At 35.9% G+C, this 72,089-nt stretch overlaps 4 protein-coding genes and 2 long non-coding RNA genes across 9 annotated transcripts in view; 4 read left to right on the top strand and 2 right to left on the bottom strand.

Moving 5' to 3' along the window:
• LOC113309883 (adenosine kinase 2-like) overlaps window positions 1–1,520 on the top strand; it is a 3,692-nt gene extending 2,172 nt beyond the window's left edge. Inside the window, exons 8-12 of the mRNA XM_026558403.1 lie at window positions 1–58; window positions 152–222; window positions 304–370; window positions 457–637; window positions 1,188–1,520. The exon at window positions 1–58 is cut by the window's left edge and continues 40 nt beyond it. Coding sequence (XP_026414188.1) covers window positions 1–58; window positions 152–222; window positions 304–370; window positions 457–637; window positions 1,188–1,330 — 520 coding nt within the window. The 3' untranslated portion in view covers window positions 1,331–1,520. The remainder of the gene's footprint in view (window positions 59–151; window positions 223–303; window positions 371–456; window positions 638–1,187) is intronic.
• Window positions 1,521–20,361: 18,841 nt separating this feature from the next.
• On the top strand, window positions 20,362–22,059 carry LOC113313778. Its single transcript, XM_026562564.1, has one exon. The coding sequence runs from the start codon at window positions 20,435–20,437 to the stop codon at window positions 21,851–21,853; it is 1,419 nt and encodes a 472-aa protein (XP_026418349.1). The 5' UTR covers window positions 20,362–20,434; the 3' UTR covers window positions 21,854–22,059.
• Window positions 22,060–26,306: 4,247 nt separating this feature from the next.
• Window positions 26,307–28,789, top strand: LOC113309290. Of its 4 annotated transcripts, XR_003340499.1 has the most exons (7): window positions 26,307–26,512; window positions 26,603–26,679; window positions 26,940–27,157; window positions 27,283–27,367; window positions 27,624–27,672; window positions 27,853–27,988; window positions 28,318–28,789. It is a non-coding gene; the product is annotated as an uncharacterized LOC113309290 (long non-coding RNA). The 4 variants fall into 4 exon arrangements; XR_003340496.1 differs by having other exon boundaries at window positions 26,603–27,157; XR_003340498.1 differs by having other exon boundaries at window positions 26,603–27,157; window positions 28,304–28,789.
• Window positions 28,790–37,560: 8,771 nt separating this feature from the next.
• On the bottom strand, window positions 37,561–38,547 carry LOC113312138 (putative FBD-associated F-box protein At5g56690). Its single transcript, XM_026560895.1, has one exon. It carries the CDS (start codon window positions 38,545–38,547, stop codon window positions 37,561–37,563), a length of 987 nt encoding a protein of 328 aa, XP_026416680.1.
• A 24,085-nt stretch (window positions 38,548–62,632) lies between these two features.
• Window positions 62,633–64,545, bottom strand: LOC113308849. Its single transcript, XR_003340131.1, has 4 exons — window positions 64,461–64,545; window positions 63,450–64,345; window positions 63,200–63,356; window positions 62,633–62,991 (listed from the first exon to the last, which is right to left on the bottom strand). It is a non-coding gene; the product is annotated as an uncharacterized LOC113308849 (long non-coding RNA).
• Window positions 64,546–65,982: 1,437 nt separating this feature from the next.
• On the top strand, window positions 65,983–66,261 carry LOC113314000 (dolichyl-diphosphooligosaccharide--protein glycosyltransferase subunit 4A). The gene has a single exon (XM_026562768.1). It carries the CDS (start codon window positions 65,983–65,985, stop codon window positions 66,094–66,096), a length of 114 nt encoding a protein of 37 aa, XP_026418553.1. The 3' UTR covers window positions 66,097–66,261.
• The last annotated feature ends 5,828 nt before the right edge of the window (window positions 66,262–72,089 follow it).

Below are 72,089 nucleotides of genomic sequence, written 5' to 3'. Positions count from 1 at the left end.
CACTGTTTCCCCCGACTCGATTCAGCTTGTAGCTGAGCATGCCGCTAAAAACAACAAGGTAACCTTACATGCACATTACTATAAGTCTCTCTCTCTCTCCCAATCTCTCTCTCTCTCTCTCTCTCAACATTTGTCTTTCACCCTTGTGTAGGTCTTCTGTCACAATCTTTCTGCTCCTTTCATCTGTGAGTTCTTCAAGGGTGTCCAGGAGAATGTTCTTCCGTAAGTATTTTTGTATTTAGTACCGCTATGTTATTACGAGGTGCAAAATGTAGTAAACTTATTGTAAATGTGTGTTTTCAGATACGTGGATTATCTTTTCGGAAACGAGTCGGAAGCAAGAACTTTCTCAAAGGTTCACGGCTGGGAGGTAATAATAATAATAATTTTCAGATTTGGACATCTTCTGTGTTTAAACAAGCTGCTGGTTTGAGACACTTTTTTGTTGCTTGCCAGACCGAGGATGTTGAGAAGATTGCTTTGAAGATTTCTGAATTGCCCAAGGTATCAGGTCGCAAGAGAATTGCTGTCATCAGTCAAGGTGCAGACCCTGTTGTTGTTGCAACCGACGGGAAGGTGACAACTTACCCTGTTATCCCTCTACCAAAGGAGAAACTTGTTGACACTAATGGAGCAGGTAATGTGCTCTTCGCACTCTATTCCTAATGCATGTGATGAAAATTATCACTATTTACCTAAATGCAAACATTGGGATTCGGATATTGGGATTCAACGTACCTTCCTGCATACTGGGATTCTGATCACAATAAGTTCTCTATTTTGCGTTCTTTCTCTTAGGCTTCCCATGTGAATAATCTCTATAGAACCAGAAAAATAAAATGAGCCATTTTGAGATGATAGTAGAAACTTATTGCTATTTACCATGTGATAGATAGTCATGTGATGAAAATTATAGCTATTTACCTAAATGCAAACATTAGGACTCGGATATTGGGATTCAACTTACCTTCCTGCGTACTGGGATTCTGATCACAATAAGTTCTCTATTTTGCCTTCTTTCTCTTAGGCTTCCCATGTGAATAATCTCTATAGCACCAGAAAAATAAAATGAGCCATTTTGAGATGATAGTAGAATCAGTGCAACATTATGTACCAACCCATATTTTGCTGTACTGTCTTTGTTTTGTTTGTCCTGGAGTGCTAATGTTGTTATGTTTTTGTTGCAGGGGATGCCTTTGTTGGTGGATTTTTGTCTCAGTTGGTCCTAGAGAAGCCAATCGAGGAGTGTGTTAGAGCTGGGTGTTACGCAGCAAATGTTATCATCCAAAGGTCTGGCTGCACATACCCTGAGAAGCCTTCCTTTGAGTGATTATTTCTGTTCACTCCACCTCCTATAGGTGTTTTGATTTAAGAATTATTATTGTAAGCTCTAGGCCAGATTTTTTCCTCTCGTAGTAGAATTTCTGAATTCTTAATCATTTCAAGTGAGACCGAATCAATTTGTATTTGCTCTTAATCATCTATCTATGCGTTCTATTCTGGATTTTATTATAACAACATCCATACCTTTTTTTTTTTTTTTGTTTTTTGCTAACAAACTGAAATTTTATTATTCCCTCCGTTACTTTTTAATAGGCTGGTTTCTATAAATAAATGTTTCAAAAATATATGCTGGTTTCCTAATTGGGAAAGTCAAATGTTACTTCGGTTTTGTGAGACCATTTTTTTCTTAACTTCTTTTTATGACAAGTGTCATGTGGACCATTTCACTTACTTCTTTGCTGACAAGTTTCATGGGGACTATTTCACTTCACTTCTTTTGTTGACAAGTGTTTCTAAAAACCAAACCAGCCTATTAAAAAGTAATGGGAGTAAGAAATAAGGTTTGTAAAATCTGAAAACAACTGAAATTTTATAACATCCATACTTTGCATACTCTTCTAAACGAACGCGCAATTGGGGATAGTTTTATTAACTAGGGGATATAAATCAGTGAGGAATCGACCTCTCCACGGCGTGTATATAGAGATGTCAGGATAAAATCCATTTCTAAGAATTTGAGAAAGATATGATTTGAGAAATACAAACTACATTGAAGTACCAGGCAAGCGAGCAACAAGCTGCGCCGCTAAACCTTTTTGAATTGCAAATCCTATCCTCTTAAAAACAAACTCTCTCGAAACCGGGAGTCATGACATTACTGTGCATGACTTTTTAAAATACCCGAATAGTATCTGCTAAAGGGTGTTTTTTAAATTACCCTTTGATTAATTAAAAGCATTATATGAAAAGACTATAATACTCTTCCCACAAAATAAAAGTCCTAAAACGTAAAATCAAAAAACAAAAATTATATCCCCGACACTCTTCTTAGGTTAGGGTTTCAGGAAAAAAAAATCTTCATCGTTAACACCATCGTTCTTCATCATCGATTCAAAAATTTCATTGTCGATTACTCGAATCTATAACATGCCTCCACGAAAGAAACCCAATTCCACTCTGCAATCAAAATCAAAATCAGTTGCTCAACAAAAACAAGGACAAAGACTTGCTCGGATTGCTCTTGAGGAAGAAGAAGAGGATTCGGACCAACAAACCCTCGTAGAAATGGCTTTTGTGAGAAGGTAAGTGATCCTGAAAGCTAAGAAAGGAAAAACTAAAGATGCTGGTGTTAAGAAAAGAAAGAAGAACGCTCTTGCCACTCCCGAGTCTCTTCCTCCTTGAGGGAAAGAAATCGGTTGCAATAAGCGTTTGGGGGAAGGCTCTGCAAGATTTTCCCATACTTAAATTCGTATTCGTGGAGACCCATCGTCCACCCAAAAAATAATATTACTTATTAGTTACCATTGTTTCATAAAAATATAAAAGAAACACAATTTTCGATAAAGGATCGACTGGGTTAGCAAACTTACTCTATCTAATACATCTTCTTTGGGAAGAGCGTCATAGCGAACTTTCAGTTCGTTTTTCAACGCTTCGCATTCCATGAATAAATAATCGCATCTTTCCTCAATGTCTCGAAACGTCCTTCTATAACAATTTCCGTTTAGTGCTTTAAAATTTTTAAATATATGTTTCCACCAAACATCGGATGTTTGATCCATGTTAAGGTACGGATCTCCGGTTTTGTCGTGGTTACTATGGACCACATGCTCTCTTTCATAGTCGTGCTTGGTGACCGTAATCCACGCTCTAAAAATGGCTACATCTTCCTGGTTATTGAATTCGGTTGTCACTTTTAGTGTTCCGAAAGGGATGGGTGGACGAGTTTGAAAGTTTGAAAGGGATGGGTGGATGAGTTCACAAGTTTGAAATTGATTGAATAATGGTGTTTGAAAGTGACGGGTGAGAATGATAATGAAATTGAAAGGGACGGGTGTCCTTTTGTAGCCTTAAATGCCCCAACGTCTAGTTTTTTTATTAAAAAAAATTGTTTTGTGGGTATACCGGCATTGAAGTTGAATAAGTATTTATGAAGGTACTTGTGCCGGTATTGATGTTGAATAAGTTTAACTTATTAACACTGTCGGCAGTACTTAAATGACATCTAACGGTCATTTGGCCGGCAGTGTGACATCCATGTTGGCTTACGAAAGTGGAAAAATGGTCGTTGGGTCCTCATCTACTTATATTAAGACAGATTCCCATGCTACTAGTTACCTCAACAAAAAAAAATTAGCTACCATCCACCCCTATTCTCCAATGGTGAATCCATCACCAACTAACAAGCTCATTGTTGTCATGGAAAAAGAAAAACTTAAAATGAACAAACTATCCACATCAATAGCAATTCCGTTATCATCCACCACCAACTCAATTGCTCTTATACAAGAAAAACTTAGAAGAAAGGAAGAAAAACTTAGAAGGAAGGAACAAACCGGTGACAATGGACAATTTTCCTTGAGTTCCAAAATAATGAAATGATTCTCGTTCACGAACGCCAAAACAATTCCTCTTCATAAGAGATCCTTCGCACATTTTCCATTTTGGTGTATATGTTTCTTGTACGGTGGGGGCAAAATAATGAACAACACAATTAAATGTATCCGCCACTAGATACCCACAAAACGGCATTCTCATCCAATATTGAGTAGGAAGGAACTTCATCTCTTTCTCGGGCCCTAACACCCGAACATACAAACTATCAAACCCTTCTTCATCATCAACCAATTGTTCATAAAAACTTATTGAGAAGTTGAGCGACCATCCTCGTTCTAGCATATTGGCATGGTGACATCCATTTTTTAACCGTTGATTCAAAGATTCCTAATTATTCTGTCACGCATGATAACCGCAATTTCCATCTCCATCGACATCGTCCGTATATATAATATATTTACGAATAATCTACGGTAGTTTCCCTATATAAGACTCTATTTTTGTATGGTAATGTCTATAAGACTTACCTGTTTTGGAATCCTTATACATCTTCATATTACCAATCTGTAGCTTTATTATCTCCAATCCATCTTCTGCGAACTCTAAACTTTTAATTGGTTGAATATGTGATGGGAGTCCGTACTTTCTTGGCCCACCCCTTCGCTTTGGGACCGGAACTACATCAATTTCACCATATTGTTTTTCACTAGATATGGGTTGCTTCCCTTTGTTATCACTTATCTTTGGTATGGCTTCGGCATTTTCACCTTATTGTGCTTGACTTGGTGTAGGTTCCTTATTCGGCCTTCCCTTTTTGTTTGCAACTGCCGCTCCATCAACTATGGGTGTGGGTTCGGAATGCTCGCCTTGTTGTTCTTTGTCACTTGATGTTGGTACCTTCGTCGGCCCACCCCTTTTCTTAGGAACCTCCGGTCCATCAACTCTAGGTGTGGCATCCACATCGTCGGCTTGTTTTTCTTGTTCACTCGATATGAGTATCTTCTTCGGCCTACCACTTTTATTTGGAACCTCCACTCCATCAACTCTAGGTGTGGCATCCGCATCGTCGGCTTGTTGTTCTTTTTCACTCGATGTGGGTACCTTCTTTGGCCTACCCCTTTACTTTGCAACCGACACTCCATCGACTTTTGGTGTGTATACGAAATCCGTCGTTTGTTGTTGACTTGATAGCGGTTCCTTCCTCGGGCTACCCCTTTTGTTTTGAACTGGATTTTCCGCGTACCTTGCTTCCAAAAGCTCACATGTGGTTGGATCTCGTTTCTTAGTTGCCTCGAGTTCACATTCACGTTGACTCATTTGTTTCAATTCATTTCTTTGTCTTCTCCTTGACGTTTTGGTTTGTGGTCTACCAGGAGCATTTCCCTTTAGTGTTTCATCCATTTTTGATGTTCATGGGCGAGTAATTATCCTTAGTTATCTCAGCAAGACTTGTCGGCTAGCCGAGTTTCCACGTGATTAAGCGTCGAAGAATTACTTTGCTTCGTTCGTATCCCATTGTGATTTTTCGGGAGCTTCCGTAGGGGGAGGATGAAATATAGTTTCTTCCAAAACGGATCGATAACCTCAATAGGTATCACTTCTTCATACTTCACAAGCATATGACGACGGAATCCCCGATGAAGACATGTAGGGACAAATACACCACATCACCCGGTTTGCCGTAGTTTATCTCCCATATCATTTGTCTCATCATATGTTTTATTTCCCACTGAGACACATTGAATTTTATTCCTCAGAGAAACTTACCATATTGAATATATTGAGTCATCCTTTCCATTGACCTTTTCTCAAAAGCCTTCTTGATCCTATCAATATCACTCTTGAAGTATTGCTCCATTTCCACGGTGACTGTAACCATGTCTCCTTGGTTAGACTCGAGGAGATCTTTAAATCTCCCATGAGCGGACTCCGGTATACTAGTTGCTTCATTCCCGTAATGTATATACCGGTTTTTCCATGCACACACTAATTTTTCCTTGTACTTCTCCAACCATTGCTTCCGACAATACGGGACGATACTTGGATACCCTTCGTTCCAATTGTCAATAAATTTGTTCAAATTCTTTTCGTACGTATCCTCGGTAAGAGACCAATAAACTTTCTCCCAGTCTCTTAGAAATTCCAACCACTTTTTATGATTTTCATAGTGTTCTTTGTCCACTCGCTCTTTAATTTTTCCTCTCTTTTCTTCATCTTCTTCGGGTGATAGTTTCTTCATGCGAACTTTTTCCTCAAGTTGAACAATCATTCTCTTCTTAATATCCGCCTTTGTGGGTTGAAACAAAGTATGACAATATTTTATCACATTTTGATGTATATTATATGTACATAGGAAATTTTGTGCATCCGGGAAGACGTCGGATATTGCATTCATTATTGAATCATCATTATCGGTTATTATGACCCTCGGAATATGATTTTCCTGGAAGAGTAATCTTAATTGTCGTAATGACCAATTATAATTATAATCCATCTCGTTTTCCATTAAACTCCAAGCTAATGTGAATGATAATGAAAAAGCGGGGGTCTAACAACCACACCAAATATTTCGCTTAGCAATCTGTATGGACTAACTCCAACATACTTTCAAGAGAATAAACTAGACAGTCATACTCAATCTTAAGAAAAGTACATCTAAGAGTTATATCTCTATTTCTCAATTCAATCTGCAATCAAACAAATAGGAATTTCCGAGCCTGATTGAATATAAGGAATAACTTGGACGGTATCAAAAACCAATATCCAAGTGTCAATCAATATAATCAACAACCAAAGGTTGGATTCACAATTGATTTAATATATGCACAACCTGTGATATTTCAATTATATCAACAAATGTAATGCGGAAAAGAAATAACACAGACACTAGAAATTTTGTTAACGAGGAAACCGCAAATGCAGAAAAACCCCGGGACCTAGTCCAGATTTGAACACCACACTGTATTAAGCCGCTACAGACACTAGCCTACTACAAAGCTAACTTCGGTCTGGAATGTAGTTGAGCCCTAATCAATGTCACACTGATCAAGGTACAGTCGCGTTCCTTACACATCTTGAACCACGCCGGATTCTGCGCACTTGATTCCCTTAGATGATCTCACCCACAACTAAGAGTTTCTACGACCAAAAGTCGAAGACTGGATAAATAAATCTGTATCACACAGAAAAGTCTACTGAATAGATAAATCTGTCTCCCATAGATATACCTACGAGTTTTTGTTTCCTCTTTTGATAAATCAAGGTGAACAGGAACCAATTGATAAACCATACTTATATTCCCAAAAAACAACCTAGTATTACGATCACCTCACAATAATCTTAATTGATTAACAAAACAAGATATTGTGGAATCACAAACGATGAGACGAATGTGTTTGTGACTACTTTTCAATCTTTCCTATCGGAGATATAAATCTCAAGCCAATCTTACGATTGTACTCAATCGCGATAGAAAACAGCAAGATCAGATCACGCAACTACATGGAAAATAGTTGGATCTGGCTTCACAATCCCAATGAAGTCTTTAAGTCGTTAACCTACAGGGTTTCGTGAAAAACCTAAGGTTAAAGGAGAATCGACTCTAGCTTATACAACTAGTATCACACAGGAGGTGTGGGGATTCAATATTCACCGTTACATGAAAACCTGATTCAATTCAAGCTAATATCTTTCAACCGTTAGATCGAACTTAGCTCGTTATACACAAGTGAAATGTACTTTCATTTAGGTTTGAGTAACCGTACCTAAACGTGTACACTTAGTCGGTTCAATAATAGTTAGCCAATGGTTAGCCATATGAGCACTTTCATATCAACCTTATTCATCTTTACCATAACTAGTTCAAATAAATCAAATGAAACTAGTTAAAGAGTTGTTCAATTTCTTAGATCTCATAGAAGTATATATACAAGACACAATCGAAGCAAAATCGATTTTGACTCGAATCAATTCATGAACATTATAGCCACGGTTTGCAAAGATTGCATTCCTTATTATATAAATGTTTTAGTTCATGAACGAACCGACAAAGTAACCTGCTTAAGTATGCAAACGGGTACGCATACTTAAGTAGTCGGATTGAGTTTGTTTTTAACTTCCAAACTCCAGCAGAAATTCACGGACGTAAAACTTCCGCCAGTATGGTACGGGTATGCATACTTACCCGGATTTCCAACAACCGCCGGTATGCGTACGGGTACGTATACTTTAGGTTCCCGGTTTTGGAATTTTACACAAATTTGAGAACACACTATGTTTATATCCAAACATGGTTACTTGTTTTAAACTCTCATTTCAATCATTGAAACTTTCTGAGAGGATGTTAAAATAGTTGTTATTCACAAACTATTAGCATCAAAGCGATTTTCAAGTTATTGAAATAATCAACATGAATTTCGTCATGAGTAAAGATGAACTTGGCTAAAGCGAAAGCTTACCAACACATATTTCGAGAAATAGATAAGCGAGATAAACTCGGGTCGAAATAGCAAATGTGTATAATTGAAGTCTATATAGCAATACGACTTTTGTCTCAAATAGGAGATAAAATAGATAAACTTGTGAGTGATAGATAAGTTCAAGTCTCCACATACCTTTTGTTGATGAATTTTCACAAGTTCCCTTGAGTAGTTCTTCGTCTTCATTCGATGAACGCCATGGAGTCTAAATCTCAACTACACTTATTATCCTAATCCGAGACTTAACTATAAGTAGACTAGAAATCAAGACTTATAGTTTTGGCAACTAAACTTGACAAACAAGCTTGAGATAGTAACGCTTGCGAGTTCGACCGGGCAATGCTCTAACACACTATCCTACTCCAAGTTAACTTTGGAATGGAATGTAGTTGAGCCCTAACCAATCTCACACTGATCAAGGTAAAGTCGCATTCCTTACGCCTCTCAATCCCAGCAGGACTCTGCGCACGTGATACCCTTAGCTGATCTCACCCACAACTAAGAGTTGCTATAACCCAAAGTCAAAAACTTGCTAAACCAATCTGTCTCACACAGAAAAGTCTATTGAATAAATAAATTTGTCTCCCACAGATATACCTATGAGTTTTGTTCTGTCTTTTGATAAATCAAGGTGAACATAAACCAATTGATACACCGGACTTATATTCTCGAAGAACATCCTAGTAATATCAATCACCTCACAATAATCTTAATAGTATGGAAGCGAATCAAGATATTGTGGAATCACAAACGATGAGATGAAGATGTTTGTGACTATTTTTTATCTTGCTTATCGGAGATTAAATCTCGAGCAAATATTAGAGAAGATAGTACTCAACACGATAGAAACAACAAGATGAGAACACGCAACTACAAATAAAATAGTTGGGTATGGCTTCACAATCTCAATGAAGTCTTCAAGTCGTTAATCTAAAGGGTTTTGGAAAAACCTAAGATTAAAGGAGAATCGACTCTAGTCGCAACTAGTATCACACTGGAGGTGTGGGTATTAGGTTTCCCAGTTGCTAGATTTCTCCCTTATATAGTCTTCAAATTAGGGTTTGCAATCAATGCTACCTTGGTAACAAAGCATTCAATATTCACCGTTAGATGAAAACCTGATTAGACTCAAGCTAATATCTTTCAACCGTTAGATCGAACTTAGCTTGTTACACATAAATGAAAAGTGACTTCATTTAGATATGAGTAACCGTACCTAAACGTGTACACCTTTGTTGTCTCAACAATAGTTAACCGAAGTTAGCCATATGAACACTTTCATATCAACCTTATTCATCTTAACCATAACTAGTTTAAATGACTCAAAGGAAACTAGTTCTAGAGTTGTTCGATTGTTTATATTCTCATAGAAGTATACAAGACACAATTTGAAGAAAAATCAATTTTGATTCACTCGAATCAATTCATGAAGATTATAGCCACGGTTTGCAAAAGATTGCATTCCTTATAATATATAAATGTATTAGTTCATGAACAAACCGATTTTAGAACATAACCTACTCAAGTATGCAAATGGGTACGCATACCTAAGTGGCCGGACTGAGTTTGGGTTTGCCAGTATGCGAGTGGGTACGCATACCTTCCAAATTTAGTTGAATTTCTGGAACTTGAAACTCACGCCAGTACGCATACCGGTATGCATACTAAGTTCCCGGACTTTCAGTAACCAACCAGTATGCATACGGGTATGCATACTATGGTTCTCGGACTTGGAATAACATGAAACACATGGTTAATTGTTCTAAACTCCCATTTCAATCATTGAAACATTCTTGGAAGACGACAATAGCTGTCTTACACAAACTATTAGCTTCAAAGCAATTTTCAAGTGATCGCGTGATCAATGCGAAACATTCCGAGTCTACATCAAATGATTGTCTCACACAAATCATGTAAGATGTTACAAGGAAATTTTCACATGATCATCTTTTGACTTTCTTCAAGAATATAAGATGAACTTGGTTAAATCAAAAGCTTACCAACACATATTTCGAGAAATATGTAAGCGAGCTAAACTCAGCTCGAAATATCAAATATGTATAATCGAAGTCTATATAGCTGTACGACTTTTGTCTCGAATGGGAGATAGAGTAGATAGACTTTTGAGTGATAGATGAGTTCAAGTATCCACATACCTTTTTTTGATGAAGTTCCACAAGCTCTCCTTAGTAGTTCTTCGTCTTCAATCGATGAACGTCATGGTCTAAAGCTCAACTACACTTTCTATCCTAATCCGAGACTTAGCTATATGTAGATTAGAAATTAAGATTTATAGTTTTGGCAACTAAACTTGACAAACATGCTTGAGATAGAATCGCTTAAGAGTTCGACCGAACAGTGCTCTAACAATCTTCCCCTTTGTCACTTTTAGCGAAAAAATTATCAATATATATGGATTAAAAAATAAATAAACTTTGTAGCTTCTCATCCAAATGCTTGATTTCCTTGGTTCTTCAACATTACTCGAAATCTTCGTCACTTCCAAGTACTCCAGTGATTCTGAACGTGTTCAACTCATCATCATAGTTGTTGAAGATCCGTAGCTATAACAATGAGAAAATAGTAGCTCTCATTGTAACATCTTACAAGAGAACATATCAATTTAGAAATTGACATATAACAGACTTAATCTTTGCAATCAAAAGTTCATCCTATCTTCCATCAATATTTGCATAATGACATAATAGGCTTAACTTTTGATGTATATGGGACAATCATAGTTCATGGACGTAAACACACATATCTCGTAACAATTTTTGCAATATATAAAACCAATAAAGATTAATACTGCAATATCATCTTCCAAATAAACTTTGGAATTTAAATAAATAAATCTAAAAACACTGCAAGATGAAAGTTGTTGGCAATAGCTATGTGTACTCACAATAATTTCTATTCCAAACCCTAATTATCCTTCTTAAAACACAAGAATAAATTCTCATAAGAAGTTTTCTAGACATAAATAAAAATAACTCCTAGAGAGAACGCGACCGAAAGTCATCAGACATGACCAACAACCAGAGATAGAACACAAACAAGTTCATCAGTTGCTTTCTTCAGTTGTTTTTCAGAAATTCAAGATTATTTGTTGCAATTCCAAGTTGTTCCGTACGACTTCATAATATCGAAGAAGATTTCCTACCAATTGAGATGACATCTAAACTGGAATTTTGTTTTCATTATCAACAACATGATAGCAAGTTATGAAAACATGGTTCTCGTGAAACTCAATAACATTGCCCTTTTCAACTTTGTCTTCCCTTTTGCATCCACCCATTGCATGCCACAAAGATTCAAGAGAGCTTTAGACGTTACAGAACGTGTATGTATCAGGAGGAGAGGAAAACCATGATACATATATATGACTGAGTGGTTCATAGGGAAACCCTAGGGTTACTCGTTTACGTTCGGTAACGGTCGGGTGCATAGACATCCATGATTATGAGCCAGGCTCAGAACCAAGAACCTAAAGGAGTGTATTTAAAAATATGTTTTGAAGGAAATGTATTCTAATGACACAACAACTTGGCTCAGAAGTTAGCATAAAGTAGTTGTTGAAATCAACAGATTAACTGTTCTTTAGAAGACAAAACAAGAGTTTTCAAGGAAAGAACAAATAGACTATTCTAAAGAGTTATTGATCAAATATATTACAATATGAAATAATAAACCGGAGCAGGGCTCAACAGTGAGATGATCATTTTATTAAAAATAATACAACAAAGACCACTTTCTCAAGACAAAAGAATTTCTTGAGAATTATGAGCATCCTCACACAGTTTCAAAGAGGATGCTCACTTGAGTAGTGGAGTTGTAATTTGATGAGCATATTGGTCATCAAGGGTATTGGTATATTCCCTTTTACTTTCTTGAAAATCTTCAGAAAAGTCACTAGGATTAGTCATTAGAGAATTAACAAGAGGAGGGAAAGAGATACCTGAAGCTGCTGCATTCCTTTCCTTCTTAATGTTGCGCTTGAATATATTTATACTGGTCTTTAGTTCTGAAACACGATTATTGATATGAACATACTCAGGAACGATTGACGCTTTTGATCCAACACTTCCTTTAGTCATGGAAGAAAGATTTGAAGAATTTTTCTTGCTTATTGGATTAACAGGGCAATCGTTTGTACTTATAAGATAATTCTTTCTACAATTGTAGAGAGCCGTTGTGTTATCTTTACAGGAAAGACTTGGCTCATCACAACACTTTTCTTGTATGAGAGTTGAACAATTAAAACCAGTAGTATGAGAAACTGGTTTGATTACTTCCTTAGACATACATATAAGAATGTTACGAAGTTTTTCATTCCGTAAACGAAAACGACATATCCTCTCAAGATGACCTTTGTTGTCGCAATAATAACATATGTATGGAGTGTTATTAGCTTTTCTCATATGACTAGTTTTAGGAGGGAGACAACCTTTGGTTGTTGAACCTTCTTCTGCTGACGGTAAAGTTTCACTTTTTCCATCAGTGAAACTCTTTTGCTGGAGGTTCTCATTAACGCGGACAAAATTGATCATACCACAGCTTGGAACATCTATTCCTTTATAGCCCAGACCACGTGTATCACGATGTTCTTTACATGCTCCCAGCATAGTGAATAATTTTGTAGAGCTAGCATTGAACCTTTTCAGATTCTCTTCCAGCGATTTGACCTTATCAAGAGCAGCAACAAGATCATCCTCCAATTTTTTTCTCTGAAGAGAAAAACGATTTCTCCGGAGAGAAAACCGATTTCTCTGTCATTAAAACATTTTTGTTGAGAGTCATATCTTGCTTCAGTTTCTGCAAGTCTTTCTTTCAACACAAAGAGGTTTCGACGAAGATTCTCACATTCAGAATTTTTTGAACGCACATCTTCTTCACGATCTTTAAGAAGAGATTCTAAGAGTTTATAACCACAATCATATCCCTTAAAGAGTTTTCTAAATTTCCTGTTTTCTTGACATAAAGGAGTCATAAATTCAGCCAAGCAAGCTGTTGACTTCTTTTTCTTTATGAGATGGTCGAAAAGCTTGATATATTGCGAGACTTCCTTATCAACATGTTGTCCCTCGTCTGAATCACTTTCATATGAAAGTTCATCCAACTGTTCATCTAGGAGTTTTTCTCAGTTGGACACAGTTTCAGACAACAGAGAAGACGTGAGAGATCTCTCAGAAGACTCAAGGCTTTGAACAAAGACAGAATGTTTCTGAACTGGTGTTGCGTTGTCAGAGATAACACTACTTCCCACTGAGTCAGATCGCTACAAACACATACTTATAAGGTCTTAAACGTGTTTGCCTGCTCTGATACCAACTGAAAAAGCGGGGTCTAACAACACACCCAATATTTCGCTTAACAATCTGTATGGACCAACTCCAATATACTTTCAAGAGAATCAACTAGACAGTCAGACTCAATCTTAAGAAAAGTACATCCAAGAGTTATATCTCTATTTCTCAATTCAATCTGCAATCAAACAAATAGGAATTTGCGAGCCACATTGAATGTAAGAAATAACTTGGACGGTATAAAAAACCAATATCCAAGTGTCAATCAATATAATTAACAAGCAAAGGTTGGATTCACAATTGATTGAACTTACGCATAACCTGTGATATTTCAATTATATAGACAAATATAATGCAGAAAAAAACAACACAGACACCAAAAAATTTGTTAATGAGGAAACCCTAATGCAGAAAAACCCCGGGACCTAGTCCTGATTTGAACACCACACTGTATTAAGCCGCTATAGACACTAGACTACTCCAAGTTAACTTCAGACTGGAATGTAGTTGAGCCCTAACCAATCTCACACTGATCAAGGTACAATCACGTTCCTTACGCCTCTGAACCCCAGCATGACTCTGCGCACTTGATTCCCTTAGATGATCTCACCCACAACTAAGAGTTGCTATGACCCAAAGTCGAAGACTTGATAAACCAATCTGTCTCACATAGAAAAGTCTATTGATAAATAAATCTGTCTCCCACAGAAATACCAATGATTTTTGTCCCGTCTTTTGATAAATCAAGGTGAACAGGAACCAATTGATATACCGGTCTTATATTCCCGAAAAACAACCTACTAATATCAATCACCTCACAATAATCTTAATCATATGGTAAGGAAACAAGGTATTGTGGAATCACAAACGATGAGACGAATATGTTTGTGACTACTTTTTATCTTGCCTATCAGGGATTAAATCTCGACGAAATCTTAGAGAAGATAGTACTCAATACGATAGAAATCAGCAAGATCAGAACACACAACTACCGAGAAAATAGTTAGGTCTAACTTCACAATCCCAATGAAGTCTTCAAGTCGTTAACCTACAGGGTTTTGGAAAATCCTAAGGTTAAAGGAGAATCGACTCTAGTCGGAAGTAGTATCACACAGAAGGTGTGGAGATTAAGTTTCCCAGTTGCTAGAGTTCTCCCTTATATAGTCTTCAAATCAGGGTTTGTAATCAATGTTACTTTGGTAACAAAGCATTCAACATTCACCGTTAGATGAAAACCTGGTTAGACTCAAAATAATATTTTTAAACCGTTAGATCGAACTTAGCTTGTTACACACAAATGAAAATTGACTTCATTTAGATATGAGTAGCCGTACCTAAACGTGTGCACCTTGTTGGATCAACAATAGTTACCCGAAGTTAGCCATATGAACACTTTCATAACAACCTTATTCATCTTAACCATAACTAGTTCAAATGACTCAAATGAAACTAGTTCTACAGTTGTTCAATTGTTTATATTCTCACAGAAGTATACAAGATACAATTGAAGCAAAATCGATTTTGATTTACTCGAATCAATTCATGAATATTTTAGCCACGGTCGCAAAAGATTGCATTCCTTTATATATAAATGTATTAGTTCATGAACAAACCAATTTTAGAATATAACCTACTCAAGTATGCAAACGGCTACGCATACCTTCCAAACCCTGTTGAATTTCCGGAACTTGAAACTCACGCCAGTACGCATACCGGTATGCATACTAAGTTCCCGGACTTTCATTAACCAACCAGTGCGCATACGGGTATGCATACTATGTTTCCCGGACTTGGAAGAACATGCAACAAATAGCATAAAAGTACGCATACTGTGCTATATCCAATCATGGTTAATTGTTCTAAAATCCCATTTCAATCATTGAAACATTCTTGGAAGACGACAATAGCCGTCTCACACAAACTATTAGCTTCAAAGCAATTTTCAAGTGATCCAATGATCAAATACGAAACATTCCGAGTCTACATCAATTGACTATCTCGCACAAATCATGTAAGATGTTACAAGGCGTTTTTCACATGATCATCTTTTGACTTTCGTCAAGAATATAAGATGAACTTGGTTAAAGCGAAACCTTACCAACACATATTTCGAGAAATATGCAACTGAGTTAAACTCATCTCGAAATATCAAATGTGTATAATCAAAGTCTATATATCTATAAGACTTTTGTCTCAAATAGGAGATAGAGTAGGTAGACTTTTGAGTGATAGATGAGTTCAAGTCTCCACATACCTTTTGTTTATGAAGTTCCACAAGCTCCCCTTAGTAGTTTTTCGTCTTCAACCGATGAACGCCGTGAATTCTAAAGCTCAACTACACTTTCCATCCTAATCCGATACTTAGTTATATGTAGACTAGAAATCAAGACTTATAGTTTTGGAAACAAAACTTGACAAACAAGCTTGATATAGGAACGCTTGCGAGTTCGACCGAGCAGTGCTCTAACAGATACCTTGTCCGATATTTTCCCCACGATGGTATACAACGACATATTGTATTTATTTGCCTTGTAGGTACAATCTATCATAAGAACACCAAAGCATGTATGAGCCAATTTTTCAATCAAATGATGCGAAATGAATATTTTAAAGGGCTTGTTGTCCGACCCTATTTTAATTATACGCGTGTAGTTGTGATCAAAAGCTATCTTCTCAAATTCTTGCATAACCGTCCTACCTCCCCATTCCACCCTTCTAATAGTTTCTTGTGCACTATAAATTGTATTTAGAGAAGAAACGTTCTTCGAATCCTTTTCCTTGAAGCCTTTGGTAATTTTTCTTGGTTTAATACATGCTTTGGTCAATCTCTTCGCATCCTCCATTTCATGATGTTTTAGCTTCGCAACTAATGAGTGGCCAACAAAAATTTCCGGGTCCTCGTGGTTATTGCGGCCAAACCACACCGCACATTTCCATTCCTTGTATCTTAAATTGAATACAAGCTTAAAGTGGAAATTATTCTTCCTCGTATGAGTTTTGTATACCCTATTAGTCTTTTTTGGATAAACATAACCATTTCTCTTGTGGCTATCTTGTCCTTGTACGATCCACTTCTCTCGCAAGCCATCTCAAACCGAATATCTGAACCTTATGTATTCCTCACTAGCACACACATGTTCTTACTAGCCGTCTCTTTAGACAAATCAATTGCTTCATGTTTAGATGTTATTCCGTACACAAGGATAACCACGGGATATTATAAGGTTAATTATAAGCAATCCCTAAGTAAAGTTCAAAATACTAGGTGAAAAGTATTCTTTGGTAACATACCGGAGAAATTCTATAGTATTCTAAGTATCCCGACCAAGCGGCCTTGCATTTGTTGGATCAATATCTGTCGCAATCTAAGGAACGAATGAAAAGAAAATTAAATTAGTTAAAAAAAAAACTATGCTGGACCACAGTTCCGGCATGCTCAACCATAGTTCCGGCATGTTCGAACTGAACCGACAATGAAGACCAAATTTGAAACGCTTTCGGCATATTAATTTCATTGGAAATCAACGACGGAAACTTGTGTGCCTGCATGCTCATCAACTAAAGTCCAATGCCGGTAAACTTTGTCGGTGTGGTCAATAATTAATCAACCACGCCGATATGTAACTTTCGAAGTCACTAATTCCTGTATGTTCTTTTTGAGGTACCTGCATAGTAACGTTAGTATTCAACAACCATGCCGGTATCATATTCCGTAGAATATCCTGTGGTAGGTAAAAAGTAACTTTTGTTACCGGGATGGTTTATTTGCTTGGAGAAAATGCCGGAATGCATTTCAAAATGGGGGATATTATTGACCCACATGGGTGTAGTATGAATACCATACCGGTATGGGTGCTTCCGGCATTGTATGCATAAACCATACAATGCCGGCATTGTATGCATACTACGGCCATGCCGACACCGAGCTTTTTCAGCTGCAAAAATGGCGAATTCAAAGAAAAAATCAAAATTTCAACACATTAGCACCTGTATATTCCCGAAGAACAACCTAGTAATATCAATCACCTCACAATAATCTTAATCTATGGTAGCGAAACAAGATGTTGTGGAATCACAAACGATGAGACGAAGATGTTTTTGGCTACTTTTTATTTTGCCTATCGGAGATTAAATCTCGAGAAAATCGTAGAGAAGATAGTACTCAATACGATAGAAAACAGCAAGATTAGAACATGCAACTAAAAATAAAATAGTTGGGTCTGGCTTCACAATCCCAATGAAGTCTTCAAGTCGTTAACCTACAGGGTTTTGGAAAAACCTAAGGTTAAACGAGAATCGACTCTGGTCACAACTAGTATCACACCGGATGTGTGGGGATTAGGTTTCCCAGTTGCTAGATTTCTCCCTTATATAGTCTTCAAATTAGGGTTTGCAATCAATACTACCTTGGTAACAAAATATTCAATATTCACCGTTAGATGAAAACCTGATTAGACTCAAGCTAATATCTTTCAACCGTTAGATCGAACTTAGCTTGTTACACACAAATGAAAAGTGACTTCATTTGGATATGAGTAACCGTACCTAAACATGTACACCTTGTTGGCTCAACAATAGTTAACCGAAGTTAGCCATATGAACACTTTCATATCAACCTTATTCATCTTAACCATAACTAGTTCAAATGACTCAAGTGAAACTAGTTCTAGAGTTGTTCAATTGTTTATATTCTCATAGAAGTATACAAGACACAGTTGAAGCAAAATCGATTTTGATTCACTCGAATCAATTCATGAACATTGTAGCCACGGTTTGCAAAAGATTGCATTCCTTAATATATAAATGTATTAGTTCATGAACAAACCGATTTTAGAACATAGCCTACTCAAGTATGCAAACTTAAGTGGCCGGACTAAGTTTGGGTTCGCCAGTATACGAACGGGTACGCATACCTCCAAACTCAGTTGAATTTCCGGACATGAACTTTATGCCAGTACGCATACGGGTATGCATACTAAGTTCTTGGACTTTCATTAACCAACCAGTACGCATACGGGTATGCATACTATGGTTCCCGGAACTTGGAATGACTTGCAACTGTTTAGCATACAAGTACGCATATTGTGTTATATCCAATCATGGTTAATTGTTATAAACTATCATTTCAATCAATGAGACATTCTTAGAAGACGACAATATATGTCTCACACAAATTAACTATTAGCTTCAAAGCAATTTTCAAGTGATCGAATGATCAATACAAAACATTCCGAGTCTACACTAAATGACTGTCTCACACAAATCATGTAAGATGTTACCAGCCGATTTTCACATGATCATCTTTTGACTTTCGTCAAGAATATAAGATGAACTTGGTTAAAACAAAAGCTTACCAACACATATATCGAGAAATATGTCGAAATATCAAATCTGTATAATCGAAGTCTATATAGCTATACGACTTTTGTCTCAACTAGGAGATAGAGTAGATAGAATTTTGAGTGATAGATGAGTTCAAGTCTCCACATACCTTTTATTGATGAAGTTCCACAAGCTCCCCTTAGTAGTTCTTCGTCTTCAATCGATGAACGTCGTGAAGTCTAATGCTCAACTACACTTACTATCCTAATCCGAGACTTAGCTATAAGTAAACTAGAAATCAAGACTTATAGTTTTGACAACTAAGCTTGACAAACAAGCTTGAAATAGCAACACTTGCGAGTTCGATCGAGCAGTGCTCTAACAGGAAGTGATTGTATGTTGAGCTTGTTTACTTTCTTGGGTTGGTTCTTCGCGAAACACTTCATGCTCATAAAAATCATGATCTAAGGGTGTTGGTTCCACAAATAATTGCAATTGTGAATCGTTGTCATTAGAAGAAGATTCAAGATATACTCCTTGTTATAGTTGAACTAAAGATTCAGTAGCAATTCTCTCTTCACTATCATCAACCATTTTTACCCAAAACCTTCTCAAAATTTTCCCTCCTTCTACTATTAACTCACACAAATAATACACTAATCCTTTATCAAATAATCTTATAAATTTCCTAATTATAATTAAGCACTAAACCTGATAGTGAGGGGTAGATTAGGAATTAGATAAAATACATGGATAAGGGATAACTCTGATTTGCTATTTAAATTCCGTTTTTGTCTTTTTCGTATATCCCCAAATTAATAAAAGTATCCCCAACTCCGCGTTCTTCTAAATCTCAAAACAATCCTAAAAATATGATTTTACCTATAAATTTTTTTTTCGAGCATTCTTCGATAAATCTGGTAACTAATTGTGTTCGTCCACGACTGCCCTAAAAAGGTTGCAAGGAGAAAATTTGAGTTTGAATATGTTTGTATGTTCATCTTCTCGTAATGGACTAATAGTCTCAAGACTCTCACCAGTAAAAAGTGGTAAAAATTAATGTGATTTCACAGTAAAAATAAATTCAAAATTTACCTTTTTATCTCTACTCCTTCCTTCAGTGGAGCTAACACTAAGTCCCATCCAATCACAAGATGAGTTTTCTTAACCCATACTAAAAAAGTAAGTCAACAGAACAACTTTACATATTACCATTCCACTATTGGTGTGGAGGCAAATCCAAAATTCCAGCGCGTAGAAAAAACGCGCGGTTATGACTGGCAACAAAATTCAAGAACTATCAAAAAAACAAAAAAAAAGCTTCGTTATTGGTAATTAGTCCAATTACAATTTTACCCTCAATCAATTTAAGTATCGGACACCTAGTCCTCCTCCCCAATAAACTCGCAAGATAGAGATAGAGAGAGAAAACAGAGAAAAGAAAAAGGGGGAAGAAAAATCAGAAAAAAGAAAACCCTAGAAATCGCCATGAACAGAGCAGCACCAGCAGCGACAGCACCAAGATTAGAGTTACGAACAACAGCACAACTAATCAAACAAACCTCAGTATCATTCTCCACAAGTTTGTATACATTTTTATTTCTATCTTTATTATTATTCTTTTTTAGAACTAGCGTTGAAAATGGAACTTTAATAATAACTTCATTCATCGATCGAGATCCATCTTTAAAAGCTTTATTATCTCGTATTGATTTATCTGGTAGAAATCTCAAATCATCAAATACAGAAGATAATAGTTTCAGCAGTAGTGGTAGTACTAGTAGTGGTGGTGGAGGAACGAGTAGATCTAATTTTAATAATAATCGTGGGAGAAGGAGAAGAAGACCTTTTCTTCATTTAAGTCGAGTTGGTACTTTAGATGATGATTTCTTTTCTAATGATGATGATATTGATAATGATAGGGGTTTGTTTGGTTTTGGTAAGAAAGGGATGATTAATGTCACTACTGTGAATTTGAGTTATTTGTTTAGAGGAAGTGATTATGATGATGGGGTTATGTTGAATGAAATTGTTGCTTCTGGTGGGTTTCAATTTAAAGATGAGGGTTTGGTTATGAATGATGGTGGTGGAGTTGTTGGGAATGAAGAGGAAGAAGGGGATTTTCAGTTTTTTATGAAGGGGTTGGAATTGGGTAGGCGTGATGCTGCGGCATTGTTCTTTCTTGTGAGTTTCTTATCTGTTGCTTACGGATGGGTGATTCTAGGGTATTTGGTAACGCATTCGTGTATTCTTGGTATTGTGTTCTTTGTTGTGGTGAATAATCATTTGGGGAAGCATGTTTCGTTTATGAAAAATGTTTGGGGAGGATCGAAATTAGGGGTGAGGAGGGTTTCTGGGTTTATACTTATGAGATGGGCTGTTAGAGATGCAATGACGCAACTTCTTGGTTTATGGTTCTTTAGTGAAATTGAAGATCAACACTCGTTTTTCAAACTATTTATTAGGTTGAAATTGATGCCGTTTTCCGTTACTTCTCCCTGGATAGTGGGTTATGAAACTCAGATTTCGGGGTTTCTGTTTACTTGGTTTTTGTTGGATGTTGTTGTGGCTTTAGTTTTTGCAGTAGATTCTTGGGTTGCTATTATGGATATAAGAATGAGTGGTAAAGAAATTGTGAGGGAAGGATGTTATTTGATATCAACAATGATGAACCAGGCAATTCAATTGAAGTGTTATGAAGCAATTCTTTGCGGGTCTTTTGTAAGATGGATCTTGGTTCATTCATTTGGGAATATATTTGCCTCGGCTTTTCAATCGATTGTGGAGGTTTACTTTATGGTTGCTTGGTTGATATACTACTTTGCAGCTAGGTGTAGGGGCACCAGTTCTGATGGGAGACGGTTTGGGCGAAGAGATCTAGAAGACTATATTAATGCTTTAAGATGATTTTCAGTTTAAACTCCTGCAACTGCTTAGCAGGGAGAGGTTTCCATGTAAAACTATAATTGTTACAAAGTGTAAATTATAATTTTCGGTGCATTTTTCAATCAGATTCCCTGTTTGTATGTGTCATGCGGTGTATCTTTGAAAGTAGTAGGCTGTGTACTTTGAAATCGCTTGCTAACAATAGAACTTTCACCATGTTTTGAGCATAAGACACTTTCTTTGCTGCATGAAGCTTGATGTTGTTTACCTTGTCTTCTTTTATGCTCATCCTAACATCAGCAGTAAGGAGAGAAGCAAAGACTCTGGACAGTAAGTAATATTCTAACAGATTGTCACAACAGATGATGGATGAGAGTTTTGGAGCACACAGCGTTACCTTCTCAAGGCCGCCCATGTAAGTACCACTTGTAAGGCTAAAATTTGAGAGATTCATAGTTTATGCACAGAAAATTTGAGATTCATGTCTGACATCTAGTGAATTTCAAAACCAACAACTCCGCAGCCGGACATGCAGTAAATAACTCGTTACCACAGGCTCGTTGATTTAAGCCTTTGGTAAAATCACACAAGTAGAAACAATATTGGAACGAAAGTAAAACAATATTGTGTCTTTGAAAATTAAAATAGATCGATATTAGAATGCCGCATTGCCACCTACTTGGGGTCGACCCTGAACGAGATGAAGAGATGATACTAGAAGCTCCTGGATATGCAAGAAGTGTCGCTTTGAAGTTCTTGGTTCGTTTCTTTGTCTGTGAGTCTTTGATGAGAAGCCCGAAGCTTACAATGAAAATAAATTAAAATTGATAACTTAAAAAGGATAAATAATCAACCAATTTAGTTTCTTCTACCCCTTAAATAAAGGAAGAACCCAATAATGGAGATTCTTCTCAAATAACTTATAATTTCTACCCAATTAAATTGGAAACTATAAGATTATGAGAGGCATCTAGTTGATACTCTATAATTAGATAATCTAATTCCCCCTAAAGATAACAATTAGGTTTGAAAGAAGAGAACCTCTCATTCTTCACACAAATGTTCTAAAAATCAAAACCTCCTCCTTTAGCCTTATCTCTTCTAATTTATACTAGCACCAAGGGCATACTTGGCATATTCAAAGTATTTCAAAGATGGAAGATAAGTGGTGCTTCAATATTGATGTGGGATATCCACAATACATCATCCTCCCCTTCTTTGAACAAATTCGTCCTCGAATTCTTCAAAGCGTATTCTCCATTTGTGCTTGAACTTCTTCCTTGCTTGAAGACAATTCTACCTCTACACCTTCCATTGTAGTTACTCACCAAATGTAGCACTTTGTTGTCATAGTAGAGAGCATCCCCAAGTAGTAATGATACACCAAGTATTTCTTCGTTTGTAAATACATCATCCTCCCCTTGTTTGAACAAATTCCTCCCCTTGTGAAGATTACCCACTATTTCACTTTCCCCATGACTCAAATAACTATCAAGTTTTGGTGGAGACATTTCATCAAACATCTTGTGGGCAATTTGTTCATCCTTATATCCACCAACCAAAAATAGTACATCTAGTTCACTTACATCATCACAATCATTAGGTAGAATTCTTTCTTGGTTATGGAGACTTACAAGTTTCCAATAATATTCTTCACAAATTTCTCCCATTCTTAGATACATATCATCAAACACTTCATGTACAATATTCATTAACACATCCTTTGAATGAATCATACCCAAATTAACTTCTCTTTTGTAAACCATGGTGAAATCAATATAATATTGAAAAACCCAATTTGAAAATACTATCAAAGAACATAAAAATCAACCCAAAATACTTGATAAAGAGATTAGTAATGTTCACCTCAAGAACAAGTATCTTCACCAATCACACCTTTTCCCCTTGAGAATCAAACCAAAGCTCTTGATACCAAATGATGAGAAGCGGAAGCTTACAATGAAAATAAATTGAAATTGATATAAAATGGATAAATAATCAACCAATTTAGTTTTTTCTACCCTTTGAATAAATGAAAAACCTAATAATGGAGATTCTTCTCAAATAACTTATAATTTCTACCCAATTAAATTGGAAACTATAAGATTATGAGAGGCATCTAGTTGATACTCTAGAATTAGATGATCTGATTCCCCCTAGAGATAACAATTAGGTTTGAAAGAAGAGAACCTCCCATCCTTCACACAATATTCTAAAACTCCAAAAAAACCTTCTCCTTTAGCCTTATGTCTTCTAATTTGTACTAGCATCAAAGACATACTTGTCATATTCAAAGTAATTCTAGGATGGACTATAAATGGTGCTTCAATATCGATATGGGACATCCATAATACATCAATCTTCTTCAGAAAATTTACCGAAAAGAATAACTTTCTCCAAGGCCATGGCATTTTTCAACATGATTTTTATAAATCGTACTTCATTATTACCATATCCTCGGAGACCCCGAATCACAATATGCTTGAGGTGATGCAACTTGAATGGCAATGATGCTCGTGAGTTCCAAATATGTTTTGAACCTAAAATCACCTAGAGGAATACAAGAATTGAAGTTACGCAAATGAAAAGTAGAAAGTGGAGCATTATCCAAATGAAGAGAATGACAAAGTATTTGGTGATTAAACTCATTACCGGTTCTATGTTTAGCTCCAGAAATTCTAAATTAGGAGACTCCTTGAGTAAATGTATTATTGCGTCTATGCAACCTCTTGAGAGCCAGGTTTTAAGGATCAACCTTTGGAGATTTTGGAAATTCAGGAAGCTGACAATCCAAAGCTTCAGGAGATCCTGCTAAAACCTTTGACAGAGAAATAGAGATGACAAAACAAAGAAAAAGTATTTGGTTAACGATAATCACTTATCTTACACTTTAGGCTATTGCATCTCGAAATAATTGTAGAAATGGCAGTCACATACAACAACTAAATTAGAAGCAGAAGTGGCCATACCTTAAAATCATTTGTTAACTACAGAACTTTCACGTTGTGTATCCCTCTCAATGATTTCACCATACGTTGAGCATAAGACACTTTCTTTTTTTCGTGAAGATCGATTTTGCTTATCTTATCATACTGTTTTACGTCGATTATGACATCAGCAGTAACAAGAGAAGAAAGATTCTCCAGACGGTAATCTTCCAACAGGCAACCAAAGCAGATGAAGGATGAGAGATTTGGAGCACATAGTGTGACTTTGCTGACGCCCATGTAATCACTTGTAAGGCTAATATGCTTTAGTGTGGGCATAGAAATCGTGAGATTTATAGGTAGACATCTACCGATATCCAAGACCAACGACTCCAGAGCTGGACATTTAGTAAAAAACTCATTAGCTAAATTCGCGTCATCAATCGATAGATGAGAAAGCCGCAGATTCATTGTTTTAAGCCTAGGTAAAATCACTGATGTAGAAACAATCTCCCAACCGAAGTTGAAACCCTGTGGAAAATCCAACTCCAACGTTGTCAATGATTTGCAAGTACATACGTGCGAGAATATATAGAATTCATCGGATGTTTCGCTCTTGATACAAAGCTCTTCAACATTATGTTTTACAACTTTAGCAATCCATGTATTGATATGAGATGAATCAATTCTCTCTGTATACGGCAATCGTCACGAAACAAGAGCACCTTGTACACAAAATCCATAAATTCAAAGAATGTTCCCGGTTCGCTCCAACTGTGCCAAGACACGTCAAAGTTTAGAGTTGATAGAGATCTCCAAATGTATTGCCATCTTTTTGACAAGATGTCATGTCAATGAAAGACAGAATCATATGAATTAAATTATCTGGTAAGTCGCTGATTCTGTCTTCCATAAGAGATTGTGGTGAATTGTTTTCATCCATGGTTAATTTGTCTGGTAAGAATGTACTGCGCCAAAGAGATTAACTACAAGGGTTTTAATATTAAACTACGTGATAATCACAGAATAAATATGCAAATACTAGTTTATACGGAATCTATACCTGTCAATTTAAGTCGTACGTCGATCACACCATTGATATAAGCAATAAGAGTAAGAAGGTCTCGGGGTCTCGCCCTACCTTAAAACCCTAATCAGTTTTTTCTTTCATTGCTTCCGCACAAATCTCCCCTCCTTTAAAACAACACTAAGTCATATAAGCTCCCACGTCGCACTGTGAGTACGACACCCCTCTCAAATTAAATGAGATAAAAACTTTGAATTAGAGCAATTCTGGAGAGGACAAATGGCGGGACTCTATTGGTCGGAGCATTAAAATTTTAATTACACTCTATTTACACCATCTATTTAACTGGCCATTTATAACACAGTTAGCAAAAACGTGGGTAAACAATACTTCTGCCAGGTCTGTGCCTAAATAATTATTTACACTTTCTTTACACTGAATATTTAACTGGACGTTATTAACGCCGGTTAGGTATACAAATATTTCGTCGAACTATAACCTTAACTGAGATACCGTTTAGGTCGAGAGAAAGGAAATAATTCCCAGTTTCTTCTTTTCGGTTCTTCCCCAATTTCATCCCACTGCTGCAGAATCTGAAATCGAGAATCTGCAGTGATTGTTGGATCTGGGTTTTACTGGGTTCAATTTACTGAGATATAAATTTGAGGTCGCTGCAGATGGGTTAGAGGATTATAAGTTTAATTGCATGATGCATAATCTACATAGGTTAGGGTTTCTGTGCTTTGTTTTGATTTTTGAAACTCTAATCTCTTGATTTATGATCATACGGTCTTCGTTGGGGATTTATTTTTTCAGGTACAATTTTTACAAAATTGAAGTTAGGGTTTGAAGGAATCAAGGGTTTACTGCAATATGAGTTTGCGCCTAATTCGGTTGGCTGAAAACCAGAGTTCTCCCCACTCTTCCTCTATCTATTTTATCTTCGATTTTATGTTTTATTTTACTTTTATCTGTTAGCCAATATGTTTACCTGTAATTTCTCAACTTTTATAATCGAGAAGTCGGTTAAGAAGAGGAGTTACAGCTGACGGGTCGGTTGATTAACATGGAGAAAATTTGGTTTCCCTGTTTGATTGTGTTGATAAACGATGTAGGTTGATTGATGGCTGATTTGAGCTTTTTAATGATTTAGGATTCAATTTGGGTTTATGTGGTTGATTGTTGTGCAAGGAAGGATATGTGGTGCCTCAAACATCAGAAGAGGATACAATCTCTTCAACTCCAACAGAGTACACATGCAGTGTTTGCTAAAATGCCTAAACGAATGTCATGAAAGATATTGTACAAGAAGGACATGACTGTGAAGAAGTTACTGGAAGAGAGAAGTTTCCAAAAATTTTTATGGGGAAGGTACCGATTATGCTGTTGTCTTAGTACATTTTTAATTGTGTAGAACTCTTGGGTCCTGCCAATAGCGGTGAGCTACATTTACTTTGGACAATTATGTATTTCACGATTGTTTATTTTCTTTGCAGGATTCACGATTGTTTGGAGCAGCAATATGCAAAAGACATTGTTACAGATGATACGTAGGAATTTCATGGGGCTCTTCAGATAAAGGTAAATGTTTTGAAGATTTTAGATTAGTGTCCATTATTATATATGGATTGTCAGAAAAAAGAATGAGTTTGCTTGAGTTCTCAGTTAATTGTCCTTGAAGATGTCTAGAAAGTATGCCTTATTTACTATAGATATTATACATATTTGAATCTGACCTCTTTGATTTATTAGGTTCTAAATTTAACTTACCCAAACTCTATAGACTGTTGTTAGCTAACTGATAATTAGGCGCTAGCTGATGTTTTGTTCACTGAAGTAATGATGCAGGTCTAAAAGCAATGGATCACATTTGGTGTAGTAATGTGGTACGTACAAATAGAGGTAGTTAGCAACTCTAAATTGTTGCCTTACGAGCCAATTAAAAACTTCTCCATTAACCGGGTGTAAATAGCACAGTTAAAAGTAGCATAGTAATTTCTTCACCATAACATATATCTACTATGGGAATCACTGGCTGAACATGTTATAGTTTTATGTATTGCCAGGTCCATAGATTTCACAGTATATTTATTAGAGAAATTATGCAAGGAACCAGATGGAAATCTGAAATAGGTTGTTATAATCTTATGAGGTCACTCTGAAGTCTTGGAAGTTGAATGGATATCAACCACTGCATACCAAGTAAGCACAAAATAAATGTCAATTGAAATTGGAATTGCTTAGTTTTAGCGGCTTCCGCTGCAGTTTATCTACCCAACCATATGAAACACACAAAATTATTTATTTGTATACTATTATTTTGTTACAAGTGCTAGCCAGCAACAGTATACTCGAGATATATCTATGTAGATGGTAAAGGACTAAAGGAGTTGTTGTTATTGCAGTAAAATTGTCTCCGACCAAATTAAGTCACTATTTCTAATTCAAATTATTTTTCGTATGGTATCTTTACGTCTTGACCAACAAGTTTATGTATTTGCTTTAAATTTGTTGGAGTCTCCTATCGACAGGGAAAGGTTGCTAGAAGGCAGAAGCTCAAGTATCTTGCAATAAGTCCAACTGACATTGTGGGGGTGGTGGTGGAGGGCCTGAACGAAGAGATGGGGTTGCTGCCATCAGGGAAGTCGGCGGTTGGGCTGGTGGTCTTAGGGAGGGTAGCAGTTCGGTGTTAGATCTGGTGCGGGTCGTGTTGTAGTTGCAGGAAATCCCACAACACACCCTTATAATATCATGATAATAATTTCTAGATCTAAACTTATTTGATATGAAAATAAAAATAATAATAATGAAAATAGAAAATAAGACACAAGATTTACGTGGTTCGATCAATTTGATCTACATCCATGGGGTTAGGTTTCACTATGATCATTGAATTACATATGAATTATATTGAGACTCCATTAATGAGTATTTGGAGCTCTCTCTCTCTGGTTTTTGGGGAAGAATAAGAAGATAATAATAATACTAGTTACTTTTCTCTCATACCTTTCTCTTTATATAGATATTTACATAGTGGATGACAACTCATATGTGGTGTGATACAGCTAACATTTCCCCTAATTTCGGAATCACCGCGCGATGTTCTCGCAGGCTCACGTTGGATATTACTTTGCACACATGCTACATTCTCTCGCAAGCTTCCCTACATTCTCGCGAGATCTTATTATTGTGAGATATTTGGATCCTACATCTTGCCTCTTTTTTCTTGAATATTGCTTGAAGAGCAATCTTTAAGGAAAAATCCGTCTTGTTGAAGTTGTTGGAGTAGTCTTTAATCTTTATTGATGAAGGAACGAGCGAAAGAATACTGGACTTGTAAAGTACGTACTTGCCTCTATTCTTTTGTGAAGTTCCGGAGCGTTGCGAAGTAAATAATAAGTATCAATCCTTGAAGTATAAGAAGTATGAAGTATCCTTGAAGAAATATAAGAAGTATTCAATCCTCGAAATATATAAGAAGTATGAAGTATCCTTTGAGAAGTATAAGAAGTATCCGTCCTTGAATGAGAATAATAAGTATTGCCTCTATTCGTGCGAAATTATTACTCCATTTTTGGTGAGGATTCTTGTTGTTCATTAGCGAATGTCCATTTTGGAAATGATTCTTGCCGAGGAAATAAAGAACATAAAACATTTTCTTGGTAATCCATAGTTGCCTCTGTTATTTATCTATGAGGGTAGAATCTTTGAGAAAATGTTGAATGTTCGAGTTGTTTCTTCATTCTTATCTTTGCCTCTGTCTCATGTTTTGTGCTCATGCAATAGTATAATCTCTTCAAGTTTCTTATAATTGAGCGATATAATCACATCATTCGGAAGAATCATATTCTGCGAAATTCTGACACATTCTACGAAATTTTGAATCATTCTGTGAAGTTCTGAATAATCTTGCGAAATTCTTGAATAATCCTGTGAAATTTTGAATAATCCTGAATAATTCTGCTAAATTCTGCGATATTATTGTGAAATTCTGCAATATTATTCCGTACAGTTTTGTAAGGTACTTATGCGAACATAATGCTTATGTGATGATTATGTTATGAAATGTGCATGCGATGTTTATGCCATGAAATGCTTATGCAATGCTTTTATAATGCGAGTATGATGCTTGTATGATGAGAATGCTTATCTATTGCAATGTATAGCTAATGTTTGTGTTACTTAGCTCGTTTTGCACGCTAAAATTGATGTAGCTTTAAATTGCCTCCATTCTCCATTTCTCTGGCTTTTTCTTTAGTGTATGCATTCCTCTTCGTGTAGTTATTGTTCCTCACAAGTTCTTACTTGTGTTTCATCTTTCCTCTTTCCTGCACTATTAGTATCTCATAACAGTATGATCATAGTATCAAGTCTGCGACATTTTCACTGCCTCAGATTCATTTCCATATACATATTCACAAGCTTGTTTGCATACATAATCATTCTCGCAAGCTTACTTGCTTACTCATTTTCTTATGTGGTCTTATTTTGCCTTCCTAGTCAAAGGTCTTATTTTGCCACCTCTTGTCATTGCGACAAAATCGCAGGACGTCTTTGCACTTTCATGCAAAAACCCATTGATCTTGCCTTAACTTTTTCTTTTGTATTATTGCCTCTTCAGGATTGTAGCGACAATATGACAGGCCTAAATATTCTTGCGAAAATAAAGCCCCATGACATTGCCGTCTTGCGACGAAATCGCAGGACGTCTTCACACTTTCATGTAATGACCCATTGATCTCGTCTTATCTTTTTCTCTAGTATTATTGCCTCTTCAGGATTGTCGCAAAAATATGACAATTCTTAATACCCTTGCGAGTAAAAAGCCTCATGACATTTGCGTCTTAAGACACTTATTATCTCCCTAATGGAGGTTGCCGCCCTTATCTCCCCCCTGGTTGCCCCTTCAAGGAGGTGTACTTCTACCATACAAGGTTAGCTCCTCCCATCCAGTCTTAACAAAAACCAGTTGTTTTCGCAGCCTCTTATCCCTTTTACCTATAGGGCTTATGGTTACGAGACTGCACCCTAAGTGGGGTTTTCTTCGGGCCGAGTGCAGTATAAGCCAAGACTTGTCAAGAATGGCAAAGTACGCTCCAGACGCCCCTGGCACTCTTGACTCAACCGTGTACCTCGGCGCCTTGATCAGATTCTGCACCCCTTGGGAGAGTCCTTATTACCTTAGTCACCCAACCTAAGTCATAAGCTTAAGATGAGAATCCAAGGTGCCTCTCCTGGATGGGCTTTATTGACCCCAAATCTCCATGACTCATGTTCTGGTGGCGGTGTAGCCTTTCCCTGAGCCATGCAACAGGTACCCCCTTATATGACATACTTTAGGTCTTACATTTGCCTCTTGCGAAATTTTATTCACGAACTAGGGTGTACGCCATAAAGGTTCGCCCCTATCTGCGAAATTTTATTCGCGTTTCTGCGAAATGTTCGCGTTTCTTTATTCTCTCATTCATCTTTTCATTTCTGTCATCTCTTTCATTCATTCTTTCCTCTATCATCTCTTTCATTCATTCTTTCATTCTCATAATATTATATCATTTGAAGCAAAATAAATATTCAAGAGAAATTCTAATACATTGTAATTCTGAAATCTTTGTAGTTGTGAAATCTTTATAATACTGCGATTGTTTCGCATTTTGTAAATTAAATCAAAAATATTTTTATTCTCTGCAAAAGAAATATTCTAGAGAAACATATAAATTGAATTTTCTCAGTTTTCTGTAATTTTGAAATCTCGCAATCTTTGTAATTTTGAAGTCTTTGTAATCTTGAAATCTTAGTAATCTTTATAATCTTTGAGATCTTGAAATCTTTGTAATCGTGCGATTGAATCGCTTTTGGTAAATCAAATCAAAAATCTTTTTATTCGTTCTTAGTATAAAGTAAAATGTTTAAGGAAGTGGTACTTATCTTTCATGTGATTTGTTGTTGCTGTCGTCTCGCGCGAAGTACATGGTTTTCTTGCGAAATTAGCATCCTTGAAATGTATAAATGTCGCACAAAATAAATGTGCGAGAAGCAAGAATTGATCCTGCGACCTGCTGCTTGCATTCATGCCTCTTGACCAACTGTGCTATATAATACAGGTTCAAATGGATATGTAAGGATACTAGACCACAAAGGGATCAACTCTAGAAATTCACAAGTCACGACAAACCCATGCCTCATATAATACACTTGTGGATCTTTGTATCTTATTGATGTGCTAAAGACTTTGCATCGGACTTTGCGTCGTGACGGGAGGGGAGAAGCCGCGACAGGGAAAGGGAAAGTCGCGCGACACCAAATAAAAATCCTAGGCATGCATCGGGACAGGGTGAGACAATAGCGAGCCACACTATCTGGAAAAACCTAAGCATGTATCAGGGAGGGGAGGGGCGAGGCGAATCCGAGCCACACCAAATTAAAAATCCAAAAGTAATGGGCAAGGCGAGACCGAGCTGCACCAAATCAAAAATCCTAAAGCAATGGACGAGATAAAGCAGTTTTGGATCCGCCCGATGCGTAGCACAAGCACAAAATCTAGTATGAAATATTTACTTTACACCATGAGAAAAAATCGCTTGAGAGGGCGTTTGGATGCGCTATTGGGCTTGCATAAACCCTACTAACACTCGGTAGTTCTCCTTACATCAAAGTGTAACCACTAACCATTCTCGTTTCGTATTATTCTCTCTTAAATGATTTACATGTGTGATTCATCCTATGAGTTGCTATTGATACATGGTTTCAGCATTATGTTTTACGGCTTTAGAACTCCTTGTATAGAATGAGATGCACTGATGTTATCATGAAACAAGACACTGGTTTAAAGACTCTGAGCAGTGTATTTAATGTCAATGAAAGACAACACGATGTGTACTACTTTGCAGCAAGGTGTAGGGAAGTTAATGGGAGGCGGTTCGTGCGAAGAGATTTAGAAGACTAAATTGATGGTTTAAGATGATATTATGTTAAGACATATCATTGTAAATTCCTTTGTTTTCTTTTGCTTTCATTAAGCTAGTCTTGGTCTGTATCTTGTTTTTGACAATTGAGTTATATCTTTAGTACTGTATTTACTTGAGAAGTCTCCTAATTTAGAATTTCTGGAGCTAAACATAGAACCGGTAATGAGTCTAATCACCTCTGGATGATGAAATTACCTCCCCCGTTTATGTTTCAAGTTGTTTTTGTGTTCTTTTTTTATTTTATTTTTTGTGTTATTTTTTGTTGCCAGTTTGAGAGTCTGTCTAGTTACTTAACTTTATTTCTTGTATTCGTCCACAAAATTTTAGATGCAAAAGATATCTGGGACAAAGGAATATCACTGCCATTCAAGTGGCATCGTCTCAAGCGTATTGTCATTCGAGGTGTCCGAGGATATGGTAATGAAGTATTCCCTTTGTTTCTGAAAGACCGTCCTCTATTCCATTTTGGTATGTTTCAAAAATGTGTCCAGTTTCTGTTTATGGTCATATTTTTCCAATGAACTCTCTAACATACCCTTAAGTTTTTTATATTCATAATTTCTATTTTAATGACACCCAATCTAGAATATTAATGAAATCTGTATAATTAAGTAAAAAAATATATCCTTTTGAAGACAATATATATATGGTTCCAAATTAAATTCTTTATTAAGGTTATACTCCATAAATATACAATCTTTATTGATACTGTTTCTATAAATCCATATATTTTAGTTTCCTTTTTTTTATTTTCTATTTACAATCCCAATACAATGTTTGATAGAATTTACAAATTCTTACATGGAATGTTAGGGGTTTATGCTCCAGTGATAGAAGAACCATTGTCAAGAAGATGATACAGCTTGTTAATGCTCCCATTATCATCCTCCAAGAAACCAAGATGATGCGCTGCTCTGCATACGATATCTCTCAAATTTGTGGTAACCCTAATTATGGTTGGACATATCAGCAATCGTTGGGAAGCTCTGGTGGTATGTTAATCTTGTGGAATAAGGATTTTGTTGAAGTACAGGACTCCCTGGTGGGTGAATACACATTGTCAGTTCGCTGCACAAACAAATTTGACGGCTTCCAATGGATCCTGACAAATGTTTATGGCCCTAATAAACCTCATGACAGAGGTGAATTTTGGGATGAACTGGATAATATTTGTAGATTATGGGATATCCCTTGGTGTTTTGGAGGTGACTTCAATGTGATTACTAAGTGCGATGAGAAGAAAGGCTGTAATAAAATTACAAAGAGCATGGAGAACTTCTGTGAGTTCATCTACCAACATAACCTTATCGATCTCCCACTCAAAGGATCTCGGTATACCTGGTCTAATGGGGAGTCTAATCCAATCATGAGCAGGCGGGATAGATTCTTAATATCTCCTTCCTTTGAGTCCCATTATCCTCTTGTTTCCCAATTAGCAAAATCCCGTCCTACCTCAGATCATATCCCCATTCTTTTAGATACTTCAGACCCTAGTTGGGGCCCTAGTCCCTTTATATTTGAAATCATGTGGTTCTTGGAGAATGGTTTCATGGAATTATTGGAAAATTGGTGGACTTCCTTTTGTTTTGCAGGTACTGCTAGCTCGGTCTTATGGCACAAACTAAAAGCTCTGAGGGAGAAACTTAAAGAATGGAACAAGATCACTTTTGGGCACACAAGTACAAAGTTGAAATTCCTGTTATCAGAAATACAAGGTCTCGACAACATAGCTGGAGAGTCTCCACTTTCTAATTCCCAGATTCAAGATTTGGTGAACTATAAAAAGGACTTTGAAAAAGTCACAATTATGGTATCTTGGAGGATTAAATCCAAGACTAAATGGCTTCAGGAAGGTGATAAAAATACTTTTTTTTTCATAAGAAAGGCAAGTGCAAGACGAAGGTATAACAAAATCAAGCAGTTGTACATTGAAGGTACTTTGGTGGATGACAGATTCAAGTTGCAAGAGCATATTATTGGTTTTTATGAGAATCTCTTCAAGGAAGAAGATATTATCAGACCTGTGTTGGAAGGTATCGATTTTGATTCTATTAATTCTGTTGAATCTGAAATACTGGATGCTAACTTCTCTGAAGCTGAGGTCTTACAGGCAATTAAAGATCTTGGTCAGGATAAGGCTCCTGGACCGGATGGCTACCCAATTATGTTCTTTCATAAATGTTGGAGCTTCATTAAAACAGACATTATGGATACGATGAAAGAATTTTGTGAAGCAGATTGCATTGATACCAAGCATAATACCACTTTCATTACTTTGGTCCCTAAAAAAGATCATATAGAAACTATTCAAGATTGCAGACCTATATGCCTTCTTACTAGTGTCTATAAAATTTTATCTAAGGTACTTGCTACTAGATTGAAATTGGTTATGACAAAACTTATTTCACCTGTACAATGTGCTTATATTGAGGGTAGACATATCATAGACGGTATTCTCATTGCAAATGAGTTAGTGGACTCAAGATTAAAAGCTGGGAAACCAGGAGTTATTTGTAAAATAGATCTTGAGAAGGCGTTTGATAGAATAAATTGGAGTTATCTAGAGCTCATGATGCAAAAAATGTGTTTCAGCAGGAAGTGGATCAATTGGATTAAATTTTGTTATTCTACTGCCACCTTTTTTGTGCTCATCAATGGGTCTCCTTTTGGTTTTTTCAGCAGTTCAAGAGGTGTTAGACAGGGCTGCCCTATATCTCCACTTCTTTTTAACATTGCTACGGAGGGTTTCTCAAGATATATTGATAGAGCAGCTAACTCTCAGTTATTTAATGGTTTTTCTATGGTGCAGAATGGTATAGTGGTTAATCATTTGCACTATGCAGATGACACCATTTTCTTTGTAGACTACAACAAGGAGGAACTCACAAATTTGTTTTCTATTCTTCGTTGTTTTGAATACATTGCAGGTTTGAAAGTTAACAAAGCTAAAACAAGAATAATTGATATTGGCGAGGTGCCTCTTATTAGTGAGTGGGTTGTTGAGTTGGGATGTGCAGTAGATACTATGCCTTTCATGTACCTGGGAATGCCCCTTGGTGCGAATCCTACTTCTAAAGCTATTTGGGTTCCAATTATTGAGAAATTTGATGCCAGACTATCTGTATGGAATCAAATATCACTTTTCAAAGGAGCCAAGTTAGCCCTTCTGAAAAGCATCTTAACCTCACTGCCAACGTATTATTTCTCTCTTTTCAAAGCTCTGATTTCTGTCATCAAGATTCTAGAGAAGAAAATGAAGAAATTCCTTTGGGGTGGTAGTAATTATTCTCATTTGATTAAATGGAACGTGGTCTTTGCAAACAAGGAAAGGGGAGGTCTTGGTGTGTTGAACTTGAGATTGATGAATTTAGCTCTACTAGCTAAATGGTGCTGGAGATTCGGAGTAGAAAAGTCTCACCTGTGGTACAAGCTTATAGAGGAGAAATATGGCCGCAATTTTTCAAATTGGGTACCGGGTATGGTGACTTCACCCCATGGTGTATCTTGTTGGAAAACAATTTCTGAGGTCAGTGTTCTGGTAACCAAAAATTCAACTTTGGGTATCCATTCTGGAGGCATGATATCATTCTGGAATGATAAATGGGTCGGTAATACATCCCTTACAGAAAATTTCAATCTTCTTTCCAAATTAGATAGATTACAGTGTGATAGTTTGGCTGATCATATTACACCTGATGGTGCTTGGAAATTTGATTTCAAGAGAGACCTTAATAATTCAGAAGTGGTGCAGTTTGCTGACCTGTTATGTGTCATTGGAAGTAATCCACCATCCACTGATGACTTACCGGATACGAGAAGGTGGGCTCTTCATACTTCAGGTTGTTTCACTGTTAATTCTCTATATGAGAATTTTGTTGCTGCTGAGGGTGTAGCTGATTTTCCATATCATTTTGTCTGGAATGCCGGAGTTCCTCCTAAAGTTAACTTCCTAGTTTGGTGTACAGTACATGGTAAACTGAATTCTTTGGATATGTTACAACACAAAGGTATGGACATCTACAGCTCTTGTGTTCTTTGCGGGGATAGTTCCGAGTCTCAGGATCATATTTTACTTCATTGTAAGGTAGCTCACAATATTTGGATGGCTGTTACTCCTTCGAAACATTGGTCTTGGGTGTTTCCAGGAACCATGTTTAGTTTTGCTCTATCATAGTCTTTCAATATGTTGTCCCCTTCAGGTAGAGTAGTGTGGGACTTGTTACCAGCTGCAGTCATATGGGTTTTGTGGAGAGAGCGTAACTGTCGTACTTTTGAAGAAAACTACAGTTTCAAAACAGATGCAGACCTTGCTACAGATGTTAAGTCTCTTGTTTTATCATGGGCAGAAGCTTGTGGAAAGAAGGTTCACCTGAACTGCTCTTATACTGTATCCAATTGGGAGACGGTATTCTCCTAATTTTCTGTTTTTTGCTTTTGTTTCTGCCTACCTGTTGTAGACATTTGTAAATTCTTATCTCCTTAATGAATTTCTCTTTTCTTATAAAAAAAAAATAGTTTTTACTACTAACATATTTATTGAAATAAATTAGACAAGTAATTAAGGGTGGGAATGTAAACTACCATAGTCTCCTTAATATCTTGACAAAGTCAAACCGGATTGTCTTTTGAAATGGAGGGAGTATATTATTGCGTGTATTCAACCACTTGAAAGCCAGGTTTTAAGGATAACCTCTGGAGTTTCGGAAAGTTAAGAATCCGGTGATCCAAAATTTCAGGAGCTCCTGCTAAAACCTTGACAGAGAAAATAGACGATCACATCTGGCATATCTTATATTTTAGTCACAACAACTAAATTAGAAGCAGAGGCTGCCATACCTTAAAATCGTTTGTTAACGATAGAACTTTCTCCTTGTGTAGTCTTATCATTAATTTCATTATACTTTGAGCATAAGACACTTTCTTTGCTTCACGAATCTCGGTTTTGTTTACCTTATCGTCTTGTCCTATGTTGATCCTGACATCAGCAGTTACAAGAGAAGAAAGACTCTCCAGACAGTAATCATCTAACAGGTTACTAAAGCAGATGAAGGATGAGAGATTTGGAGCACATAGTGTGACCTTATTAGGGCCTAAGTAACTACCACTTGTAAGGCTAAGGCTAAAATGCTTTAGTGTGGGCACAGAAATACGGAGATTTGTAGTTCGACATATACGGATATCCAAAACTAATGACTCCAGAGCTGGACATTTGGTAAATAACACATTAGCTAATTTCACGTTATCAGGCGATAGATAACGAAACTGCAGATTCATTGATTTAAGCTTAGGTAAAATCACGGGAGTAGACGCAATCTCGGAACCGAAGATGAAACCAAATGACAATTCCAACTCCAACTTTGTCAATGATTTACAAGTACACAAGCTGTGTGAGAATATAGAGAATTCATCCATTGTTTCGTTCTTGATACATAGCTCTTCAACATTATGTTTTACAGCTTTATCAATCCATGTATCGATATGAGATGAATCAATGCTATCTTGACGGAAATTAAGCTGAAACCTCTGAATACGGTGATCGTCACGAAACAAAAATACCTTATACACAAAACTAATAAATTTAGTGAATGCTCCCGTCCGGCTCCTCCCACTAAGCTGAGACACGTCGAGGTTTAGCATTGTTAGAGATCTCCAAATGTATTGCCATCTTTTCGACAAGACGCTGGTTTGAACAGCATATTTAATGTCAATGAAGGAGAGAATCATATGGATTAAACTATCTGGTAAATCGCTGATTCTGTCTTCCATAATAGATTGTGATGAACTGCTTTCGTCCATGGTCAAGTTGTCTGGTAAGAATGCATTGTGTCAAAGAAATTAACTACAAGGGTTTTTAAGATTAAACTAAGTACGTGATGATTACAGAATATAAATATGCAAAAGACTAGTTTATACAGAATGTACCTGTCAATTTAATTTACGCTATCAATCACCGTTACCATAAAACATAAGAGTAGAGGTCTAGGTGTCTCTCCCGACTCCCGATCTTAAAACCCTAATCATTTTTTTTCTTCTCTTTTTGTTGCTTCCGCACAAATATATTCATAGAGTTGCGCGTAAGAAAAATCTCCAGAGTAGAGGGTGGTTGGAATCTTCGGAGTGAAAACTACAGGGAGACCCATTCTCCCACACTTTTCTACTATGAAACCCACACTCAGAAAAACACAGGCGCGCACCCATTTTCTGGAAGAAAATTATTCTCAAACCCATAATTTCTGAAGTTATGTTTCGTTCTTTTCTCAAACCCATAATTATTCTCAAACCCAATTTGCTTTCTCTTGTGCTTTTTTGGGTATGGCTAGGTTTCGATATTTCTCCTGTCTCAGATCGACTAACGGCGAGACTGAAGAACCTTCGGGGAGAAAACATCGTTATGGTACATAATTCATCCTTTAATTCCTTAATTACTTCTTATTATACTTGAATATTGGTTTTCCTTTTTTTCTGAGAATTTTGAATTTGGTCTTTACCACTTGAAATCTTCGATATATGTTATTTTGTATATTTTTCTGTCATCTTTGATGACTTTTTGGTGTTTGATCTTTTTGCTCAATGAATATTTAGGGTTGTTGTCATGTGGAGCATTTGTTCTCCGTGTTCCAACAGAGAATGGTGAAAGTTTAATGTTGTTTGATGGGGATATGTTTTGATTTCAGAAACGGAAGGCGAAGCTGAATGTCGTAATGAATTATACCAAGCAGAGATTGAGTGTAATGTTGCCAAAGCTCGTGTATTCAAATCAACAGAGCTGATTGTTGCCACTGGCGCGTTTAACCCAGGACATGTTTTGGGTAAAGGAAGATTGGGATGCGTCTATAAGGGTATTCTCGAAGACGAACAGGTGAGAGTTTCTGTACGTTACCTATATACTTAGAAAACTTAGTCCTAAGTAGTAGATGCATGACGGTTTCATGTTCCGGTAAACTTAATTTTCAGGAAGTTTCCGTGAAACGATTTGATTGGAAGGAAGAATTGGGTGCAGAGGTTCAAATGCTCAGCTGCGTAGAGCATCCTAACATCGTCAAGATGATAGGTTACTGTGATAAAGGGGAATTTATGGATCAAGATTATTGTGTATGAATTTATGCCATTACGATCATTGAATCTTCATTTACACGGTTAGTTTTCTCGACATCTTATGGATCATGACATGGTAAATCAACTGTAAGAATTAATTTATTCTTCTATGTTGCAGACCTTAAACCTGGCAAAAAGCCACTAGACTGGAAGACTAGGATGAAGATAGCTGAGGGTGTTGCCAAGGCTTTAGAATATTTGCATGATCCTATAATGGTAATGTTTTCTTATAGCATTAACACTGACCAGGCTGATGATCATTGCTTATCCTGGTACTGCTGTAAAAACAGTCACTTAGGGTAGTCTGGATCCGCAAGCAACAACAGATAGAGCAGACAACTCGAGATATTGCTTATCCTGATCTTGGTGGTAGCTGCAAGATACACTAGGTTCCCAATTGTTTTATGAGGTGTAGAGGCTAATGTTCTTCACTAGAACCTGACATGACTATAAAGTATTACCAGTGTCATTGGATCAACATGTTTCCGATCGTGTAAACTGTAAATCAAAGCAAGGACCATCAGCACGGAATATTCTTGGATATTCACTACAATTTTGTTCTTGACTACAACTTTGTAAATCAATCCCAAAGTTTGTTGTACACAGAGGCTAAAGAAATGGTGGACGATGTTTACTAGAAATTGAGAGACAAATACTGGGGTCCGTTGCTGGTGTTGGTCTGTTTAGTGTCTGCAGATCATGGTTAAATACAGGCTCGAGCTGTGCAGGTTGTGGTGATGTGTGATAGCCGATAGAAGGTGCACTTAGCCGCGTTGCATAATCCGTTAGGAGATTTGGTTAGTGCTGTGGAAGATTTGGTCAAGGCTAAACAACAAGAACATAACCAGCTGCAGCTGCTTGACCGCACCGTTTCCTTGCTAGTTTGTTGTGCGTTTGTGGGATGAGTACAAGGGTTGTTTGCAACGGATGTGGCGTTAATTAGAAACCAGTAGGGTGAGATAACTTGGGTACCAATTTGTTTCAGCATCGGATAGAGTTTGTTATGACTGCATAACATGTCAAGATCAGATTTGGTTTTTAGTCTGTTGGGTGTTGTTTTAAGTTGTTATGCAGCTATGAAAATGGATGCATAACCTGTTATGCATCTACAAAATTTGTTGCATAACTTGTTATGCAGTCCAGAAAACGGTTGCATAACACGTTATGCATCAACTTTTTCATCAATATTGAAACCAACAAAAACAAAGACTGCACAACTTGTCATGCACCTACAATAATATTTGCATAACATGTTATGCAGTCGTGAAAATTGATGCATAACATGTTATGCATCCGAAAATATGGCTGCATAATGCATTATGCATCGAGAAAATAGATGCATAACCTGTTATGCATCCGAAAATATGTTTGCATAATGCATTATGCATCAATTTTTTATGTACGCACTAAAATCAACCAAAACAATGGATACATAACTTGTTATAGATGCATAACTTTATTATGCAGATGCATAATTTGTTATGCAGTCGAGAAAATGGTTGCATAATTCGTTATGCGTCTGCAGAATGTGTTATGCATCTTTTTTGGTGGCTGCATAATGGTTATGTAGTAAGTTTTCGAAATTTTGACTAAAATGATGATCACCTCCGATTTTTTCGTGAAAAACAAAAATTTAATATTGTTGTTTGTACTCGTTGCGTAGCTCTCTTAAAAATATTTCCAACGATATAAAATTTGTAAAATTCCAAGGCGCGGATTTTTAGATATTTTATATCCAAGTTGCGTTGCCAATTATACCCCTGAAAAATTAGGCTGCATAACGAGTTATGCCTGAAAAAATAGTATGCATAACGAGTTATGTATTAATTCTTAATAATTTTGGATAATTTTGGGTGTCAGAAAAATAATTATGGGTGTCACGGTATACAAAATTAATTGTGGGCCTGAGAATGAGAATATTTTTTTTTGGGTCTCCCCATAAATTCCCCATCTTCGGATGCATTGTTGGGCTTGCATAAAGCCCACTAGCACTTTTGTAGTTCTGCTTAAGTGAGACCAGTCACCACCACCAGGGATTTCTCGAAGAAACCTAAAATTCTAACTTCGATTCTCTAGGACGTCACAGTAATCCAATCCAAAGATGTAATAATTACTTATCTCTTAGTCAAATTTGGAGGACCGGAGGACTATTAGATATGGTTTCGTAAAAATAACTTGACGATGAATAGAGAGTTGTGTTGTATTTTCGATCATGACGGCTATAACTGCCAAAAACTAATGTTTCCAGTGTCCAAATTTGGTTTTAGTTGTTAAGGATTTGATAATATACTGTGATGACCGTTTTCCATGAAGCTGAGAGTCGTCACTGTTTTACATTATCGAGCAAGATGACTGATAACTGCCAAAAACAAGTTTTTTTGTGTCCAAATTTGCTTTTAATCGTCATGTTTTATAAAAAATAACATGACGAATTTGTTCAAAAAATATATAGTCATCATTGTTTTGTCGATTTATTGTGATGGTTAGTCGTCATGATCGCGAAAAGGATGAGTTAGAATTCCAAAAAATTGCATCGATAGGCTCTGCAAATCGGCGATAAAATCTGAGTCAAACCCGAGTTTTTTTTATTATCGATTAAGCTTCAATCTCAGCTCTATGATTGATTCCCACTAAATCTAAAGACTTAAAGGCCTACACAAATAAAGCTCTCACGTTAAACGGTAAGGAAATTCTCGCTTCATATTTGCCAAAATAGGCCTTTTTCAACTTTTGTGAAACGAGCGTTTTGGTGAGGATACTTGGCAACGTAGATGATTGGTTTGAAAAGAATAGGAAAAAGATTAAAAGAATGAAACCAAATTCAATATTTAGGTGAGGACACTTTGTAATGACCCGTCCCTCTGTCGATACTGTCCCCATTTAGTTAGTGGTTATCCGGCAGTGTGGGGTTTTCAATGGGCATCGCTGCGGTAATCCAGCAACAACTTCCCGGAGGGTCACCCATCCCCGGATTGTTCCAGCCCAAGCATGTTTAACTATAAAGTTTTCTTTCATCCCTGCAAATGATTACATTGTTCATCTCACTAATGTTTATGATCAAGAAAACTTAACATGTTGAATATCTTCGTTTAGCTGCTGTGATGATCGAAAAAGATAAATTCCAAGATTAAACATTAAACTTTTCAAAGAGATAAAAGAGAGGAGATAATCCTAGAGGTCTTAGAGTTGATGAGATGGACTTTTCTTTAAATAGAGTCTGGTCTACTATGGGTCGTCTCATTATCAAAAAAACAGTTGGTCTTCAGATCTTCAACATAGATTCACTCAAGCTAGAGATTTTGCTACTGCTATTTTCTCAAACCAAAATATAGTTCATGGAAATTTTATTAGTATGAGACTTTGAAACAATGATAAAAAGATAGATGAAGTTAATTTTAATGGGAAGGACGTATGTATAGAATTTACTTTAAGAAGTGACTTAGTGGAAAAATGTTATGTTGCAAGAATAGTAACAGAAAAAGTGGGATATGTCCTTTCCCTATCTGGTCCTTTAAATAAAAAAGGAGAATACAAAGCTCATGTATTGGTAGATTTCTCAAGAGCTTTCATTCATCAAGTGAAGATCATACTTCTAAATGAAACAGATAAAGAAACTATAAAGTTGAGAATTTTTTATGTTTGTATTCCCCATGGTACATGTAGAGACTGCTGATTTGTTGATCACAATGATAGAAGGAAGCTAGACGCATTGAGTACAAAAGGAATTTCCCAAGAATTTTCATCAATGAAGAGGAGAATCTAATGTGCAAGTAGAAAGAATAAATAAAGAAGATAAAAAGGGAGATACTCTTTGGTGGAAGCTGCTACTACTCTAAGAATCTATGAGAGCCAGTTAGACAAAGATGAACATATGACTAAAAGAATCAAACGGAGAAGATTTTCTTTTGAAGAAGAAGAAACTGAAAGATAAAATGCTGAAACTGAAGAAAAAAAAGAGGTAATAACAGTAAATCTAGTGGAAGAAAATTCAATTTCTCCATAGTTATTGTGTTTACAATGTTATATCTTGACATTTGTTTATGCAGTCTACCCCCATTAATTTTAAGAATACATACTTTTATGTTGTGATGGAAGAAAAGAATACTGGGTGTGACTTTAAGATATTATCATGGAATTTGCAAGGGATTAGATCAATTTTAAAACATGATCATCTTAAACATCTAAGTAAAACACACAACTCAAACATGATTTTTTGTATCTGAAACCAAAGTTAACAATTCCATAATAGAAAAAGTACTTCATAAACTACAGGTTAAAGACTGGTTTATCCTACCATCTATTAGTTGATCCGGAGGCTTTGCTATTACATGATTTCAGGGAGTTTCCTAAATTTATATCCCTTAAAGATAATGTTTTCAATTTCATGTTATTAAAGATAATATGTATTTTAATATTTCATTTATATATGGTGCTTTGAATAATAACATGACAATAAGTCAGTGGGATTTTATTAGCAGTTTTAGTGACCCTAATTTACTCAGGGCTTTAATAGGTGATACGACCTTTATAGTATTTCATAAAGATGAAAAAGAAAGGGGTAATGAAACCTTTTAAAGTTGCCTAGATTATGTCCATAGATGTATACAGAATGGATAAAAGAAAATGACTACAATACTCGCTTCTTTCACCAGAAGCTTCCGAAAGAATGGCAAAAAGAATTGTCAAAGAATTGTCTAATTTGATAACTAAACATTTTAAGGAAATTGCTCAAACTAGTAATAATAATACTGATCCTTTATATAGTAGTATTTTCAACACCAATATTAGTCAGGAAGAAAATAATAATAATAATTGGAAGTCATTGGTGGATCACAGGGGCTCTGCAAAACGGGCGACAAATGGTCAACTCTTTCCCCTCCGATTCATTCCTGCAACCCTAAAAATTCATTTCTCTTCAATGAATTAAAGAAAATAGTTCCTATAATCTTCTGTTAACCTCCTTTATAACTCAAGATAAATCAATTTCTTCAACCTAAATCGTTGTTTTTTCTCCAGCCATGAGCGGCTAATCCCGTTCATGGTCTTTTATGGCTAAAATACACACAAGTTCATAGATCTATTGCAGATGGGTGGGGGTTTGATCTTAAAATTAGTAGAGGTGGATGGTTTAATAGATCTCTGCATCTTCTCCAAATTTGTTCTCATGTGCATCTGCTGTTTGTGGAAGGAAAATATATTGATGGAGATTCCAGATAAGATTTTACCTTGGATATAAGTTCTTAGTCTTCAATTCACCCCTTAATTAAACCTGATTGCTTGATTTGTTTTGAACTCTAATTTGTTTTGGTGATATTTTTGCCAAAAATTTACATTTGTGTCTCTCCTGTAAATTTCTTATAAAAACCCATTCATAATTGCCTAGTATTTTTCTTCTATGCACCGTTTCTTTAACAACCTCAATTTTGCTTTCTTCATTAATGAATTATTGTGAAAATCCTTAATCCCTATCTCTTCCCTTTTAATCTCTGTGATTTTGGCTACCTCGATCTGTGTTATGCTTCTGTGTTTCATATCATCATACTTCTCATAAGTTCAAAGTTTTTCTAAGGAAAAAAAAAAACAAACAAACTAAAATTTCCTATTGTAGCTTTTGTTGTGCCTTCGTATCACCAAGTCGATGTTGGGCATGGTGATGTTTCTTAAACATCATCCCTCCTCAAAATCCCCTGAACTTGAGTTTTGTATACAGTTTGTTAAACTGTGTTGTTGTTTTTTTTTCTTTTATCTCTCGTTTTATATTGAACCTGACTCGTCTTTCTTCTTATTTTCTTGGAAAGTTCAGGGATTCCTTCCTGTCATTTTCTTGTCATAATCTTTTATCAATCTTAAATTTGAACTTAAGGAGCATAGTTTGGTTTCTAATGGTTGTGGAGAGTCTATTAGGGATCCATTATTTGGTAGATAGGAGGAAAATCTGATGTTTCCTTTGCAATTATTCATTCTGTAGTAATCTTTTCATTTATTTTCTTAGCCCAAATTCAGAGTTCTCTCTAGTAATATCTCAAAAAGAGAACGGTTACCTCTCTAGGTGATCTATGGTTTTTTTTTCACCATCACTGTCGTTTCTAGAATAAGCTTTAGGCAGCTATCCATCTATCTGGTTTTGCGGAATCTGAATTGGGTTTGATTAATGGGGTGAATTGTTGAATTTCTTGACTTTCCTTTCATCTTTGTGGCTTGTGTGGTTTGCTGGAACATCAATTAGAAGAGTGATTTAGTTGTTAGTCCTGCTCATAAACAAAGCTAAATCCCATCAAGCAGAATTTTGTGGTTCAAGAGCAAGATTACCACCTCAAGTGCAGCTGTTATGAAATCAACCCCCAGGAGATTGTGGTGATATAAACAAAGATGAGTAAATGCAATAGATCAGTTATATTCATGAACTTGTTGCATATAATGCCATAAGAGACTATGAGCTTCTTCCTGTTTTGGTTATTTTGTTGTTTTTTGTGTTAGCAGATCTTTTGTTTTTCTGTGTCCCAGCTGTTTTTTTTATTTCCTCTAACAACGCTTTAATTTCCTGTTTTTTCTTTTCAGTACCCAGGTATAGAATCTTAAGATAGTTTTTGTTGTGACCTCTACATTTTTTTCTTTTTTATCCATTGCATCAATTTCTTTTTACTGAGTTTGCGTCTCCTTTGAAGTCTGTGTTAAAAACCACCAATCTCCTTCTAATCCAGCTTGTTACTTCAGCAATTTCTTATACCCCAGAATCCTAAGTAGAGCCCTATCTTCTCCAGTTCTCCTGACTTTTCACTTCTCAAGTGCTAAATTTCACGCCGACATTAGTAGTGTAGTTTCATTTAGCATAATCTCATTTTATAATCTTCCTGTAGAACTGCTACCTTATTTTCTTTCTCAATGAAATTGCTATCCTGGAACGTCCAGGGTTTTGGACCCCCATCACTAAGGATCATTTTCATTACTTATGTCAGTACTACAAGCCTGATATAGTTTTCTTGGCTGAGACAAAAGCCCCTTTGGCTCGCATACTCCTTTTTCAAAAAATCCTCCTTTGGTGACTGGTTCATAGTTCCTTTCATGGAAATAGCTAAGGGTTTAGTTATAGCCTGGAACAACAATATTGAAATGAAATTAGTTTCGTCAAAATTCAATGTTTGTCATTTTGATTCTAAATAGGAAATGTAGATATAATAATCACATGTGTATCTAAATAGGAAATGTAGATATAATAATCACATGTGTATATGGAGCAGTTGGAGCAGACGAAAAAAATCGAACAATGAACATATATCTTGGAATTCGCGCAACAAATAAACAAGCCGTTGGTTCTATTAGGCGACCTAAATGTAATATTAGACCCAAACGAGAAACTGGCTGGAAATAAAGCTGGCTCCAACAACAGTAAATCTTTTGTCATCGACACTATCGATACATTGGGCTTACAAGATGCGGGTACGAAGGATCGCCTTTCACCTGGTCAAACAACCGAAAGGGGAGGCAAACATCTGCGAACGAATCGACAGAGCGCTAACTACATTCTTGTGGTCCCAGAAATTTCCGGATACCAAGGTAACTCACTTCTCAAGGGTAGGTTCTGATCATACGCCTATTTTATTGGATTCAAACTCAGAAAAATATAGGATCCAAAAACCTTTTAGATGTCTTCGATCCTGGTTAACTCATCCCACTCTACCTAGGGTAGTTGATACATCTTGGAAATTACACTCCGCAAATTCCAACAGGTCATCATTCACCGGGCTTCTAAAGTTACTCTCCTCCAACTTAGCCCATTGGAAAACTAATATCTTTGGGAACATACACAAAAACATCAAATATTTAACCAATAAAATTGATTTTATTCATAGATCTGGATATATCTCTAAACAAATAGACACTTTAAAAAATCTTCAAGAGGAGTTAGGAAAATGGTACAAAATAAAAAATGATTATTACCATCAACTTTCCAGGGATAAGTTCTCCAAAGAATATGATCAGAACACAGAATATTTTCATGCCTCTGCCTCAAATTGAAAAAGAATCAATGCGATAAGCTTTCTTAGAGAACCCTCTGGGCTATGGATCTCAGATAGAGATCAAATCAATTCTCTGTTGGTTAAACACTTCCAACAAATAGGCTCGTCCCAAAACAACATCTTTGATTTTGATCTATCTACCATCATAACTCCTTGCATCAGTATCGAAGAAAATGCATCCTTATCTGCAATCCCCACTAAAGAAGAAATTCGGCTCACCCTTTCCAATATGAACCAATGGGGGCCCCCAGGTCCAGATGGCTTCCAGAAAGGATTCTTTAAAGCTAACTGGGACATTCTGGAAAATGATATCATCGACACGGTCCAAGAGTTCTTTCGTTCGGTCAATCTCGACAAAGATCTCAATCATTCTTTCATAACCCTAGTCCCAAAATTATCCACCCCACAAACCTCGGGGAATTTTAAGCCCTATTAGCCTGAGTAATACCATTTATAAAATCATCTCAAAAGTTTTAGCTAATAGACTAAAACCCCTGCTCGGTAAAATAATTTCCCCTAATCAATCGGCTTTCCTCCCTGGTCGACAAATCACAGACAACATCATCATTGCTCATGAACTTATCCACTCGATGAAAACTTCTAAGAAAAAAAGGGTTTCCTAGCGTTAAAACTAGACCTATCAAAAGCTTTTGATAGAGTCGAGTGGAACTTTATTGAGAAAGTCCTATTGGCTCTTGGGTTTTCGGAATTCTGGACAAAGCTCGTTCTTCAATGCATCTCAACAACCTCCTTTTCAATCCTTCTAAATGGAATCCCGGGGCCATCTTTTAATACTTCTAGAGGACTAAGACAAGGTGACCCTTTATCACCTTACCTCTTCCTAGTTTGCATGGAAATTCTCTCTAGACTCCTTGAAAAGGCAATAGAAGACAAGAGAATATCTGGATTCCAGATAAATAAAGAGGCGCCAAATATCTCTCACCTCTTCTTTGCGGACGACTATTTTTTATTCACAAAAGCGGATCTGGAGGAAGCAAAAAGCCTTTTGGAAATATTACAGTTATTCGGGAATATCACGGGACAAATGGTTAACCTACAAAAATCCAGTGTCTATTTCAGCCCAAAAAATCATCCAAAACATGGAAAAATAATTGCCAGAATTTTAAAGGTCCCGCTGATGACCAAAAATGATAGGTACCTGGGTACTCCGCTTTTCTTCGACAAAAACCAAAAAGCCAACTTTGAACCGCTGCTACAACGTTACTACTCTGCATTACAAGGTTGGAAATCGAAACTGATATCTCAAGCAGGGAGGACTGTTTTGATAAAATCTATACTTCAATCCTACCCAACTTATCAAATGCAAGTCCTTGCCCTGCCAAAAACAACTCTGGATCAGCTTGACCGTATTCAGAGAAACTTCTGGTGGAAAAAAGATGGACAAGAAAGACAAGGAGGATTTATAAGGGTTTGGAAAAGTATATGTAAACCCGTTTCCCAAGGTGGTTTAGGAATTAAAAATCCCCATCAATTTAACTTAGCCCTTCTTACCAAGCTTGCAAGCAGACTAGTCACTGAACAAGACCAATTATGGATCAAACTATTAAAAGCAAAATATTTCCCAAATTCCCACACCCTAGAAAAATACAGAACTTTGAATCTCTCGTGGATTTGGACCAGCATTCAGAAAGGGTTATAATTAATAAAGGGCAATTATATCTGGCAAGTCAAAAATGGTGCTTCGGTGAAAATATGGGAAGACAGGTGGATCCCTAACACAGAGATAATCCAAAAAATCCCCAACAGTCAGGAGCAGGCACCAACAAGAGTCCAAGAACTAATTACGGATCAGAATAGATGGGATCAAGAAAAGCTAGACCAATTCTTATACCCGGAGGATAAGGAAAAAATCCAAGCATCAAATCCTAAAAACCATGAGCAAGACATCATCAATCAGGAAAATTCTCCGCCAAAAATGTTTATGCCTTTCTAGCCAATCAGGATCTCGACAATAATGATAACCCTGATTTCCCATGGAGCAAGATCTGGAATATTCAAGCCATCCCTAGAATTAGACTTTTCATATGAAAATTAGTGCAAAAGGCCCTCCCAACGTCGGCTAGATTAGGCGCTCACAATACGGAAATTGACCCGATTTGTCATCTATGTAACAATCAAGTGCAAGAAATGGAGGTTCATCTTTTCTACGAGTGTTCCTTTGCAAGAGCAGTTTGGTTTGGTCTTTCTCTACAAAATATAATCAATAGAGACTCTCCCAGCACTGTTATTGATTGGGTTAAATGGTGGATTACGGAAGCAGATCTGAATCATTTTCAGGTAAAAATATCAACCACACTTTGGTTCATTTGGAAATATAGATGTTCCGTTGTTTTTGAGAAAATCCACCCAGACCCAGTCAGCTTACTAGGACAAATAAATAATTTCCTCAACTCCTCTCCGTCGAATATACTACAAAGTAATAAAGAGAATCAAAAGAAAATATCAACCAACGATTCTTGGTCCAACCTGCATTCAGACTGGGTTATATTCATTGATGCTTCGTACAAGAAAGAAGACTCTTCGATGGGATACGCTTTCATCATGTACTCTAGAGATGAAGAGGCATTCATGCACCTTTCGGCGGGTTCAGAATGGGCAACGTCAGCTTTTCATGCAGAAGCAAAATCCTTGCTGAAGGCGATTACATGGTTAAAAGATAATATCTTACTAAGTGTGTCTATTGTAACTGACTGTAAAGCCTTGGCAGACAACTTAAACAGGGTTACCTCAGAATCTCCGTGGTCGGCAGAAAATATCTTGCTGGAAATAAGGATGATCTTGGAAGAATTACCCCAAGCTAAAGTGAAATTTATAAGGAGAAAAAACAACAATGCAGCGGATTACATTGCCAAGGAAGTAAGAATCAAAAGGCTACAACACATGTCAGAAAACCTAAACCAACGAGTTCACAAGTCTAGCATCGATTCTAATTCGTTTGATAAAAATGATTATGTAAATCTGTTGTATTACATTTGCTAGTTTTAATATATGATCTTTTCCATCAAAAAAAAAAAGGAAGAAAATAATAAACTGTGTATTACACTAGACATAAATGAGATAAAATAATCTTTTTTTTAATGAACTCGTGGGGGCACTTGGTCCAGATGGTTTTCCTCCTGGGTTTTACCAATATCACTGGGATAATTTGAATGATGAAATTATATATTGGGTCCATAATGTTTTTAAAAAAATAATACTTTTGAGGAAAAAATTAACCATATTTTCATTACTTTTGTAAGAGCATTTCTCGGTCGAACTCACAAGTGTTGCTATCTCAAGCATATTGTCAAATTTAGTTGATCAAAACTATATCTTGTTTTATAGTCTACCTTTAGTCAAGTCTTGGATTATGATAGAAGTGTGTAGTTGATAATCGGATATCACTGCGTTCTACCGTTTGAAGGCGAAGATCAACCTAAGCTCTAGAGAACTTCTTCAACAAAAGGTAAGTGAAGACTGAACCACCTATTTCTCAAGTTTTCACCCTTCTATCTATGATACATTTTCGCATGACTAAATTAGACAGCTTATGCATAATAGAAATTTCGAGTCAAGTTTATCTTGAATATCGTTCTCGAAATACGACTAACTAAGCTTAAGAACATTTGTTCATACTTGATGAATTTTGTTAATAACAATTTATTTTTTATGACCTAAATTATGATTCAAAATTTAATCATTTGAAAATTGTCTGGAACGGTGATATGTGTTATTGATGTTATTCGGGAATGTTTCGAATTGATTATTAGAGAGATATAGAACTACTGTTAATCTGGATGCAGGACAATATGCATACCATTTCACATACTGGGAGAACTGTTATAAATCTGGAGCCGCAGTACATGTACCCAGTACACGTAACGGTGTAATTATAATTCAGCAACGACTTTTTGGTACGCATACCCGGTATCCATACCATAAAAAGTCTGTTGACTCGTGAACCAAGAAAGGTACGCATACCTAGTATGCAAACCGGAAAAGATCTGTTGGTTTTAAAACCGAAAAGGTACGCATACCCAGTATGCAAACCATAAAAGATCTATGAGTTCATGGACTCGTTTTTTTCTTAAGGGTACACATACCCGGTACACGTACTATGACAAAAGTACTTACGAACAGGTACGGTACACGTACTTACCCTGTCGAATATTTTTAGATGCATCAGAATTATTTCTATGAGATGATTGGCATTTGAACAAATTTATAAAAATACTATGTAGACATATTTGATCACAAGTGTGACTCACGATTAAAGTCTTAAAGTATTATATGAAAACGGTTGGCTAGTTTCGGCTAACCTTTCATGAACAAGTCATTGTACACAGTTCGGTTATGGTCCATCCTCGGTTATGATAATCTCAAAGCCAAGTTTTTCATCTAGAGGTGATTATTGATTACTTGATTCCAAAGCTACCTTAGCTTAAATCCAGAGCAACCTTAATTGACCTTGAAAGTCTATATAAGGAGAACCTCAAACAACTAGGATTTTTGAATCCCTGACACTATTTTTGTGTGTCCTAGTTGTAAACTAGAGTCGTACTCTCCTCCAAACCCTTTTAAGGTGTAGAGACTAAAAAGACTTTACCTAGGGATTCGTGAAGTCAGGTCCAACTATCTTTATCTTGATAGTTCATGTATCTTGATCTTACTTTAATTGTTGAGCTTCGTTCCAACAAAATAGAGACATATAAATCATAAAGTTTATTCGTCTTAGACTTTGTGATTCCACAAGTTTATACTTTTGAGGTGAATATAATATAGGCTGCTCTTCGGGAATCATAAGATTGGATTTTGAGGTTTTCTAGACTTTGTCTGTTGCAATCGACTTCCTACCTCACCTTGATCTTTGATCAGAACGGAAATCACATACATGCTTATCTGTGGGAGGAAAATTGGTTTAAATTATTCAATTGAGTTGAAGAAACTCTTAGGCTGTAAAGGACGTCATCTAAAGAAATAAATTGCGCAGAGTCCTGCTGGAATTCAAGAGGCGTAAGGAGCGGGACTGTTACTGAATTGTTGTAACGGTTTAATTCGGTCTCAGCTACATTCCATTCTGAAGTTCTGATAGTAGGTTAGAGTATGTAGCGGCTTAATAAAGTTTGGTGTTCAAATCTGGACTAGGTCCCTGGGTTTTTCTGCATTTGTGTTTTCCTCGTTAGCAAAATTTCTGGTGTCTGTGATATTTCTTTTTCTGCATTATATTTTTTATCTTTATAATTGAAATACCACAGGTTGTACGTAAATAAATCAAAGTAGATATATCCATACTTGTTTGTTGGATACAACTTGATTGATCTTTGGGATCGTACAAGTACTCTCACAGAATAATCAGGTTCACGAACTTGTCTATGTTTACATTCTAATTGTGGGAGAAAGAGATTTAAGCTCTTCATATAATTCCCGATTGGATTCACTAAGTTGAACTCTCCATACAGGTTGCCTAAGAAAAAGTTGGTGGTGTATTTTGGTACCCCATATTTTATACTTATTAATTAGCCTAAGTAATGCACTACACAAAATAGTTGCTAAAATCATTGCAAACAGAATGAAACCCTTGCTGGATAATATCATTTCACAAAACCAATCTTCTTTCGTACCAAAAAAACAAATAACTGATGACATAATTACAGTAGCTCATGAAATACTTAATACAATGAAATAAAGAATTGACATATGGCCCTGCAATTAGACTTATCTGAAGCCTTCGATAGACTAGATTGAGATTTCATAATTACTTTTCTAAAGCTTTTAGGTTTTTCGAGTGAATTCTGTAAATCAATATATGTTTGTATTTCTTTTGTATCTTATGTTGTGCCTGTGAATGGAATTCCTGATGAGACTTTCTTTCCCACTAGGGGAATCATACAGAAAGATCATTTATCCCCCATAGTCTTTGTCATATGCGTGGTAGCTTTATCGAAATTATTACTGCATGCTAAAAATTCAGGAAATATCTTTGGTGGTAAAAATAAAGGATTCATCAGTTTCACACTTATTTTTTGCTGATGATTCCTTTCTTTTTTACTTCAGCCACTATAGTTTAGGCTAAAAATCTGCTTAAGTATCTAAAAATCTTTAGTGAGTCTTCAGGTCAACTTATAAATAATCAAAATATTATGAATATATTTTAGTAAGAAAGTTGAGAATAAAAACTGTAAATTTCTTGCTAGAATTCTTAGAGTTAATAGAATTACTAAACATGGCACCAATCTGGGTACCCTCATTTTCTTCAATTGATCCAAAAGTTTAACTATCAAAACGTGCTTGATAAGGTATATAATAGAGTTCAAGGTTGGAAAGCTAAGTTTCATTCTCAAGTAGGGAAAACTACTTTAATTAGCTCTATCACTAGTGCAATGCCAATATATTAGATGATGTGTTTTATTTATCTTCAAAAACATTAGACATACTCAGTGCTCTCCAGCGTGATTTCTGGTGGGGGGAAATGAGAAAAATAGAGGAGTTTACATTAAAGCTTGGGATTTTGTGTGTATTAGTAAGAATATGGTGGACTAGGTCTTAAAAATCCTCAAAAATTTAACCTAGCTCTTCTAACCAGACTAGCTTGGAGATTATTAGAAAATCCTGATAACATTGGTGTATAATTCTAAAATATAAGTATTTTCCTAAATCAGACCCCATGAATTATAAAAATAAATCAATTAGATCTTAGATATGGACAAGCATATGTAAAGGAATAGAATTCATAAAAGAAAACCATGGACAGTAAACATCCTACTCCTAAAGATGAATATCTTACCTCTCAGTTTCAGAAAGTTTTCGAAATTATGGACAGTAATGGTAAGTGGGATGATAATCTTATTGAACATATGTTTGATGAAAATACTTTAAAGGAAACAAAATCTCTAGAACCCTATGGTAGTATTGGTGGTAAAGATCATATAAAATGGTTAGGAATTCAAGATGTTAATGTTTCCGTAAAATGGGCTTATAATTACATTGTCAATAAAAACCACATGCATGTACACTAAAGTACAATGGAATTCAATCTGGTATCTTAATATTATGCCTAGAGTCAACAAAATTTCTTTGGAAAACTCTTAGCGACTGTCTGCCATTTAGAGAAATCTTAGGTAAGTATATACCAATATAAACCCATAATCCTTTATGTAATAACATGAAGAAAAAAAAGTATTGACCATCTATTCACTAAATGTATCTTCTCTGAAGTAATATGGAGAGGTCTATCTCTTACCACTATATTTTACAAAGTTGTTAATATGAGTTACAAAGATTGGTGCTTAAACTGGTTAAAAGATAAAGATCACATAGACTCTTATGCTTTCATTCTCTGGCACATTTGGAAGTATAAATGCAAATTCGTATTTGATTAAAGTTAAACCATGTTCTGAAGACCTAATATCTTTGATTAAAAGAGATCTGTTGATTTACATTTCTAAACATAAGTCTACTGAAGTGAAGAAAAAAGAAAAAACTCTTTGTGAATGTTATCTCCCAAATTGTAGAATGGGCTTGTCAGACGTTGAAGAGAATTATAATTATATCATGTTCGATACTGCTTACCAAAATAAACCAGGAAGGTTTTCTTATGGCATAATCAACCTAGATAATAATGGTTTTATTTGTGATTTTGTAGGAGACTCAGGAAGATGTTGTAGCTTCAATGAAGCTGAGGCAAGAGCATGCAGAGAAGCTACTATATGGGAAAGAAGCAATGCACAAGACAACTTGATATTTCTCAATGATAACCCAAATATCACCGACGGAATAAAGAATAATATTTTTTCTATAGACTGTTAGAGCAAAGCCTACTTGCTGAAAGCTTTGAAAGACAAAAAAAAAATGTTCTTCTTATTACTATATAAATAAGAACTGTAATTTTCTTGCTAATAAGTTATCTAAATGCTTAATCAAGTTCAATGATATTGTAATATACTCTAAAAACCGGGAGTATCGGGGAAAAGGTACCTGGATAGCAAAACCAGATATTCCCGATGTGTAATCAAGTTTAATGATATTATGCACTTATCAATGATTCCTGGAAGACCAGTTGTAAAGTCGTCATCTGTTCTAGTCCTCCACGGTGCACCACAACTTCACATCACCTTCCAGGTACATGCTAACGAGAGTGACAATTTGCTCTTCTGAAGTTTTGACGGCCACGAAATTATCCAATGCCTTTGCATCTTTTATTCCATAAAATTCCTTAGGTTTTGGGAATTTAATCTTGGTAAATTCTTCATCACTACTACCACCAGCAGTTTCCATATTCGTACCCATCGTACCTACCATTCTCCTTAGGACCCCTAACTCCTCAGTTATTTCCTCATAGAGTCTGTGAACATGGTCTTAAGATTGGTGCATCTCAGCAGCATAGCCATCTAATGCCTGAATGCGAGCCATTACCGTAGAATCATAATTAGCATCATTAAGATGGCGTACGTACCTCTTCACCTATCCTATCTTTCAAATATGATAATTATCTGCTAAGGTATCCACGTGACTTTTCTTTCCATCCATTGGTAGTTTAGCGTCTAAAACACGAGAAAAACAGGGAAAAATAGAAAAACTTCCAAAAACATATCTAAAACAGAGAAATTTGTGATACCCGAATTGTCACGCCCGCAAATGCACCTTGCAAATTTTGGCACGAATATGACCCGACAGTAACGTAGTTCAATGAATTATGCTTCACCTACGATTAATTCAGCCTTATAAGTTTTCATCTATGCAAACAACAACACTCTTTTGAGTTACGCAATGAAAGACTTACTTAGATTTTCTCTCGAATGTAGCCCATACTACAACCAGGGGTTAAGGCCATGCTTATGCTTCACAGAAATTAGGGGAGCACTTATGAATCAATAGAACATTTAGACTATTCTTAAGCTATTAGGTTTCTTTTCATTAGCTTAGGGTAAGGTTACAAAAAATCATGTTCAACCAATGGACTTACAAGCGTATTCACTAATTAAGATTAAACCACACTCTTTACTGCAATGTGGTTCCTCTATACTAGAAGACTTGCACTTACAGGGATTCCCTGGCCTATTTATCATACCAAGAACCAAGCCAATCTATTGTGCAACTGACTTCCACAGTCTATAAACAACCATTTTTCCATAGGAAGTTATCTTAACCGCAACATTGCCTTTCTAACTGCTAGATTTTTTGTTGGCTTGCAAATTAACGTTGCACTTGTCCTCAGCGGTTAGGGAATGCCAAACTCGGTTATAAGACATTTTATAACCACATCAAACCAACTCCTTTCTCTAGCATGCGTGTGATGCGCATCCAACTTGTAACTGACAACCTAAGCCAACATCCCGCCAACATAGCACTGTACATGTTTTGGCCTGAGACAATGTAAAACTTCGTAGGAGTATACTCGTGTTTCCCTAATCCAATGTACATCTATCTTAGTGCTATAATCATCCAGGGAATGCACTTAACTCATATTGATGCCAACATCCGATTAAAGTCATGCCAATAATGACTTGATCTGTTGCTTGGATCAGGTTCATACCGTAGCCTTTCTTGTCTCTGCCATCATGGAACTACATCGTCGAAAACTTTAACTTCATTTTTCAGGCCACCGACTTCAGTACGGCGTCATCATTGCGTTTCACTAACATGTACGGTAACAGATAAGCAACAGTCATGTTTTCATGCCTTGGTAAATGAGCTGTCTTAGAGATTTTTATTTTCCAAGAGGTACGGTAAAGAATTTTGTTACTTCGTCTCCCTATCCATAATGGTTGAAAACGGAATCCATTTCATCCAAAACATTGAAACGCTCCATAGTATACCATCTGGAAGGGTAAAAGTGTTAGAACATTGCTCGGTCGAACTCACAAGTGTTGTTATCTCAAACTTATTGTCAAATTAAGTTGATCAAAACTATATCTTGATTTCTAGTCTAAATTTAATCAAGTCTCGGATTAGGGTATAAGTGTGCGGTTGAGTACCAGACATCACGGCGTTCTACCGTTTGAAGGCGAATATCAATCGAAGCTTTTGGAAAACTTCACCAACAAAAGGTAAGTGAAGACTAAACTACCTATTATGCAAGTTTTCGCCTTTATATCTATGAGAAAAGGTCGCATAACTAAATAGGACATTACATGCATAACAGAAATTCCGAGTCAAGTTTATCTTGTTAATCATTCTCGAAATATGTTGATTAAGCTTTAGAATATTTATTCATACTTGATGAATTTGGTTAAGAACAATTTATTGTTTATGACCTAAATTATTATTCAAGATTTAATCATTTGAAAATAGCCTGGAATAGTGATATGTGTCATTGATGTTATTCGGGACTGTTTCAAATTGATTATTAGAGAGATATATAACTACTGTAAATCTGGATACATGACGGTATGCATACCAGTTCACATATTTGCACAACTGTTATAGGTCTGGAGACGCAGTACATGTACCGGTGTAGCTATAGTTTGGCAACGAATTTTGGTACGCATACCCGGTATGCACACCTTAAAAAGTTTGTTGACTCGTGAACCAGGATGGTACGCATACCTAGTATGCAAACCGGAAAATATCTGTGGACTCCTGAATCAGGGTGGTACGCATACCCAATATGCAAACCGAAAAAGATCTGTTGACTCATGAACTCGTTTTTTTCTTAAGGGTATACAAACTCGGTACACGTACTATAAAAAAATGCTCACGAGCAGGAATACAGTACACGTACTTACCCTGTCAAATAATTTCAGACGCATCAAAATTATTTCTATGAGATAATCGACATTTGAACAACTCTCTAAAAAACTATCGAGACCTATTTGATCACATTATAACCTATGGTTGTGACTCAAGATTAAAGTCTCAGAGTGTTATATGAAAATTGTTAAGCTTACAATTCGCCTGGCTAGTTTCGGCTAAACTTTCATGAACAAGTCATTGTACACGTTTCGGTTACGGTTCATCCTAACCAGAGTGTGTATTATGTTATGTTAATCTCAAGTCAATTTTTCATCTAACGGTGAATATCAATTGCTTGATTCCAAAGCTACCTTAGCTTAAATCTAAAGAAACCTTGATCTTAAAAGTCTATATAAGGAGAACCCCAAACAACTGGGATCTTTGAATCCCTGACATTATTCTTGTGTGTCCTAGTTGTAAACTAGATTCGTCCTCTCTTTTAAACCTTTCATTGGTTTAACGACTAAAAAGACTTCACCTAGGGATTCGTGAAGCCAGGTCCAACTATCTTTATTTTGATAGTTCGTGTATCCTGATCTTGCTACTGATTTTTGAGCCTTTAGCTCCAACATGCGAGATAGATAGAAATCAGAAAGTTCTTCATCTCAGACTTTGTGAATCCACGAGTATATTCCTCTATAACGATTCTTTGTTGAAATCAGAGTAGGAATCACTTGTGAGGTGGATAATAATCTAGAATGCTCTTAGGGAGTCCTAAGTACCGAATTTTGAGGTTTGCTAGACTTTGTCTTTTCCAATCAATTTCCTATCTCATCTTGATCTTTGATCAGAACGGATATTACATATAGGATTATCTGTGGGAGGCATATTGGTTTAAATGAACAGAATGTGGCTACAAAAGACAGAATTGAGATTAGTAAAATTCTAATTGATTACTTTCAATCCCTTTTTACTGAATGCTCGACAAAACATCCTACAAATGACCCGATTTTTAAAAGACAATTCTAGTATTTTGGATCCTCCTTCTAGGGAGGAAATTTTCTTGGTTTTCAAAAATATGAAACCTAATAAATCCCCATGTCCAGATGGTTTCTCAGTTAGCTTCTTTTTGCATCACTGGGAACAGTTCGCACTCAAGTTAATTCTACTATTCAGAATTTCTATTTACACAAGAAAATGCATCCTAATATAAATAGGATTCACCTTTTTTTAATACCCAAAATAAAACAACCTAAAAACCTAGTCAATTTAGACCAATAGGTCTCGGTAATATTGTATATAAAGTAATAGCAAAGATTCTAGCTAATAGAACTAAACCTTTCTTAGAAAAAATAATCTCACCCTTTCAATCTGCTTTTCTTTCCTCTAGACATAATCGTAGCTCATGAAATTATTCATTCTTTTAAAAATAAAAAAGAAAGAACTGGTGGCTTAGGAATAAAAATCGACTTGTCTAAAGCTTTTGAGGGGGTAAACTGGAATTTTCTTCTCTATGCCTTGAAATCTTTTGGTTTTAATAAGGCTTTTTGTTTGCTAATAGAGCAACGCATTTCTACAATTACTATTTATGTTCTTTTAAATGGCTCACCTGGTGAATCTTTTAATCCTTATAGGGGATTACGTCAAGGAGATCCTCTCTCCCCATACTTATTCATAATATGTATGGAAATTTTTTCTAGACTTCTTCTACATCAGCGTAGTAATAAAATTCTACATGGAGTCAAGATAACCCCCAAGAATGAACCAATCTCACACCTTTTTTTTTGCAGATAACTGTCTTTTTTTTTGTGAAAGCTGATCTAGTAAAATGTAGAAACTTACTAGATATAATTGCTATTTTTAGTAAGGCTTCATGCCAACTTATCAATTTTGAGAAGTCAGGTGTCTTCTTTAGTAGAACCAAAACATCAGAGAATGATGTATAAGTTTCTGAAAATAAAACATATAAGCCTTCGAGACCCTTATTTAGGAGCTCCTCTTTTTATGGATAGATCCAAAATTAAACTTTTTCCCCAATTCTAGGAAGGATGGAAAGGCTTGGTCCTTTCGCAACCTAGTAGATCTGTTTTAAATAAAGTTGTTTTATCTAGCAATCCTTCTTATCAGATGGGATGATTCATTCTTCCTAAAAAGATGACTAATAAAATCAATGCAATCCAAAGAGATTTTTTGTGGGGAAAAGAAACTGGTAGAAAAGGCTTTAACCCAAAAGCCTGGCCAAACCTCTGCAAGCCTCTTCAGAAAGGGGTTTTAGGATTTAAGGATGCTCGTAAATTTAATCTTGCAATGCATGCTAAATTGGCTTGGAGGTTAGTTAAAGAACCAAACGCTCTTTGGGTAAAACTATGGGTTCTAAATATTTTAGATCTATATCGCCGCTTAGGGCAAAAGCTAAAACTAATGGCTCTTGGACTTGGAATTGCATTAGTTAAGGCATATAACTTATTCATAATTATAGTATCCGGGAAGTAGAAAATGGACAAGATATCATAAATAGATACCTGGAATGAATGAAACTCTAGTGAACTTAAATAACACATACAATAACCATTTCACCTTAGTCTCATATTTAATAGACCTTGAAAATTCTCCCTTATCAACTCAATCATCCCTGTTGGTATTGCTTCCAAAATTAGTAAAATTTATCATAAGAATCACACTCTTAAGAAAGATCAACTCAGATGAACCTTAACTAAATCAGAGGAGTACACAGTTAAATCCTTGTATGATAAATTGAATGAAACTGGTATTGAATTTGTTAGTTTAGCTTTACCTGATTCTTTTTGGAAAGCTATGTCGAAACTATATATCTCTCAACGAATTAATTTTTTTTATATGGAAATGCTTGTAAAACCCTCTATCTATTAATTCCAAACTCTATGGAAAAGTAAAAGATGTGGATCCTCACTGCACTATGTGTGGAATTGAAATAGAAACTACTGAACACCTCTTATTTCAGTGTCCTTATACTAAGGAAGTATGGAATTTAGCTCCTAATTCTATTTTTCTGTATATAGATAGTTCAAGTAAGATCTTAGATCATTGCAAGGATTGGATCAATAACCCCTAGGAAGGAATTTTTTTTAGAACTAATGCTTACTAAGATGTGGTTTATCTGGAAAGAGAGATGCAACAGGGTTTTTGAAGATAAATCTAAAACAACAAAGAATTTGTCTCTAGAAATACAAGGACATATTTCTTTCTGGTCCAGAAGAATTAGTAAACCTGAAAACTTCAAAAGGACACTTCAAAATTAATGTTGATGCCGCCTGGATCTCTGACAACTTACCTTCCAGTTATGCTATAATTATGAGAAATGATGCAGGAAATTCAGAAGGAGGAAGATCAGGACAATCAGGAAGCTCAGACCCCCAAGAAGCGGAAGCTATAGGAGTGTTACAAGCAGCTAATTGGGCAAAGGAGAAAGGAATTTGAGAATTTCAGCATTGAGGGAGACTGTGAAAGCCTTTTCAACTATCTTCATGGAAAGAATACAGATATTTCTTAGCGTACTAAAGCCTGTCTAGATGAGGCAGAAAGGATAGCAAGCTTCTGCAACAACTTTTTGGGTTTTCAATTCGTTCCAAGACTAGGAAATATAGTAGCAAACATTTTAGCTAAATTTGTAAGGAACTTAAATTCTGCTCTTTTCTGGGAAAATATCCCTTCATCTTGTATTCAGCATCATCTATCAGTAGATGAATCTAATATCAAGAGATCTCCTCAAGGATCAATATTAGATGGCTCTACTTCTATTGTAATGCGGGCTAAAAAAAAAGTAGAACCTTCACTATTCCCCAGTTAGTTTAGGTACACACTAATCCAATCAGTTTAAAATACACTGAAAATAATAAAAAAGAAAAAAAAATGACAACTTAATATTCAATGTTTTATATCTTCAAAAGTACCAAAACTTATAGTTTGTCTTTTCCAGTGGGACACGGCTAATTGAGAGTCTTCGAAAACATGGTTGTAAAATCAGAGTTATGCCACCTAGATATAAAGATGTGCATAAGCATATTCCTCGGCTTGAGCCATGGAATTGCAGGTAATCATTATAACATTCTTACAATGTGCAATGCAAATTTAAAAATTGGTATTAGAATGCCACATTGCCACCCTACTTGGAATCGGCCCTGAACGACATAATACTAGAAGCTCCTGGATATGCAAGAAGTGCCTCTTTGAATTTCTTCGCTCGTTTCTTTCTGCAAGACAACTTTCACCAAGGCCAACTTTCTCTAAGGTCTTGTTCAGAAAATTTACCGAAAAGAACAACTTTCTCCAAGGCCACGGCACTTTTCAACATGACTTTTATAAATTGTACTTCATTACTGCTATATCCCCGGACACCTCGAATCATATGCTTGAGGTGATGCAACATGAATGGCAATGATATTGCTGAGTCCCAAATATCTTTTCCATCTAAAACCGTCTAAGACAAATGCAAAATAAAAAGTTAAGCAACTAGATAGACTCTCAAACTGGTAACATTATAGAACAATAATAAAAACGACCAATGGTTACTTGAACTTGAACGGCATTGAACATAAACCGGAGGTAATTTTATCCAGTAAGTAGAATATGGAGATAATTAACCAAATGAAAAGCATGACGAAGAGTTTGGAAATTAGACTCATTACCGGTTCTATGTTTAGCTCCAGAAATTCTAGATTAGGAGACTTCCTGAGTAAATATATTATTGCGTCTATGCAACCTCTTGAAAGCCAGGTTTTAAGGATCAACCTTTGGAGAGTTACGAATCCGGCAGTCCAAAATTTCAGGAGCTCCTGCTAAAACCTTGACAGAGTAAATAATTTGATTAATAATCAGAAAGAAGCAACGTTAGTTTTAGGCAATGGCATCTCGAAATAATTGTAAAAATGGCCATACCTTAAATTCATTTGTTAACGATAGAACTTTCACGTTGAGCATCCCTCTCAGTAATTCCACCATACTTTGAGCATAAGACACTTTTGTCGCTTCACGAAGCTCGATGTTGTTCACCTTATCGTCTTGTCCTATGTTGATACTGACATCAGCAGTAACAAAGATTCTCCAGACGGTAATCTTCTACCAGGCTAGTAAAGCAGATGAAGGATGAAAGATTTGGAGCACATAGTGTGACCTTGCTGACCTGTAAGGCTGATATGCTTTAGTGTTGGCACAGAAATTCTGAGATTTATAGGTCGACAGCTACTGAAAACCAAGACCAACGACTCCAGAGCTGGACATTTAGTAAATAACTCGCTAGCTAAATCCACGTTATCATCCGATAGATATCCAAACAGCAGATTCATTGATTTAAGCTTAGGTAAAATCACGGCCGTAGAAACAATCTCTGAACCGAAGTTGAAACCCCATGGCAATTCCAACTCCAACTTTGTCAATGACTTACAAGTACACAAACACAAGCTGTGTGAAAATATAGAGAATTCATTCGATGTATTGCTCTTGATACATAGCTCTTCAACATTATGCTTTACAGCTTTAGCAATCCATTTATGGATATGAGATGAATCAATTCTATCTTGACGGAAATCAAGCGGAAACCTCTGTATCCTGTGATCGTCACGAAACAAGAGTACCATATACATAAAATTCGTAAATTTGGTGAATGTTCCCGTTCGGCTCGAACTAAACTGAGACACGTCGAAGTTAAGAATTGTCAGAGATCTCCAAATGTGTTGCCATCTTTTCGACAAGACGAATTAAATTATCTGGTAAATCGCTGATTCTGTCTTCCATATTAGATTGTGGTGAACTGCTCTCATCCATGGTTAAGTTGTCTGGTAAGAATGCATTGTGCCAAACTGATTAACTATAATGGTTTTTAAGATCAACTATGTGATGATTACAGAAAAAATATGCATAGATTATATATATAGTTTATACAGAATATACCTGTCAACCGTAGTAAGTCATCGATCACCATTACTGTAAAACAACAAGAGCAGAGGTCTCGGCGTCTCGCCCGACCTTAAAACCCTAATCGGGTTTATTGCCTCCGCACAAATATGAAATATTTATTGGCATTCAATATTTCGAAGCTAACTTCATGGAGAAAATATTGCAAATTTGCAATACACCGCCAGAAAAATCGCTCGAGGGTGTTTTGGAATTGCTCTGTTGGGCTTGCAAAAAGCCCACTAGCACTTCAGTAGTTCTGCTTATATCAAAGTTTAACCAGTGAGCAAAAAGGATTTTTCTCGTATTATTCTCTTCTCTCTTCAAAGAAACCTAAAAATTTCAATTTCGATTCTCTACGACGTCCCACTAATCCAAAGAGGTAATAGTTACTAATCCCTTTTTAGTTCTTGATTTTTATGGTTCTAGAATCAATTATCATGAGTAATATTCTATTTAGGTCTGTTCTGATTTATTTATCCATTGGATTTTAGATGAGATCTGGAACTGTTGAATTTTCTGTTAGTATTAAGGAACTGTGTAGTCGAAATTGGTCTCTGTGTTGTGAATTTGTGCTGTTATTACGGAAATTGAAATGCTTAAAAGGTTTAGTTTAAATATATTTGAATCCTGTAGTATGTATCTGAGAAATGTAAAGAGGGGACTGAATTAGTTTTAGGATCTTCTTAATCTGTATAGATGATGACTAGGTTTGAAGTTATTTTTCTTTTCGATGTGGAAGAATACAATTGTATGTATATCTTATTAATTCTCGTGTTACAATGCCTCAATTCTGGAAGTTGTTGTTTTATCAAGATAGATACATTGGTGTTTTGCTGTGACAGAGATTTAGAGAAATGTCTCGCATGTTGAATATGATATCACTGGTAAAATCTACTTACTGGATGACTTTGTTGTTCTTACATTGTTTACTAGTCTAGATAGATATTCAAATATGCCTGGATTTATGATATGTATGTAGCACATAAATTGATGGGTGTGTCGCGATGTTCTTACATTGTTTGCTAGTCTAGATAGATATTCAAATTCGAATTGAATATGCCTGGATTTATGAAATGTATGTAGGACATAATTTGATGGGTGTGTCGGGTTGAAATATCTGTTTTTACATTCCTTTCCCGATAGCTCCAAACATAAAGGCTGCAACTGAAGTATATGTTGCTTGGTGCCCTTACCCCAATAGTTTCTCAATTAGCTTTTCTGTCTTAGGCACCCTAGATTTTTCTTGGAAAAGATAATTTTCTGGTGAAACGGCTTTGAACCACCAACTTTTCATAAACAAGAGACAAACACACAACGGGGAGGTTGGTTTTATGGAAGCCAGTGAGCATGAAGCTTATATCTTCTTCTCTTCCTTGCTTAGTGTTTACAGTTCGGAAGTAGTGAGTTTCATGTAATATTGTTTTTCAATTTTTCATGTTAATGATATTAAATTTCAGAATTACATTTCCCCTTTCCTGGATTAACATATTGTACTTTTATTTTGTTCCTCTTGCAGATGATTGATGACCAGGATCTCGGGTTCATTGCCAATTTTCTTGGTATCTTCATTTTCGGCTTGGTGATTGCTTACCATTATGTGGTGGCTGACCCAAAATATGAAGGCAACTGAGATATCTTAGGTGTTTTCTAACGGACAGAAAGATAGTTTTAACTCTTTCATGAGATTTCAAATGATTCACATATTTGGTCATTTAGTTATTGTTTATGGGTAATGTTGCTTCTTTCTGACTATTAATCAAATGAAATGCCACCAAGAGTTTGTCCTTTACTATTATTATTATATTTTTAAAATTTTTTTTTGAAAGTTAGATGGTGATTTAAAGAGCTAACTTAGGGGTAGTAACCCTTACATCAAAATAAGGAGAGCCATCGAATGTTGGGATAACATGTTCTTCCCTAACATTACATTTATCTACTTCTAAAGCTTGAACAGTACAAGACGGAGGGTAATTTACCCAATTAAGAACAATTCTAAAAGCTTCCTTAGCTAGAACATCAGCCACATTGTTTGCTGATGTATGAACAAAGAAAAACCCAAAATTTTTGAACAAAAGCTAATTTCATGTTTTACTTCCTCCGTAATAGTTTGATTTTGCCAAGTTATCGGGGAAGGTAAGCCATTCAAAAAGGTTCTTGCAATCTCCTTCAACACTGAAATTTGTAAATCTGCATTCTTTTGTCCATCCAGCTGCTTGTAGAAGTCCTAGTGTTTCCGCATCTTCTGGAGATGATGTTGAGATGGGTCCTGCTCTTCCTTGTTCAAAGTTACCTGCATCAGTTCTGAGAATTAAGGAAAAACCTGCTGATGCAATTTATGAGACCCAAGCTGCATCTAAATTAATTTTACTTTGAAGACTCATGGGAGCCTTCCAAGTTGTTGTTGTTTTTCCAGGAAGATTGACCAATTTGTTTGTGGCATTATATTTCTATTTATACCTGAAGTTCAAGTGTCCCTATATTTCTAATGCTTTCTGTAAATAAAATTGTTGCTTCTTTTCAAATGTTCTGTTACATCTTTCTTTCCATATAAACCAAATTTTTGTAATTAAACTTTTTATAGGCAAGACTGGGTTGGCCTTTTTTATCCAATCCTTACAAATATCTAAAAATGCGGTTGAAAAACTAAAGTTTGACTCAATTGGATATGGACTTGTAGCTCATACTGATTTTGCATATTTACAGCGGAAAAATAAATGTTCTATGGATTCTATTTCCTCACAACCAAATGTACACTTAGGTGAGACATCTTTCATAAATCTGGATAACTTGAGGTTTGTAGAGACTGCTTCTTCCATGTGAAAAACTTTATTCTGTGAGACAGGTCAAAAGCCCATAGACCTTTCCAAAATGAGTTTGACAGACCTAAGTTATAAATTTTAATTGTTCTTTCATTTAATTTTGAGTACATGGATTTAACAGTGAAATTAAACGATGTTGTTAGAAGCCATCTAAGTTTATCTGGTTTGGTCTCTAAATTCATTCCACTTTTTAGTGATTCAATAAGGTCCACCACAAGTGTTAAGTGAGAATTAGTTGTGTTCCTGAATTGGCTCAGGTTATCAACTAAATTGGGTACTCGTTTATCCTCCCATATATTTATACTCTGTCCATTCCCAACTTCCCATATGCTATTTTTTTCAACTAGCTTTATTCCTTTATATATACATTTCCAAATCCAAGAACTCGCAAAGGGAATTTTAGCTCTAAAGACAGAGGTTTTCCTAAAATATTTAGGTTTGAGCTGAGTAACCCAAAGAGCATTAGGTTATGTTAATAATCTCCAAGCTAATTTGGCTATTAGAGCTAAGTTAAACTTGTGTGCATGTCTGAAGCCTAGACCCCCTTTACTAATGGGTTTGCAAAGACAAGAGTATGATCTGGAATAATATCCCCTACTGTTGGATTCTTTACCCCACCAAAAGTCCCTTTGTAATGCATATATTTTGTTGGTAATTTTTTTAGGAATGATAAAGCAGACTGTCTGATAACTTGACATGCTAGATAGAGTTGCAATTTTTCCTTTCTATCCTTGATTTTATTTTATTTTTTTTGATACGCGAAAGCCGGACCCAGTCCCTTACCCGAACTCAGCCAGTTGGACTGGACCCACTGCCAGACCCAACACCGCTCAACCCACTATACAACTAATCTACCACAAACCTTTACGGCGGCGGGGATTGAACCCCTGGCTCCCTCCTTACTAGAGTTGATGGGATACCACTGAGCTATGCTCTTGGACCCTTCCATCCTTGAATTTTATATTCCACTTTTTCTATTATACCTTCAAATAATTTCATTTTTAATTTATCAATAAAGAGTGGTTTTCAATTTTTAATATTTTAGGCATCATTCGTTGATGTTTGGGTTGAACTTTCTTACTAAAAAACACCCTTGATGTATCAAATTTAAAAAGTTTTCCAAAGCCATTACTAAAAATTTATATGACATTCTTTGAGGTCAGCTTCAATAAATAACAAACAATCATCAGCAAAAAATAAGTGTGAGATTGGGTTATTCTTAGGGGTCAATTTGACTCCATGAATGGTTTTCTCAATCTCTTTAGACAGGAGCAGTCTAGAGAAAATCTCCATACAGATAATATAGTGATAAGGAGATAATGGGTCTCTTTGCTCTAGTTAGTAAAAAATAAATACCAGTACTACCAATGAACAATACTGTTATGGATGTTGTTGAGATACATTTAAATATGAGGTTACAAAAGGATTGATAAAAAGCAAAAGCTTTCAGAGCAGTTATTAAGAAATCCCAATCAACCCTGTTAAAAGCTTTAGACATATCAATTTTGTTTTCCATCATAGCTTATTTAACCTTTTTCTTTTTAAGAGAATGAATTATTTCCTAAGAAACAACTATGATGTCTGTGATTTGTCTTTTAGGTAATAATAATAAAATAAAATAAAACATCTTGGAAAGGTGAGATTATAGAGTCTAGATGTGGTTTAATTCTATCGGCTAAAATCTTTGTTATTATCTTGTAAAATGTGTTGCATAGCCTAATAGGCCTGATTTGGCTAGGATCCTTTTGGTGTCTAGTTTTGGGCATAAGAAAAAGAAAAGTTTTATTTAGCTCGGGATGTGATTCTCCCGTTCTAAAAAAGTGTTGGATTGAAGCAATTGCTTATTCCCCTACAGTATCCAAATTCTGTTTAAAAAAACTAGCCATCTGGTCCTGGCGATATATTTGGTTTTAAATTCTTTACCACTTTAAGGATTTCCTCTGAAGATGGTACAATATTTAGAGCCACATTTTCCTCTTGGGATATACCAGGCTGAATGTGTTGGAAGAGGATTGAGTCAGGATTTGCAGAGAAGAGACTAATAAAATAATCTGACAAGACATTTTTCATTTGAGATTTGTTAAAAGTAATTTCATTATTGTTCTTCTTTAGACATTCTATGGTGTTTCGTTTCCTCCTTTTTAATGTTTTATTATGGAAGTATTTTGTGTTTTTTTCACCTAATTGTACCATGTTATCTCTTGACTGATGTTTTGCTATTGCTTCTTGAGTATCATATAACTTCTCTAATTAAACTAATTTTTCATGAATTTTCTCCTTTTTTTATAGACATGATCGGAGATATTAAGTTTATCTATTTTTGACAGAATCCTCTTTACCTGTTTAGAGAGAAGCCCAAAGATATTCTTTTTTCCAAAAGATTGCAAGTTAGAAACCAGGGAAACAACATGATTATCTCTAACTAAATAATTCCATGAGATTTTTATAGTTTGTCCTTTACTCTACATCTCTTTGTTGTGTGTATGGTGGGCGACAGTCATGTTTTCGTTCCTTGTTAAATGAGCTATTTTGGGGAATTTTATTTTTTAGAAGGCAAGCGTAAGAATTTCATGACTGTTATAATGGCTGAAAGCTAAATCAGTTTCATACAAAATATTGAAACACTCCACAATTTACCATCTGAAAGTGTAAAAACACTAGAATGAGAAATACGGGAAATGGAAATGCTGGCATCTTTTCGGCTTACATCAGTTAAGAACCATCAAAATCCTGCTTTAGAACACCTATTTTTGGTAACTTGATGTAGAAGCTTGAAATATTAGCTGGAGAGACGTTGTAGATCTACTCCGGTGATTTATATACATAGATCCCTATTTTAAAACCCTATTATTGGGGTTGCAACTCAAAAATTTAATAAAGATGGTTTGTGCTTTAGTGGGTTAGATCAATACCTTGGGCCTAAACAGTTCAGAGCGGTAGTTTTCTATCGGCTCGGCATCCCTTTGTTTGTCGAAGATTGTTCGTGCTCTAGTTGTAATAAGCATGTGGATATTTTTGGTGATCATGTACTCCATTGTGCCAAAGACGTTGACCTCAAGTTTCGCCATGACCTTTTCCGTGATTTTATTGCGGATATTTGCTACAAAGTTGGTGTGCCTGCGCGGAAAGAAGTTGCTTTGGGTAAGGATCTACGTCCAGCAGATATCCTTGTCCTTAACTGGGATAACGGCTTAGATGTGTGTATGGATGTCATAGGTGTCTCTCCCTTCACTGGGGAGGGGGTCCGTGCTTTTGTTCCAGGTCAATCCATTTCGAAAGAAATTTCGCGTAAACGTACTAAATACTTAGATGAATGTACTTCACACGGGTATGGTTTGGATGTTTTATCTTTTACTACCTTGGGGGAGCTTAATAAGGATATTGTTTGTTTTTTTAAGCGTCTGAAAAATTGTTTAGTTAGCAATGATGTTGGTTGTAGTCTAGGAAGTTTTATTTTTCATAGATTAGGCGTTGCTATTCAAAAAGGAGTTGGTGCCAAGCTTGTTGCTCGGTTACCAACTAAGGCTTTGTACGAATCCAATTTCTTTTAATATAATAGTATAATTATTTAGCTGGGAAATATAAAGTCTAGACCAAGATTGTCCTAATTTTTTGAAAATGCTTGTGAGGATGTAATCATGCCCATAGAATTGGTAAAACGAGCGTTGGATGCATAATCGTTATAATTGTGGAAAAGCTATGCATGAGATTGGAGGTGTTCTGGAGAGATGTTGTGGATCTACTCCGACGATTTATATGCGTAGACCCCTATTTTAGAACCTTATTATTAGGGTTGCAACTCAAAAATTTAATAAAAACAAAATAATAATTTTCAAATGTCGATAGTGGTTAGATTAACTTAATGATTTGATTTATAGTTATTATATTAGCTCACTGATTTGATTTATAGTTGTGTTTGAAAATCAAAACTAAAACAAGAGAAAAATGATATTAAAGGGAGAAGAATGAGGGGATTATTTATTTTTTTTGAAAACCCAAAAAATTGGGTTTTTTCCATCCAAATGACAAATGAGTGATTGTAACAAGACTTTGAGGAATATGATTCCTCATCTTCCAAATCAATCAAGATAATTCATTCATTTTAACAATGACCTCATTATGAATGATTTGTTGGATACTCAACAATATTTTTCTAGAGCTCAAAATTAACTTATTTATGTACCTTATTATGATTTTGAAAGACCAGAGAATACGAAGAAACAAATGTTCAAGGTGGTATCAGTTATGTCTTTAATTTAACTCCAACTGCAATTTTGTTGCTTATAATCGCTTAAAGCACGTAGAAAGTTGGATTTTTTTGGCATTTTGAAAAACCCAATTTTCTAATTGTAAGGCGCCATACGGTTGGGAAATTATGAACTCCCAATCGTAAACCAAGATTACGATTGGGAAATCATGTTTTCCTCACCGTAAAAAAAAGGTTTTCGGTTGGAAAATTAAGAACTGGTCTGGTCTACGGTTACAAAACCTAACCGTAACTGCGTGAGAATATTAAATGTTATTTAATATTTCTATGGATAAATATTTTAACCCTAAAAGTCATCTACGACTGGGATACCACCATATATAGTGGAGAATACGTTAGAGTTTTTATATCATAGATAATATTAGGATCTATTATGGTTGGGAATCTCCACTATAGTTGGATAATACAACTGGGTTTTTCTTAAGTAAACTCACGATCACCTACGGTGGGGAATCTCGACCGTAGGGAGTCTTTTCTGATGTGCAAAGTTAGTCTGGGGAAAACAACCACATCACAGTCTCTGAAGAGAACCTGACA

This window comes from Papaver somniferum, chromosome 9 (genome assembly GCF_003573695.1).
Source record: "Papaver somniferum cultivar HN1 chromosome 9, ASM357369v1, whole genome shotgun sequence".
Taxonomy (NCBI): Eukaryota; Viridiplantae; Streptophyta; class Magnoliopsida; order Ranunculales; family Papaveraceae; genus Papaver; species Papaver somniferum.
Note: the sequence above shows the minus strand (reverse complement) of the source record. Positions and strands in the feature narration are given on the sequence as shown.

What these genes read in the sequence shown, in the direction of transcription:
- LOC113313778 (XM_026562564.1), top strand. Translation starts at nt 20,435, where the DNA reads ATGAACAGAGCAGCACCAGCAGCGACAGCACCAAGATTAGAGTTACGA.
- LOC113312138 (XM_026560895.1), bottom strand. Translation starts at nt 38,547, where the DNA reads ATGGACGAAAGCAGTTCATCACAATCTATTATGGAAGACAGAATCAGC.
- LOC113314000 (XM_026562768.1), top strand. Translation starts at nt 65,983, where the DNA reads ATGATTGATGACCAGGATCTCGGGTTCATTGCCAATTTTCTTGGTATC.